This window comes from Lepisma saccharinum, chromosome 23, assembly GCF_977018435.1.
Source record: "Lepisma saccharinum chromosome 23, izLepSacc3.1, whole genome shotgun sequence".
Classification (NCBI taxonomy): domain Eukaryota; kingdom Metazoa; phylum Arthropoda; class Insecta; order Zygentoma; family Lepismatidae; genus Lepisma; species Lepisma saccharinum.
The window spans coordinates 57294540-57366628 of record NC_139251.1 but is presented as its reverse complement, the minus strand read 5'-3'; positions in this window follow the sequence as shown (position 1 = coordinate 57366628).

Sequence of the window (72089 nt, the reverse complement as noted above, 5' to 3'; positions counted from 1 at the left end):
ACTTGGCATTTTGTACATATGTCGTCCTGGCAAAGTCCGAATCTTTTTAAGTAAGCTCCATACGGACCGTGTCCTGTAATGAAGCGTACCATTCCTCGTGAAGGTCTGAAGAACGAGTTGTTTGCTCTTATCATGACTTCTGGTAAACATTTTTTTGTGTTGAAAAAGCCCCGGTATGTTTTCCATTCCTCTTCCCAATTTGTGAGTATTTGATATTCCATATCCTGTATTGAATTGACGTTTGTTCCAAGCATTTATCTGATTTTGATGTGATCGCCTCTTCGCCACCAATATCTCAAGGCTCGTCTTAGGACCTCCATTTCTAGGGGTAGCATCCAAGCTATTGCAATCGGAGATAAGGTAGACGTTGTGCGAAAGGCACCGAAGATCTCAGTCTTTGTTTAATACTTTGGTTCTTGACCAATGTGGCCCAGGTAGATGCTGCATAGCATATGGTTGATATGAAAATTTATTTGTAGTATACCATAGCTGTCGCGTAGGGAATTTTATACGCAACATTTCCCATACTAAACCCCTTTTAAGCAGCGTTATCTTAGCCTTTGTTATTTTACTGTCCACATGGGACGTTACTTTCAGTTGGGGCTCAATGATCAGCCCAAGGTATTTGATGCCTTTTGACTTCTCAATGGAGCTGTCCTAAATTTAATCGATGGTGGTGTCAGGAGCCTTCCCTTTAACAGTGTCTGGAATGTATTTTCTTTAGCTATCTTCAAATTGGACTCATCAGTCCAGGACTCTAGTCTACTTAAAATTGAGTTCGATTTCCTTTCTATATTTCTTATATTGTTATCACCCAGTAGGATTAAGAGGACGTCGGCATAGACTACCACGTCTAATACCTCTTCCATTTCCGCCAGTCCAACCAGGAGTGAGTCCAGAATCAAGTTCCACAAAATTGGCCTCAATACCGAGCCCTGGAGGCATCCCTTGCTAACATCCTTGATTATGGTTTCCTGGCTCCAAGTAATCTGAATCTTCCTGATTCGTAGGTAGTCCTGAAGTAGCATATACAAAGGTTTGTGGATGTCCAGCGCCTGTAGTTGACTCAGCAAGTACGGCCACCTCATATTATCAAAAGCTCCACTAACATCAACCGTTATCCCCAGGACGTAGTTGTATGAGTTGTCTTGAACGATATGTATTTTCCTGTTTATTGCATCCTCTGTCGAGCGCCCTGTAACAAAGCCGTACTGCTTTTCGGATCTGCCTACCAGGTCTAGCCTCTCATTCAGCCTGTTGGCAACTAGTCTTTCAAGAGTCTTTCCTAAATTGTCTAACAGACAAATAGGTCGGTAAGATTTAGCCAGGGTGATATCTTTTGTCGTCTTTGAGAAATAGTAGAGGTTTGAGAGATTCCAGACATCTGGAAATATTCCACTTTCCAAGCATTGATTGAATATTAACTGGAGATTGTATAGTTAGTCATTTTTAAGAACTCATTAATGATTCCGTCTGGTCCTGGTGCTTTTTTGGACTTTAGCTTGTCTATCGCTAGTGCAATCTCCTCCTGCGCAAAAGGCATAACTAGATAGTGTCCTTCGATGTTTTGGTATATGAGTTGTCTGGTAGTCTAACCGGTACTGGTACAAACTGTTGACCTCTTCTATTTGAGACTATCTCATAATGTAAACCCTAGGGTTTTCTTACCAGTTCTCGTTGTAGGAGCCTGGCCAAATCTTAATCTTATATTGTTGGATTAAATTTCCATATATCCATTTAGATTTTCTTTTTGTTCAAATAGAAACTGCTATCCCGCTCTATTTTAGATTTTTGATATAACTTTCTAAGTTTTCTTGTTTGATTCTTCCTTCTTATTATATACTGGGGTCAGTTGAATTTTATGCTGGTAAAGTAGATCTCGGAATCAAATGTATGGAAGTTGTTATCGCGCTGGTAAGTTTTGTCACATTTTCCTCTATGTGGTTGTCTGGTAGTATAGGATTAAGATGTATTTGTTTTTGAAAAATACTCTTAATAAGGATTGTTCCCTTATATTCCATATCCTTTTCATGCTGTTGTTGCCTCCTCCATGACGCAGTGGTAGCGTCATTGCCTTGTATTCAAGAGGTCCCGGGTACGATACCCGGTGGAGGCACAAGTGGTTCGGATCCCACTTTAAAACTGTAGGTCCAGTCCCGATTAGCCTTACTGTGCATAAAGTGGACTTAAAACACCAACTCAAACCAAACCAACTCATGCTGTTGTTTTTCGGGTTGAGTGTGTGCCTCTTATTAAGGTTTATGCTAAATCGTATCATGTTGTCATCACTTATGTCTTTTACCCACCAATTGTCAATCGACAATCGCCCTTTTAAGTTTTTAACAGTTATATCAATGTTGGATTTTGCTCCGGCACTATTTGAAAAGCTCCAGAGATCAGTCTTCTCATTAATTACCACAAGGTTTTGCTTGATAGAAAGTCTTCAAGCTCTAGTCCTCTTCCATCGGTAAGCTTGCTATACCACATTTTGGATTTGGCATTAGAGTCTGTTCCAATTAGCATATTGTGATTCGAGAATCAGTTACAATTTTCTCAAGGAAGTCCAGGTAGCGTTTCAGCGGATCTTTATACTGGCAATATAAGTTGGCCAACAGCCAAGTACTCTTTTCGAGATTGAACTCCAGGTCCAAAAAGTGAGATGTAGAGTAATTTCTTAAGCAGAAGGTATGTATGTTTTTATTTGCAATTTCAATTAATACTTTTGATGATTCAGTTATGGAAAAAATCTGGATACTCCTAGGGTTTCCCTTTGTAATGATACGGTTCTTGTATGAGATCTATGTCCACATGATTAGTGTGGACATAGTTCATAATTTCATTTGTGGCCAGTTGCGAGCCCTGAGCATTTACCTAGGTATTTGTACTAGGCTTAGCTATACCAAAGTTTTGCTTGGTACTCTGTTTGATGTACTATCCATAACTGGCCTTTGGAATTATTCTGTCTCGAAGATCCTTATAAGTAGGACAGACTTCTTTAATACAGTTCCTCTCTCTATATTTACATGGGATGCAAATATAGAGGTCCTTCCTCTTCAGTGTGAGAACCACCACACTTCCAACAAGTTTGATCATTACAAACATGTTTGCTAATGTATCCAAGATCATTGCAGTTGTAACATCTAGGAATTGAAATGAAGTGTTTAACATTTACAACTAGGAAGTGCAGGAATACTTTTCCCTTTCCTAAATTAATGTTCCTCATTATCGGTGAGACTTCCATTACCACACTCGAAGTCGACTCTCCTTTCCGCCCTGTACGGAACCTTTTCTTCAAGTTGTTCTCCATTTCATCTTCTGACATTACATCCTCCAAATTCATGTGGTAAATTTCTTTCATAAGGTCTTGGTCCTTATAAGAGTTAGGTATATCGTACAATATAATTAGTGGATTTTTCTTTTTTGTGGGTTCATCATCAATCCATTTGTTTGTAGGATAGGATTGCTAGCCATTCGCTGAAGATCCTCTTCGGAAGCCAGCTGAACAATTAGGAAATCCTTAGTTGTTCTCATGTTTGTAATTCGAATTTTATTCTTGGATGGATCAATACTTGATGTTATAGTTTGTTGCATTTTTCTATGGGATTTTTAACTTGATCGAACAAATAGAGTAGGTTTTGATCCTTTTTTTTATTTTGGAGCTTCTGATTGTTTAGATTCAGTTCGTAGCTTTCCTGCATATGTTGATATTGGCTGGTCTTTTTGCTGGTTAACTTTGTTCCATTTGGACTTCAATTCTTTTTATAAGTAAAACTTATCTTGTTTTAATTCGTTACTTACAGCAAGAAATGTCTCATAATACGTTCTAGGAGCCTCATAAGTTGCCAACAAATTGCTGGATATTACCATCATGATAGTTTTAGTTGGAATTGAGAGTTTTTCTATAGCAATCCCTACTTGTAACTCATTCACCAGAAATCGAAAGCCACAGACATTTTGACACTGGGAAGCTTAAAATCAAGGAGGGTCGGCTGCCTACCCCGCAGGGCGCCAAGCCTGGATCCGCCAGACCACAGCAACTCCCCGGAGCTTGCAGAGCAGAGCGAAACAGTACACGCTGCTGGGATGGCTGATAACTGCAATCGCTTCCCCCACCACACAATACCGTTCCTCTCACGTGTTCATTGGTGGAGCCGTCTTGCGTCACTACTTGAGCAGAGACTTGTTTTCGTCCGCCTGCTCCAGAGATACTTGGATAAAAGTGTCGAAAAATTGTACCATTCTGCTTAGCTGTACTTTTAAATATCTGCCAATCTTCCTACGCATATGCTTGGAAATTTTTGTCTACTTTCTTAAAAGTAGTATCGAATTATAGGGGGAAATATAAAACCCACTATCACTCACCATTTTGAGGGCTGATATTAAATAATACAGATTGCACGTAACATTTTCATGAATATTAATAATATTTTACGAAGTGTTGCACAATTTAAAATCCCTTTATTGTGTGACGTGCACAAATAGCCTATATGCTGATGTGCCAATAATTTAAAAATAAAATTTCAATTAATCAGTTATTTCTCAATAGCGAATATTACCTATAATATGTATGCATAATAATAGTTTTCAAAATATGGTTTGATTGACATACATAATTTTACATTACTTTTTGTTTCAGTGTCTGTTGGTGGTGTTTTTGGATTGTTCATTGGAGCCAGTCTCATCAGCATAGCTGAGCTTGTATACTTCATATTTGCAAGACCAATATTCATTTACATAAATCAGTTATCATCAGGAAATACTAATATGCCGTATTTTGAATAATACCAGAAATAATTGCAAGTTAGTTAAAGATGTAACATATCTGTAAGTGATTTTTGTAAGATCATCCATACAAAAGAAGTAAGCAAGTATTTAAAAAGCTTAATGTTATAAGATCCTGTTCCAGTGTAGAAAAATGTCAGTGTTGGAAGGAGAATTTTGTTCAGATACAATTATTAAAACGAAGTATATAATTAATATGTTCATATGCATGTTTTAGTATTTGTTACTTTATCATGAATTCTGCTCATTAATTTTCTACATAAAATTACGAGTAATGAATACAAAAATATAAATAATAAAGTTACAGTTTTTAAAAACAAAAAGACAAATAGATTTCAAAGAAAATGTACACATACACCAATTTTTATATTTCTTCTGTTACACACAGCAAAATAGTAAAAAATTAACATTTGGATAAGAATTTTGCACTTGAACTGTGCATTCTGGAATATTCTTAGATTTGTGGGAAGACGTTGAGAGGATTTTAGTAGTGATTTTCTTTCCGAGTATGATAAAAATATTCTGTTTTAAAGTAATGTAATTGAATGTTCCTTAATATCTACTTAGGTTAAAATAATTGTTTCTAAATTTTGTTGACAACGTGCAATGTATTTGTTATTGTGACCGCATACTGCGGTTCTAACTCATTCTGGTATGTATGTAGAAGTATTTATTATTGAACAGAAAATGTGTTTCATTATATTATATAATTGGTATTAGTAATGTGGATATATTCTATTAAAAGTATTTTGCCTATAATTAATGATGTTATTAAGACAATTACATTCTTATTTTCAAACGTTACATAGTTTTCTCCTTCATAAAACTACGTCTTACAAGGATATGTGTTATGCAGTGTTAACAATTGAAAGTTCAATTGTTATTGTAAATATTATAATATTATAAATTGTTTACATATTGTTAAGTTCTGGTTTTTCATAGTTTAGATTTTACAGGAAATTTTAGTTTAAAAATATCTATGTATTATATGTGTGTATGCGTGTGTGTGTTTGTGTGTGTGTGTGACCGTGTAATGTAATACATGTAATATAGGTTTATGCACCGAACTGAAAACACTTTGAAATATTTGAAAAGCACCTTGTTTGTATCAATCTGAAATAAATAAATGCACTTCAGAGGAAGATGTGACTAGTAAATAGCCCTCTTAAATACAAATTTGGTTCTTCGTACATTTATATCATACATATAAATAATGTTTGTGAAATTGTACTGCACTTCACAGAAAGGAAATATGTTACCAATGAACCTTGTCGGGAAACAGTATAAGCGACAATTGTATTGTACCTTAATGAAAATTCTGCCTACGCTATTGTTGTTATTATTATTATTATTATTAACCAGTCGCCTATAACAGAGCGAATGCTCCAATTACAATAGGCATTACAATTTGCTATATACAATATAATTTACATAAATATGTAATATATGATATAAACACATAGTAATTATTACACAGAACCTTAGATAAATACGAATATAAAAAGTTATACAAATACAAAAGTTACACAAATTCAAAAAATTACATACATATACATATTACAAATTTTAAACAGAGGAGAAAACTAAAGGACAGAAGAAACAAAACATAAACAAGTAACAAACTAAAAAAGCTTGGGAATAATAAAGAAATTATACGAATACCACTATTTAAATAAAAAACAGGAATAATCAATACAAAGCAAAAGTTCAAATTTGAATTCGTTTATATGTATACAAAATTTAAAACACTATAAATTGTATTTGAGACTATAAATATATCACTCTAGAATTGGATCTGTTTTATTTGTATATTATATCTAATATGTTGTTTAAACTATATAGATGGTTTTTAATATTAAAAGCAAAATCCAAATTAATTCCATTCGAGACAATATTATTATGTTTACTTAATAATCTAATGATTGGAGAATTTTGATGGAATTTTGTGTTTGATTTATTGCAGTAAAATGGTTGTCTTACTCTTAATACCTTATAAAGTTTATCAACTGTAAAAGATTTTCACACTCAAGTATACCATTGATAAGTTTGTATAGGAATATATGGTCAGCCATTTCGCGTCTTCGTTGAAGTGTATCACATGAGAATTCATTTAGTAATTTAACATAGGAGATGCGATCTGCATATGAAGATCTCTTGAATTTTTGTAGTAAATATGTCGTAAAAATGTATTCTGATTTTTTTCAATTTTATTGATATGGCATGAGATATATGGGTTCCATACCGTACTCCCGTATTCTAATTTTTCTCGTACAAGATTATTAAATAAATATACTAAAGAGTTGATATTAAATAAATCTTTTTTAGTTTCTTAAAACAAAGCCAAGCATTTTATAAGAGTCGTTAACTACTTTTTCAATATGAGTATCAAAGGTGAGTTTCTTGTTTAACCATATTCCTAAATCCTTAGTAATGCTTTTTCTACTTAAATAAATTACTGTTAATTATATATTTGTGAGTGTATCTCATATGTCGTCGAGCAAAAGAAAGTACAAAGCATTTATTGACATTAAAAGAAAGCTTATTTGTTTGTGACCAAACGTAACGATTATTTAAATCGGACTGGAGAGCTAGACAGTCAGTCTCATGATTTACTCTCTTGTATATTTTTACATCATCGGCAAACAATAAGCACTTGGAGTATTTAATTGTTCGTGGTAAGTCATTAATATATATAGAAAAAATAAAGGGCCCAAATTTGAACCCTGTGGTACGCCAGAGTGCACAACAAACGGAAACGAGGTTACCTGATTATATGTTACAAATTGGGTACGATTACTTAAATAGGAAGCTACTAGTTTTAATAAACTTATGGAAAAGCCAAAGTTTGATAATTTCTGAAGCAAAATTGAGTGGTCTAATTTGTCAAAAGCTTTGGCAAAATCAATATATATTACATCTACTGGGGATCCATCATTAAATGAGTCAAAAACAAATTGGGTTAATGTGATCAAGTTAGTTGTAGTACTTCTGTTCGGGTAAAACCCATGTTTCTCTGTAGTTATAAATGGTTTGATATGATTAAATATTTTTTTATAAATAATTTGTTCAAATATCTTAGACGGAGCGGAAATGAGAGATATAGGTCGATAGTTTTTTACATCACAAGCATTACCAAATTTAAAAATGAGGACTACTTTACTAATTTTCCAAATATCGGGAAATATTTGGGTTTTTAATATCTGATTAAATATATGACAAAGTGGTATGCGTAATACGTCAGCACAAGCTTTAAATATATAAGTAGGAATTTGATCCGCACCACTAGATTTACTCGATTTAATTTTTTTTACAGATTCGTTATAATCATCATTAGTTACTGAGTGAATGTTAAGACAATGAGTTATCTCAGTATATATTATTTGTTTAATATACAATGATAATTGTAGAGTGGAAATAAAAACCGGGCTAAGTGCCAAAACTGGAATTCCGAGAAAACGAAGAAAAACTGTTGAACTGTTACATTCCACAGCCGGTGGAACGCATTCTACTGGCTACATTGTGCACTACGAACAATACACATTTCAGATAGCACACTGCACAGCATATTGGGCTCGGCACATAGCACACTTTTCGAATCAGAACTGAAAGTTTGATGATTTGGCACTTAGCCCGGATTTTATTTCCACTCTACAATTCTGTATTCACTAATTGTATCACATTTGAAATATATATTTGGTAATTTTTGTGAACTTTTTCTTTGTTTTAAGAAATATTAGTGAGCTAATCAAGAAAAAATGAAAAGGTATCCTCATTTCACAGTTTTGTATGTGTTCACATGATCTTTTGTGTGAACTATAGTTCCTGGAATCTATAGGTTTGCGGGAAAGTCGGCACCTGAAAAATCACGTGCTTGTTTGATGTAGAAACAATACTTCTTTTCTCATGGCTTAGTGTATTGTTGGTGATAGGTTGAGGAACAAAACCGATGTATAGTGAAGAAACGAGAGAAACATGAAAACTGGATGATTTTAAGTTTTGTCACGGATTCTTATTTCGGAATCTTAGTTAACTCATAGATTCACTTACAAAGCCTAACAGCAGACTGGACGTTCTCCAAAGTAGCATTTGTTCCCTGAAGAAACAGTTTAGTTCATGTTCCCAAACTTTTCGTTTCACAGAGCCCTTAGTGTTTCAAGATTATCCAGCAGCGCCCAAGTCAAAATGTAGGCCTATTTAACACGTGCAACGCTCAGTTAGTGTGGTTAAGTTTCTTGCCGTAATATAAAAAATAAACATATATTTCAAATTCAGGAACATTTTACATGTAAAAAGTACTAAATAAGCACACATTTGGAATAAGTGTAATTTCAGTGAAAATATTGGAACATTTCGCGGCGACCTTGTAAGCCAGCCGCGGTACACACTTTGGTAACTAAGCTCATAAACTGAAGATAACCACTTGGCTGAATAAAAATATTGACATCACAATTAAATTTATCAAATTGAAAGTTAAAGTCAAATTAACATACTCTGAGGATGTCAGATAGCCTCTTGCCTTGAAAATTATTAAATTACAGGCCAGGAGGTAAAATAAATTTAGGATGACAATATCGCCGATCGAATGCTCAATTTTTGTATTCCCAGAACGGGCTTTGGTTATTCAGACCTGCAAGAGGAAGAATAAGAAGAAATTGAAAGTAGACCATGATGACTATAGTTACATTTGCGTAGCGTAACGTTGTAGCAGGACTTATTTTGATGAAGACGTTATCTCGGGATATCAAGGAGGTGATTTCCGGAAAGGCTTCTGGACTTTCGAGAGCTACGTCACTCCAGCTTCAGGGATTGAAGGTGAGAGTGACGTTAGCTCTCGAAAGCTCGGAAACCTATCCGTATCACCTACTTGATATCCCGATAAAACTTCTTCATCATTCGCTACCAGCAAAAAGGTAAAAAAAGGTAAAGTGTTCCCCTGTGCATAGCACCACGCCATGAAGGCGTATAGGGGGTGTGAGGGTAATGCCCCACACTTTCTTGATCCGGTCGTGAGTGGGGTGATGTGATCAGCATCACGCCCCTGACCGCCTTTACCCCCCAATGTTTCCCCCAGGTACCCATAGCTTCAAGAATTATTTCAGAGCACTTGATACTTTATCATTATTTTTTCTTTGTATTTCAATTATATCATGACGATTTTCTATCTAGTGCGGACGCCCAACCACTGACTGTTTACAGTAAACATCTTACTATGCAATGGAAGAGATTTGCAACTGAAATTCAGTGCTGCTAGCAGACGGCGGTGCTATCGTAAAGTCAAATATCTTTGCAGAATCTTCTTGTAACTCGATGACGATAATAACTTGTATTACACTGTTCTGCAGCAAGAATGATGTTTTCGAATAAATGCATGTTCCTAAACGGAATTTTCGCGCTGAGTTCAACGGTGCAATCCGTTTTTTCATATCATGTCAGGTTTTCGAGAAAATCAGGAATTTGTGTTTCATGAAAGTCCCATTTATATACCATAGGAGGGCATGGAGAGTATTTAGAGTTAAATTCTGATTACACCTTTGTATGTGGTCTGGCAACACTAATTCGACTGTTTTTGTTTCACAGGTGGTCGAGTGTGTTCTGTTCCTAGTGCTGAACGGTTGCATGAAGTGACAAATTGTGTATATTCGGACAACAATGTCTTCACGTGGCTGCAAAAACGACCCGAACACTTTTTGTTACATATGTGGGAAGTACATGTTGTGTAAACAAAGACTACAGATAACGCCATTCGTCAAAGAAGCCTACCTTGCGTGTTTTGGGCTTGTGTCTGGCGATGAAAATAAACCAACAGCACTGCTTCTTTAGTTGTTTCGCGCATCGCACGGCAGAAATAACTGTGCTGGACTCTACTCTGCCAATGGGATGGAAGGAACAAATTAAACCATACTGATGGCTGTTATTTTTGTCAGGTTAAATTGCAAGGTTTCAGTGCCAAGAACAAAAGTGACATACTGTATCCACATGCGATCTGCAATGAGACCAATCAAACATGACGAAAGTCTACCTTTTCCTTCTCGTCCATCTTGAAGCTGTACATCGCCTCGAAAGGAAGTTGTAAGCGATACAACGGACATCAGTGGATCAGAAGCCGACTTTGTACCCAGTAGAAGTGACAATACCCCACACGTACTCAGTCAGACCGCACTGAATGACTTGGTACGTGATCTTGCGTTACCAAAGGAAAGTTCTGAACTGTTAGCTTCTGTGCCGAAAGGCAGACATTTATTTTCACCTAGCACTAATATTTCATGTTACAGATCCCGGGAACAAGAAATAGTTTCTTTATTTTCAGAAGAAAGGTCTATGATCTTCTGCAATAACATACCGAAAGTTATAACGTGGCTTATTGTGAAGTACGTAACTTCTAAATGGAGGCTTTTCATAGATTCTTCTGTAACCAGACTGAAAGGTGTGTTACTCCACAATTGCAATGTTCTTGGATCTGTACCAGTTGCTTATTTTATTACTTTGAAAGAATCATATGAAAGTTTGCAATTTCTATTGCAGTGTGTGAAGTACTCCGAGTATGGGTGGGTTGTACGTGGTGACTTCAAAGTTATCAACCTTTTACTGGGACTACAAATGGGAAACACAAAAATGCCCTGTTTCCTGTGCGAGTGGGATAGTCGAGACAGACAAAGTCACTGGCAACGGTGGGAGTGGCCAACCAGAGGACCCTTGACATCCGGAACAAAGAATGTTATACATGTACCCCTTGTGGAACCCAAAAAAGTTCTTCTCCCTCCTCTACACATTAAATTGGATATCATGAGCCAGTCTGTACGTGCCCTAGATAAGGACAGTGAATGTTTTAAGTACATATGTAGTGTTTATCAGAGAATGACCTTAGATAAGCTGAAAGCAAGTGTTTTTACTGGAACCCAGATCAGAAAATTAATGTGTGACCCCAATTTTGAGGATACAATGAGCCAAACAGAAAAGCAAGCCTGAGAGAGCTACAAAGATGTTGTAAAAAACTTCATAGGAAACAGAAGGAGTCCAGCTTACAAACCCATTGTGAACACCATGTTGGAAAATTTGAGAAAACTAGGTTGAAACATGAGTTTGAAGTTACGCGTCCAACATGCTCACATTGACTATTTTCCAGATACCTGTCTTGGATTTTACAGCGAGGGACAGGGTGAACGTTTCCATCAGGATTTGAGAGACATGGAAAGAATATACCATGGTGGTTGGACTGTGAAATGATGGCAGATTACTGTTGGTCCCTGAAAAGGGAAAGTACTTCATCTGATATATATGGAAGAAGTTCAAAAAGACGAAAATTCCTGCCTGTAAAAGAAGTTAGGTCACTGTAAATAATATCACTTGTTGGTAGTTCGTGTGAACTGTACGTACATTGTGTTTACAATTACATAATTATAATATACACCACGTTTTTGACCATGGCAATGATCATGTAGAAGGGTATAAATATATGTTGGTAATGGTTCAATATGCATATGTTTTCATTTTTTTCAACAAACTGGACGTGATAGAAGAAAACTGCTCACATATTTGGAATCACCGCTCCAAAATTATGGGGAAACAACATTAAAAAAATTGCAAAGCGGTGTTATCGAGAGGAAGCGGTTCAAATGTACAGTTAAATTGTTTTGTAATTTGAGCATTTTAATATTACGCATTTAAATATAAATAAAGTTGAGGCTTCTTTCCCACCAGATTCCAGGACATTTGTGTATCCCGAAGAAACTATTCGGGACACCAGGACAAATTATATAATTCCTGGATTGTCATTTCTACTACAAAATGGTTCACAAATGGACAACAAAGGTTTACCTTGTAATGTTCCTTTGTGCTCTCAGCTGGTGCATTCTTCCTTCAGATTTGACGGCTGGGTGTTCTAGGTCTCTTCGTCTCTTCGTCATAGTCTCTAAGTAGTTTCTCTGCTTTAGAATAAATTTCATTAAATTTCTCAGAAAACTCTTTTATTTTTTTTAATATCTCTATTAGAATACTGACATGTTCACAGTACTGAACAGTCCACCTTTTGAGGTGCCCAACATAATTCTGCACTGCATGGTTAGAATAATTGGAGATGCTTTAAACACCCCTCAGGTTACTCAGTGAAGAAACTGAAGAGTTTGCTGAAATATTTCTCTTCAACTAATAAATTGTAAAGTCTGTAAAGTTTCTACAATTACTGAATACAATTCCACAAGTCACATTACTTGGTATTGATACTTTTATGTCCATCTTGTGTCAAACAACTTGAGAATGTTGCGGTGTTTCCCTGGTTTTCTTGCACTGCGTTTTTAAAACTAAATTCCATTAAGAAGACTCGATGGAAAAAATCAAAAAAATATGTCTGATTTGACAGTCGCAATGCAGTTTCTTATGGCAGCAATTCCGAAACTATCAGGAAATTGCAGACATTTTGTCTGCAGTCCCATCTGGTGTGTGGAATTATGTAATTTCCTTCCCATCCGTATCCCGTCCTATACGTCTCGAATTTAGGAGAATAAAATAAGTCCGAAGACATGTTTATGAACAAGTGGATAGAACAGGTAATCTGGTAATTTTATTGAACCAAAAGGAGAGCCTTTGAACCAGTTGAACCCCCCCCCCATCCTCTTTCCTAAACACGCCCATGCCACCTCCAAACCCTTTATGCTGCTCTGCGATGCGTCTCAAAGGAAAGCGGGGTTTAAAATAAGGTTGAAAACCATAAAAGTTGACTTTGATTTTCATGTTCGTGTCAACATTTCCCTTCATAGATACGCAAAAAAAAAAAAATCATCTTTCTTCGGTCTAAACGTCAAAAAAAGTGTTCCAAATACATGGAAATAAATTTATGAAGCAAAATAATTTTCATGGAGAAAGAGTTATGCATTCATACACTGTTCTGTTCTTTCAAATATTCTTTTTTGGAATGGAAGCATCGTCGCCTTGTAATCAAGGGGTCCTGGGTTCGACACCCGGTAGAGACACATAGTGGTTCGCATCCCACTTTAAACTGTAGGTCCAGTCCCGATTAGCCTTTCCGTGCATAAAGTGGACTTAAAACATTAAATGTGACTCTTTTCCGGAACCCTTAGTAGTTGTTGCCAAGAGCTCTTTCATTTTCAAAGTTAATAATCTTAGGAGATAATAACCATGCAATGTAACAGAACAGCTTATGGCCTATTAAAATTCCACTAGAATGAAAAGGTAAGCTCCAAGGGCACAGGTATAAAACAATTGTTTAACTTTTTTTTTAAAAAGGAATGCAATTTCAAGCTTGGACATGGTACAGAGTGAAACAGAAAAAAAATTGATGCTAATTAATGCGGTACTATGAGTGTTTTACCAAAAATTAAGCATTTGGGGATGTAGTATACCACCCCTGCAATAGCATATTACCATAATCACAATTCTCATCAAAAGCGGACTTTCATTGTTTTCCGCTCTACCCTTCATAGGTCAAAATAAGATCCAGTGAGCAGCATGAGGATTAAAGAATATTAAATTATGTAAACATACGTTATCAGTATTGTTGGTATGCGGACGAGGTTGGGGAATGTAATGCACATCTTCATTTCCTTTCTTCGCCCAACTGAAGTAGTTTCGGGTTTCATAGCAATGACGTAAGCAATGCATTCCGGTGACACAAAGCATTGTCGTCGTACTGATAGTGCTGGACTTCAGTGCAGTTGCAGGTGAGAGCATAGCAGGGGGAGACGGTGTCAAGGCAGACTGTTCAGAAGCTGTCTTTATTGTCACTTACAATGGAAGGAGAAGTAGATCCTCAGGGTAAGAATAATTCGTTTTCCCTTCACAACTTTAAAAAACCTTAAGATCCATTTACACAAGCCAGAATTTAGAGTGATAAGATTCATCGTTCAACATTAATTAAAATTTAAAAAAACTGTGATATAGTCAGCAAGTCCTCCTCCGTGACGGAGTGTTGATCGCAGCTCGCTACAACGCCAGGGGTCCCGGGTTCGAATCCCAGTTATAGTGTTGCCCAGGAGACGAGACTTTGGCCTGTCTCGTCTCGTGGAAATGCTGTGAAATGCTGTCTCGTCTCGAAAATATTCGTTTGCCTCGGGACAAATGATCAATCTCGTCTCGTCTCGAATTTTTGAAAGCCTGTCCCGTCTCGCCCCGTGGGCAACACTACCCAGTTAGGACATGGATGTTTTCAGTGGCGGCGATCGGGTTCCAAAACTTGGGGGAGCAAGGGCAGTTTATTTTCCGTTGGTAGATAAGGTTTAGCATGGTGCAGGAGCAAAAGTTGCAGAACGTAGGGGGGCAACTGCCCCCTCGCCGCCACTGGATATTTGTGATTGTATCCTGAACGAAAAAGTTGAGATTGAGATTTGTGTGGGGAAGAGCTGCCGTTTGGGGGGTTTCGTTTTGTGTAAAACAAAAAAAAATCGTTAGAACGTCTAACTGCCACGTGGGAGACCCATGTCCCCCACCCCCACATATCCTAAATGAGTATTCATGGCACGGTACTTATGCACGGGGAACTTTACCTTTACATAATATGTCTTTAAAAGTTAATCTATTCTTTTTGTAAAAAGGATTTGCCTTGAATTTTATTATGTTAGTTTCTAATAAAAACAAGGTTAATCAGTGTCGGCGATTTGGTTCCAAAACCGGGCGGCAATGTGGCAAAGACCACTTTGTATATAAGATTTAGCATAGTGCGGGGGCAAAAGTGGCGAAAAGTGGGGGGGGGGGGCAACTGCCCCCCTAATTGCCGCCACTGAGATTAATTATAGATTAATGAACATTAATATTAATCCTTTGATTTCCTTTGGTGAAAGAGAACAGCTGCACGAAACAATTTATAAGAGAATATCTTTTATAGAATAAAGTAACTGCGAAAGTAACATGGTTACTTTCTCAAACCTGCAACTGCAACTGACGTAAGATTTTTTTTTTTTTGCAAGGATTAAGTAAATGTGAATGTAACTCAATTACTTTTAAAGAAAGTAACGATTTTCAATAACTGGAGAAAACAAACAAACAAATCACAAGAAAACGATTTCGAAAACATAAAGTTTTAACTAATTTATTCACATGGTTTCCGTGTTTTCTCTCGCATTAAATGCATTTTTTATTCATTTCAGATTATGTGGTTTATGTGGACGAAGACGAGGTCCTTAAACATAACGTTGCTGTTCGAGCGTTTGACGTGTTTATTGGAGTGTTCGTGTTTGACGTCATCCTCTTTGTTGTGTGGCTTGTAATAACTTGTTCTTGTTATTGCAAGAGGATAGGCAGGACATTCTTCGTAAGTTCCACAGATTTATTTTTTTCTTTTTCCCTTAATGTTAACAAAACATAGAGAGATATTATGGAGATAACGAAACACATTTATTTATTTATTGAGAAAATTCCAGATACAGCACAGGTGGCCATTTTACACTGAAATTGTCAACAATGAAAACGCAATAATAATTATAATAATACGCAAAAATATATTAAAAAATAATAATTAAAAGTAACAAAATAACACAAAGAGAATAGCAAATTGACAAAAAAATAGCAAAAGAATGCACTATTTGATATTATTTACAAACATTTCTTCTAATAGAAGACCGAAAGGCAAACTCGGAAGAAAATATATCGATTCTTGATGGGAGGTCATTGTACTGTGTGGCAAGTTTGTTTAAAAGGGATCTTTTTTTGAATTTGTAGTCTAGGTTTCTTTGTATAAATTAATCTTGTGTTGCATTGTTATATTAATAGGATTACAATTATGCCATCTGCTATTTGTTTTGAACAATATTAAAGAAAAATAATAGGCTCTATTGTGAAAAACATTTGAATTTGAATTTGAAATTGAATTTTTGGGGGCTTCAGCACTTAAAGGCAATTTTGTACCCGACACATTCCTACACATTCCTACACATTGATCCTTGGTTAAACTCGGTTAAACTCGAAGAGCAGAATGTATCGGAAATGCTCAACTTTGTCCACTTGACACTCCATCTTGTTTCGTCTCCAAAATAGACAAAATTTGCTCAGAATTAGAATACACTGTGTTTTCACGAAAGCAATAACAATGAAATAACGGACAACGAACTCTTGGCAACGCAGTGTTGCCAACCCATAAGAAAACGCTAGGACCCGATATTAGAACATTCTGACCGGTTAAAAGCTGAAGCTGTAAAGGGACACTCAGCACACATAAGGACAAAACACAGACGCCAGAGCCTCGTTAGTCTGCAAAATGCAGTCCAGTGTGCACTACGTGTAAGTGAGGTTGACAATTGGTGTCCTACGTGGAAGGACCACCCCTTGAATTTGAATTTGGTTCATAGTCTGAAGAATACCTTGCTGTAAGGTTTGAAACGTCACGTTTCTGGTGCGTTTTTTTTTACAATAAACTCTGCTCTGGTCAGCATTTTGAGTATTTTACTAAACATGGAAACAGAGCCTAATAGTGTTATCAGTGAAAAACTATACAAAAAATGGTAAATTAGGTGAATTGCACTAAAAGTACATGATTAACCAGTTTGTGGGTGCAATTGGGTTTTCGTGGGATGAAGATGAAAAATTTAAAATACATGAGTGCTTGGAGAGATTGATTGATTGATTTCGTTTATTTTACTTCGCTTTTATGTCACTTTTGCCTAATCGCAAAGATGAGGATGAGTGATGATATGATGAAATTGATGAAGGGACACTCACAATGAACACCCATGCTCAGGCCGGGACTCGAAACCAGGACCCCTGACGTCGTAGTGCGCTGTGCTAAGAACTGCGCCAAATAAAGGTCGGCCTGTGTGTGGGGGGGGGGGGGGAGATAGAACAATTGTGGTATGTGGATATTCGTGGGGACCTCCCAGAGGGCGTAGTGGTAACGTCATTGCTTTGTAATCAAGGGGTCTCAGGTTCGATTCCCGGTGGTGTCACATGGCACAGTGGTTCAGAGCCAACTTTAACCCGTTGTATATTTTACAACAGCGTTGTTCTTTTGTTAATAACAAAGGCATTTGTTATCGTTGCAACGTGGCGCCCGTGTCTATTCCTTGCTTTGACTCTCCCATAAGTTCAAGTAACTCCCCTAAAGGTGTGTCAGTGGCAAATAAGGTTCCGAACAATGAGTGTCAGTGAATGTTGTACTTTTTACAACACTCGCGTAGTATTTTATTTTCGGTTGTCGTACATTTTGCGAGCGATTTTGTTTTATTCACCGTGTCACATGGATTAGAACTATTCCTTCAAGAACCTTCTGGCGAGGAGAACGATGTAGGCGTAATTAGTCATTTGGATGAAAGTGAAAGTGTCCTGAGTGAAGAACATATTGAGCGTAACATTCTCAAGAAGCAGCATGTCCAGAAACAAAACATTTGCTTACAGTGTGTGGATGGTAAATTCTTTTGTATTCTTGAAAAAACCTTGTCGCTGATATAAAATAACAAAATAGAATAGAAGAATTTCAAGTCCACTTTATGCACACATAAGCTAATCGGGACTGAACCTATAGTTCAGAGCTACTGTGTATGTGCCTCTAAAACTTATAAAATGATCTCACCCTTCAAAATAAATTAAAACTATTTATAATAAAACAAAATATAATATAAATGTAAAAGCATAAAAAAACATTGTCAAGAAATAAAAGATAAATTAAACTTGTAAAAGCAGCTAATTTGCATATGTTGCAAAAAGTACAACACATGTCTGCTCGCGGAAGTGAAATAAGCGCGCGTCCCGGAAAGCCAGTCCCGATTAGCCTTTCTGTGCAAAACGTGGACTTAAAATAACAATTAAACAAACTGATATCTGTGTAAATGGAATTCCCACCCTTGGTATTATTAATTAATGTTTGGAAGTAAAGGTTACTTTTTCTGAGTACTTCTAACTGTAAATAGGTACCTTTTAAAACATTTCCATCATATCATCATTCATCCTCATCTTTGCGATTAGCCAAAAAGTGGCCAAAGAGAGAAGTAAAATTAACCAAATCAATCAAAAAAAGCGGTAGTGTCCCGTTTAGGATTGGAATATGGAAGAGGATTGAGAATATGTAGGGAGAAGTTTCAGACCTTTGTGCCTATTAATAAAACCAAGGTGTGTGTGTGTGTATATATATATATATATATATATATATATATATATATATATATATATATATATATATGTTTGTGTTTTCTAAGATTATTGTACTTGAGGAATAAATATAATAAAAGAAAAGTATATACAGAATATGACTATAAAATATAACAAACAAAATCATATATATGTTTGACCAGTGTTTCCAAAATTTCTAAATTGACTTGTATATGTTAAGGATTTGTTTGGTGCTGATATTCAGCTTGAAAATCTTACTGAAATTTATAACGATAAATATAATATAATAATAATTGGAATATATGATATTATCTAGTAAATTTATTGAGTAGTATAGGTCCTTAGACCTTAAGCCTCCGAAAGGAACAGGAGTTGCAAGTATCTGGTCTTCCAGAAGTAGGACTTTCCAAAGGCTTCTTCTTATTTTGCTTTCAAGGAATTTAGGCTATCTTCTTCATTAAGAATAAATAATGAATAAGTAATGAAAGATAAATTTTATATATATTGAATAATTAGAACATACCTAATTATAAGTCCTTAGACCTTGAGCCTCATAAAAGAATCAAATGAAATGGACTTCCAGAAGAGAAGGAAGTTCCAAGGGCTTCTTCTTCATTCCATAAGGTTGTGGTCATCTTCTTCATTCTTCTTAATGATTCTCATCAATCAAAAGTATATTTATTAACAATATATATAATATTAACTGATTCTCAAATTGTTAACTTGAAAATTTGTAACGTGGGGGTAGACCAGCAGGCGCGTATATTCTAGGCTATCTCTGAAGCCCAGAATAAATACAGAAAATAATCGACTAGCAAATGTGACTGATGTTTCACTTTCAAATAACGACCGCGGGAGAAAACGATAGTGGGCTCCTTTTCTTTAAGCTATCATCAGGCTTCTTTTCGGTTCTTCCCCGACCAGCGCCTGGAGGCGATCCATGACGTATTTGTAGTGGCTTCTAAGCACAAGCGCTGGACAGGGAAGTCTTCATTTTACCACGAAGGTAAAAACTCACAGCGATGCCAATTCGCTAACCAGCAAGGGAATTTTCCCCAGGAAAGGGGAAAGGGAATTAGAATGGAGCTGCTCATTGGCAAACTTCTCGTTCGTCATTTGGTTGCCCTAGCTTTCCATTGGAGCGCGATAGGATGGCTATTCAAACGTTATTTTCAACGAAGCTAAGAATTTCTCGTGTAAATCGATAACAAAAACCTTTAAGATTATGTAGCAATTCATAAGTTTCCCAAAAGTGCATTCTCCTGAAGCTAAGAATTAATATATTAAAGCGCAACGGCAGGGTAGCTCAGAAGGAATAAATATAGTATGTTTATGCACAAAGAGCACTAAACTTGACTTAATTTTGGTCGTCCCTATCTGCCATGGGTCTATTATACAAAAATTTAGATTTTTTACGCTTTTATGTTTCCTCTTGTTGCTACTTGCGAGTACGTGTAATTTAACGGCGGGAGTAGGAATCGGGGAAACTCCCCAAATTATAAAGACAAAAATGTATTAAGTGAGTAAACGCATGATATACACTATGCCCTTTCCGATAACTTAATATTAACATATGCTTTCTTTGTATTAAGCACACAATTCTTGTCCTCTTTTTTTTGGATTACAACAATTTTAAAATTATAATTCCTGTAAATAAGAAAGCCCCAGACGTTGCGAAACATGAAACACCCTAAAATATATTTTGTAATAATTATTCTTCCTGATAAATGTGTATGTATAAAATAGAGAACCATATTAACTAGCCATGAGGAAAAGTATGATATCACGTAAAAAAAGGAGTCAGTTATTAATAACAACTATAAAAATAAAAGTACAGTCGGATGGAATTATTCTGTATTATTCTTTACCAGATTCACAAGAATAAAGCACTTAAATTGTGAAAATGACAAGTGACGTAAAAAAGTGCTGTGCAATTGAACACATGCAGAAGCGAGAGGCCGCCCTAACATTCAACCAACCATGCTTTACAGTGGTGACAAAGTTTTGAACCCCTCGGCTGCTTTATTTATGGCTGGTGGAGAGTGGCTGACGTGTTGAAAGAAGTTTGAGAAAATTACTTACCTTACTGCGCAGATTTTATTTAGTGTATTGAGTGAGTGACATATACGTTTTGAATGATCTGTGCTGCGTAGTGTACTGAATGAATGAACATGAGTGACATAATTAACGAAATATTGACAAAAGCATTTACTCGGCTTTTGCATTAGGATAAGCTTCAAATCGTGAATATACGCACTCCTCTGGCATCCCAAAGAAGAACAGATTGGATTTGATTTAGTTTATTTATTTAGCGTCGCTTTTCTCCCACTTTAGCTAATTGCGACGACGAGGATGACTACGATGAAATTGATGAAGGGCCATTTACATAGAATAAGCATGCCCTGGCCTGGATTTGAACCCGTGGCACCTGGCGTCGTAGTACGCTGTACTAATAACAATTTTATCGTAGACGTCGATAAGAGAAGAATGGAGTTCCTGTTCAAATGATTCAAAGTAAGAAGTTTATTATGTATTTTATTCTCGCACGTAGGCCTACATAAATATTTCACAACATGGGCCTTTATATTTTATAAATAACCATGACATACTTGAAATCCTTTTCTTTCTGTTTCTATATTAATGAATCAGTGACATTTTTATAATTATTTGTAAATTGTAAGGTACGTGTTTTTAATCACAATGCCACATCACTTCAGAATACAAGAAATTGAACGAAAAGGAGCCTCCCATTTCAACATTATATGAAGAGATAGACCAGGTTTTTAACCCAGCACACGTCAAATTCGGCATCTCTGTTTCCAAATATGTCTTCTCTGGATGCTAAGGTGAATGAATTTTCGTGGAATCGAATAAGGCAAGAAAACTAGGTGTCCTGAACAACGGCCGTGTGGTCTAAGGAATCATGCTTTGTGCTCCGTCGCATGTTCGAATCTCCGGGTAGAAAGCGTAACAACTTTTCTGAGATTTCGGCCTGTGTATGGGACCGGTGGTCAGCCACCTTCGTGAGGAAATTGGGGAGCTACAAATGAATACGACAACGACTGGGGGTTATCATATATTGTCCTATACTAAGATATATTGTAGATTTTCAGCAATTCAAAGAAAAATGTTTGCATTCTGTCGAAACTACATATCACAGAAATGTTTGCAATGACAAGGAAAGATAATATATTTTAAAATTATCATTTCTAAATTAAATTTAAATTCTCTTCTTGTTTTATTTTTCAGCCAAGGCACAGAAGGCCATACAGATTGCCTGTTTAAAGGAGAGTTGGATGCCAAGGTGAAATTATACCTAATAAGAAAGGCTTTCAAAGGATTTTTGTTTTTCAGAAGAAAGAAAATTAAATTGCAGAAGAAACACAAATGATATGTTGTAATGTTAATAAATGTTCATTATTATATGTCTTTTTATATTAGTCAACGTCTTTCGTAAGAGCTTTTCATTCAATAAGTTACCACATGCTGGTTCCTTTAATGTTGCAACTGTTTTGTCAAAAGAGTACAGAAAATCAAGAATAGTATGTGATGATTTTTAAAGTAATAGTAGTCTATCTACTCACTTTCAAATAGATGTGGAAATGTAAAGAGATATGCAAATAAATAGAATGTAATTCAATATTTCATAAAAGCAGTTGTTATATTTCGGATACATTAAGGACATATACGCGTACATTCCCAAATACAAACAAAGCACCACACTTTTCCATTCAAGTGCAAACCCCTGTGAAGTTGGCCCGACCCATTCGCGTTGCCCACTTCAAAACTAGTCAGGACGTTAGTTCTTCGTTAGTTCTCGATAGTTCTCATAAAATTTTCGTTAGTTCCGAAAATACATAAAAACTATTAAGGAAATAAATGGGTCGGGCCAACTTCACACTTTTTCGACCCATATTCAAATTCGAACCGAAAACCACCCAGATCGATTGATTTTCGTTAGTTCCCGTTAGTTCTCATAAAATTTTCGTTAGTTCTCAAAATTTATCCAATTTATTCGCCGAACAATAAATTGAGGTAGTTTGCAGTTTTCCAGTTTTCACACGGAAATTTTATCAAAAAATGGTCCGTATTGGTAGAATGTAGAGAGTATGAGTCAATTTTGTTAAAACTTTAGTCATTTTATCCAATTTATCCAATTTATTCACTGAATAAATGCTTAGACGAAATGTGTTGGCCTGAACGGCCAAATTTCGTTGCCCACCTCAAACCTAGTCAGGACGTTAGTTCTCCGTTAGTTCTCGATAGTTCTCTTAACATTTTCGTTAGTTCTTAAAATTTATCCAATTTATTCGCCGATTAGAAAATGGAAGCAATTTGAAATTTCCCAATTTTGACACGGAATTTTTCTCAAAAAATGGTCCGTATTGGTAGAATGTAGAGAGAATGGGTCAATTTTGTTGAAACTTAGTCATTTCATCTTATTTATCCAATTTATTCACTGAATAAATGCTTAGACGAAATGTGTTGTCCTGAACGGCCAAATTTCGTTGCCCACCTCAAACCTAGTCAGGACGTTAGTTCTTCGTTAGCTCTCGATAGTTCTCTTAAAATTTTTGTTAGTTCCCAAAATTTATCCATTTATTCGCCGATTAGGAAATGGAAGCAAATTGAAATTTCCCAATTTTGACACGGAATTTTTCTCAAAAGAAAATGGTAGAATGTAGAGAGTATGGGTCAATTTTGTTGAAACTTTAGTAATTTTATCAAATTTATCCAATTTATTTACTGAATAAATGTTTAGAAGAAATGTGTTGTCCTGAACGGCCAAATTTCGTTGCCCACCTGAAACCTAGTCAGGACGTTAGTTCTTCGTTAGTTTTCGATAGTTCTCGTAAAATTTTCGTTAGTTCCCAAAATTTATCCAATTTATTCGCCGATTAGAAAATGGAAGCAATTTGAAATTTCCAAATTTTGACAGGGAATTTTTCTCAAAAAATGGTCCGTATTGGTAGAATGTAGAGAGTATGGGTCAATTTTGTTGAAACTTTAGTCATTTTATCAAATTTATCCAATTTATTCACTGAATAAATGCTTAGACGAAATGTGTTGGCCTGAACGGCCAAATTTCGTTGCCCACCTCAAACCTAGTCAGGACGTTAGTTCTTCGTTAGTTCTCGATAGTTCTCGTAAAATTTTCGTTAGTTCTTAAAATTTATCCAATTTATTCGCCGATTAGAAAATGGAAGTAATTTGAATTTTCCCAATTTTGACAGGGAATTTTTCTCAAAAAATGGTCCGTATTGGTAGAATGTAGAGAGTATGGGTCAATTTTGTTGAAACTTTAGTCATTTTATCAAATTTATCCAATTTATTCACTGAATAAATGCTTATACGAAATGTGTTGGCCTGAACGGCCAAATTTCGTTGCCCACCTCAAACCTAGTCAGGACGTTAGTTCTTCGTTAGTTTTCGATAGTTCTCGTAAAATTTTCGTTAGTTCCCAAAATTTATCCAATTTATTCGGCGATTAGAAAATGGAAACAATTTGAAATTTCCAAATTTTGACAGGGAATTTTTCTCAAAAAATGGTCCGTATTGGTAAAATGTAGAGAGTATGGATCAATTTTGTTGAAACTTTAGTCATTTTATCAAATTTATCCAATTTATTCACTGAATAAATGCTTAGACGAAATGTGTTGTCCTGAACGGCCAAATTTCGTTGCCCACCTCAAACCTAGTCAGGACGTTAGTTCTTCGTTAGTTTTCGACAGTTCTCTTAACATTTTCGTTAGTTCTCAAAATTTATCCAATTTATTCGCCGATGAGAAAATGGAAGCAAATTGAAATTTCCCAATTTTGACACGGAATTTTTCTCAAAAAATGGTTCGTATTGGTAGAATGTAGAGAGTATGGGTCAATTTTGTTGAAACTTTAGTCATTTTATCAAATTTATCCAATTTATTCACTGAATAAATGCTTAGACGAAATGTGTTGGCCTGAACGGCCAAATTTCGTTGCCCACCTCAAACCTAGTCAGGACGTTAGTTCTTCGTTAGTTTTCGATAGTTCTCGTAAAATTTTCGTTAGTTCCCAAAATTTATCCAATTTATTCGCCGATTAGAAAATGGAAGTAATTTGAATTTTTCCAATTTTGACATGGAATTTTTCTCAAAAAATGGTCCGTATTGGTAGAATGTAGAGATTATGGGTCAATTTTGTTGAAACTTTAGTCATTTTATCAAATTTATCCAATTTATTCACTGAATAAATGCTTATACGAAATGTGTTGGCCTGAACGGCCAAATTTCGTTGCCCACCTCAAACCTAGTCAGGACGTTAGTTCTTCGTTAGTTTTCGATAGTTCTCGTAAAATTTTCGTTAGTTCCCAAAATTTATCCAATTTATTCGCCGATTAGAAAATGGAAGTAATTTGAAATTTCCAGATTTTGACAGGGAATTTTTCTCAAAAAATGGTCCGTATTGGTAGAATGTAGAGAGTATGGATCAATTTTGTTGAAACTTTAGTCATTTTATCAAATTTATCCAATTTATTCACTGAATAAATGCTTATACGAAATGTGTTGGCCTGAACGGCCAAATTTCGTTGCCCACCTCAAACCTAGTCAGGACGTTAGTTCTTCGTTAGTTCTCGATAGTTCTCGTAAAATTTTCGTTAGTTCTTAAAATTTATCCAATTTATTCGCCGATTAGAAAATGGAAGCAATTTGAAATTTCCCAATTTTGACAGGGAATTTTTCTCAAAAAATGGTCCGTATTGGTAGAATGTAGAGAGTATGGGTCAATTTTGTTGAAACTTTAGTCATTTTATCAAATTTATCCAATTTATTTACTGAATAAATGCTTAGACGAAATATGTTGTCCTGAACGGCCAAATTTCGTTGCCCACCTCAAACCTAGTCAGGACGTTAGTTCTTCGTTAGTTTTCGATAGTTCTCTTAAAATTTTCGTTAGTTCCCAAAATTTATCCAATTTATTCGCCGATTAGAAAATGGAAGCAAATTGAAATTTCCAAATTTTGACAGGGAATTTTTCTCAAAAAATGGTCCGTATTGGTAGAATGTAGAGAGTTAGGGTCAATTTTGTTGAAACTTTAGTAATTTTATCAAATTTATCCAATTTATTTGCTGAATAAATGCTTAGAAGAAATGTGTTGTCCTGAACGACCAAATTTCGTTGCCCACCTGAAACCTAGTCAGGACGTTAGTTCTTCGTTAGTTTTCGACAGTTCTCTTAACATTTTCGTTAGTTCTCAAAATTTATCCAATTTATTCGCCGATGAGAAAATGGAAGCAAATTGAAATTTCCCAATTTTGACACGGAATTTTTCTCAAAAAATGGTTCGTATTGGTAGAATGTAGAGAGTATGGGTCAATTTTGTTGAAACTTTAGTCATTTTATCAAATTTATCCAATTTATTCACTGAATAAATGCTTAGACGAAATGTGTTGTCCTGAACGGCCAAATTTCGTTGCCCACCTCAAACCTAGTCAGGACGTTAGTTCTTCGTTAGTTTTCGATAGTTCTCGTCAAATTTTCGTTAGTTCTTAAAATTTATCCAATTTATTCGCCGATTAGAAAATGGAAGTAATTTGAATTTTCCCAATTTTGACATGGAATTTTTCTCAAAAAATTGTCCGTATTGGTAGAATGTAGAGAGTATGGGTCAATTTTGTTGAAACTTTAGTCATTTTATCAAATTTATCCAATTTATTCACTGAATAAATGCTTATACGAAATGTGTTGGCCTGAACGGCCAAATTTCGTTGCCCACCTCAAACCTAGTCAGGACGTTAGTTCTTCGTTAGTTTTCGATAGTTCTCGTAAAATTTTTGTTAGTTCCCAAAATTTATCCAATTTATTCGCCGATTAGAAAATGGAAGCAATTTGAAATTTCCAAATTTTGACAGGGAATTTTTCTCAAAAAATGGTCCGTATTGGTAGAATGTAGAGAGAATGGATCAATTTTGTTGAAACTTTAGTCATTTTATCAAATTTATCCAATTTATTCACTGAATAAATGCTTAGACGAAATGTGTTGTCCTGAACGGCCAAATTTCGTTGCCCACCTCAAACCTAGTCAGGACGTTAGTTCTTCGTTAGTTCTCGATAGTTCTCGTAAAATTTTCGTTAGTTCTTAAAATTTATCCAATTTATTCGCCGATTAGAAAATGGAAGCAATTTGAAATTTCCCAATTTTGACAGGGAATTTTTCTCAAAAAATGATCCGTATTGGTAGAATGTAGAGAGTATGGGTCAATTTTGTTGAAACTTTAGTCATTTTATCAAATTTATCCAATTTATTCACTGAATAAATGCTTAGACGAAATATGTTGTCCTGAACGGCCAAATTTCGTAGCCCACCTCAAACCTAGTCAGGACGTTAGCTCTTCGTTAGTTTTCGATAGTTCTCTTAAAATTTTCGTTAGTTCCCAAAATTTATCCAATTTATTCGCCGATTAGAAAATGGAAGCAATTTGAAGTTTCCCAATTTTGACAGAGATTTTTTCTCAAAAAATGGTCCGTATTGGTAGAATGTAGAGAGTATGGGTCAATTTTGTTGAAACTTTAGTCATTTTATCAAATTTATCCAATTTATTCACTGAATAAATGCTTAGACGAAATGTGTTGGCCTGAACGGCCAAATTTCGTTGCCCACCTCAAACCTAGTCAGGACGTTAGTTCTTCGTTAGTTTTCGATAGTTCTCGTAAAATTTTCGTTACTTTCCAAAATTTATCCAATTTATTCGCCGATTAGAAAATGGAAGTAATTTGAAATTTCCCAAATTTGACAGGGAATTTTTCTCAAAAAATGGTCCGTATTGGTAGAATGTAGAGAGTATGGGTCAATTTTGTTGAAACTTTATTCATTTTATCAAATTTATCCAATTTATTCACTGAATAAATGCTTAGACGAAATGTGTTGGCCTGAACGGCCAAATTTCGTTGCCCACCTCAAACCTAGTCAGGACGTTAGTTCTTCGTTAGTTTTCGATAGTTCTCGAAAAATTTTCGTTAGTTCCCAAAATTTATCCAATTTATTCGGCGATTAGAAAATGGAAGCAATTTGAAATTTCCAAATTTTGACAGGGAATTTTTCTCAAAAAATGGTCCGTATTGGTAAAATGTAGAGAGTATGGATCAATTTTGTTGAAACTTTAGTCATTTTATCAAATTTATCCAATTTATTCACTGAATAAATGCATAGACGAAATGTGTTGTCCTGAACGGCCAAATTTCGTTGCCCACCACAAACCTAGTCAGGACGTTAGTTCTTCGTTAGTTTTCGACAGTTCTCTTAACATTTTCGTTAGTTCTCAAAATTTATCCAATTTATTCGCCGATGAGAAAATGGAAGCAAATTGAAATTTCCCAATTTTGACACGGAATTTTTCTCAAAAAATGGTTCGTATTGGTAGAATGTAGAGAGTATGGGTCAATTTTGTTGAAACTTTAGTCATTTTATCAAATTTATCCAATTTATTCACTGAATAAATGCTTAGACGAAATGTGTTGGCCTGAACGGCCAAATTTCGTTGCCCACCTCAAACCTAGTCAGGACGTTAGTTCTTCGTTAGTTTTCGATAGTTCTCGTAAAATTTTCGTTAGTTCCCAAAATTTATCCAATTTATTCGCCGATTAGAAAATGGAAGTAATTTGAATTTTCCCAATTTTGACATGGAATTTTTCTCAAAAAATGGTCCGTATTGGTAGAATGTAGAGATTATGGGTCAATTTTGTTGAAACTTTAGTCATTTTATCAAATTTATCCAATTTATTCACTGAATAAATGCTTATACGAAATGTGTTGGCCTGAACGGCCAAATTTCGTTGCCCACCTCAAACCTAGTCAGGACGTTAGTTCTTCGTTAGTTTTCGATAGTTCTCGTAAAATTTTCGTTAGTTCCCAAAATTTATCCAATTTATTCGCCGATTAGAAAATGGAAGCAATTTGAAATTTCCAAATTTTGACAGGGAATTTGTCTCAAAAAATGGTCCGTATTGGTAGAATGTAGAGAGTATGGATCAATTTTGTTGAAACTTTAGTCATTTTATCAAATTTATCCAATTTATTCACTGAATAAATGCTTATACGAAATGTGTTGGCCTGAACGGCCAAATTTCGTTGCCCACCTCAAACCTAGTCAGGACGTTAGTTCTTCGTCAGTTCTCGATAGTTCTCGTAAAATTTTCGTTAGTTCTTAAAATTTATCCAATTTATTCGCCGATTAGAAAATGGAAGCAATTTGAAATTTCCCAATTTTGACAGGGAATTTTTCTCAAAAAATGGTCCGTATTGGTAGAATGTAGAGAGTATGGGTCAATTTTGTTGAAACTTTAGTCATTTTATCAAATTTATCCAATTTATTCACTGAATAAATGCTTAGACGAAATGTGTTGGCCTGAACGGCCAAATTTCGTTGCCCACCTCAAACCTAGTCAGGACGTTAGTTCTTCGTTAGTTTTCGATAGTTCTCGTAAAATTTTCGTTAGTTCCCAAAATTTATCCAATTTATTCGCCGATTAGAAAATGGAAGCAATTTGAAATTTCCAAATTTTGACAGGGAATTTTTCTCAAAAAATGGTCCGTATTGGTAGAATGTAGAGAGTATGGGTCAATTTTGTTGAAACTTTAGTCATTTTATCAAATTTATCCTATTTATTCACTGAATAAATGCTTAGACGAAATGTGTTGGCCTGAACGGCCAAATTTCGTTGCCCACCTCAAACCTAGTCAGGACGTTAGTTCTTCGTTAGTTCTCGATAGTTCTCGTAAAATTTTCGTTAGTTCTTAAAATTTATCCAATTTATTCGCCGATTAGAAAATGGAAGTAATTTGAATTTTCCCAATTTTGACAGGGAATTTTTCTCAAAAAATGGTCCGTATTGGTAGAATGTAGAGAGTATGGGTCAATTTTGTTGAAACTTTAGTCATTTTATCAAATTTATCCAATTTATTCACTGAATAAATGCTTATACGAAATGTGTTGGCCTGAACGGCCAAATTTCGTTGCCCACCTCAAACCTAGTCAGGACGTTAGTTCTTCGTTAGTTTTCGATAGTTCTCGTAAAATTTTCGTTAGTTCCCAAAATTTATCCAATTTATTCGCCGATTAGAAAATGGAAGCAATTTGAAATTTCCAAATTTTGACAGGGAATTTTTCTCAAAAAATGGTCCGTATTGGTAAAATGTAGAGAGTATGGATCAATTTTGTTGAAACTTTAGTCATTTTATCAAATTTATCCAATTTATTCACTGAATAAATGCTTAGACGAAATGTGTTGTCCTGAACGGCCAAATTTCGTTGCCCACCTCAAACCTAGTCAGGACGTTAGTTCTTCGTTAGTTTTCGACAGTTCTCTTAACATTTTCGTTAGTTCTCAAAATTTATCCAATTTATTCGCCGATGAGAAAATGGAAGCAAATTGAAATTTCCCAATTTTGACACGGAATTTTTCTCAAAAAATGGTTCGTATTGGTAGAATGTAGAGAGTATGGGTCAATTTTGTTGAAACTTTAGTCATTTTATCAAATTTATCCAATTTATTCACTGAATAAATGCTTAGACGAAATGTGTTGGCCTGAACGGCCAAATTTCGTTGCCCACCTCAAACCTAGTCAGGACGTTAGTTCTTCGTTAGTTTTCGATAGTTCTCGTAAAATTTTCGTTAGTTCCCAAAATTTATCCAATTTATTCGCCGATTAGAAAATGGAAGTAATTTGAATTTTCCCAATTTTGACATGGAATTTTTCTCAAAAAATGGTCCGTATTGGTAGAATGTAGAGATTATGGGTCAATTTTGTTGAAACTTTAGTCATTTTATCAAATTTATCCAATTTATTCACTGAATAAATGCTTATACGAAATGTGTTGGCCTGAACGGCCAAATTTCGTTGCCCACCTCAAACCTAGTCAGGACGTTAGTTCTTCGTTAGTTTTCGATAGTTCTCGTAAAATTTTCGTTAGTTCCCAAAATTTATCCAATTTATTCGCCGATTAGAAAATGGAAGCAATTTGAAATTTCCAAATTTTGACAGGGAATTTTTCTCAAAAAATGGTCCGTATTGGTAGAATGTAGAGAGTATGGATCAATTTTGTTGAAACTTTAGTCATTTTATCAAATTTATCCAATTTATTCACTGAATAAATGCTTAGACGAAATGTGTTGTCCTGAACGGCCAAATTTCGTTGCCCACCTCAAACCTAGTCAGGACGTTAGTTCTTCGTTAGTTTTCGATAGTTCTCGTAAAATTTTCGTTAGTTCTTAAAATTTATCCAATTTATTCGCCGATTAGAAAATGGAAGTAATTTGAATTTTCCCAATTTTGACATGGAATTTTTCTCAAAAAATGGTCCGTATTGGTAGAATGTAGAGAGTATGGGTCAATTTTGTTGAAACTTTAGTCATTTTATCAAATTTATCCAATTTATTCACTGAATAAATGCTTATACGAAATGTGTTGGCCTGAACGGCCAAATTTCGTTGCCCACCTCAAACCTAGTCAGGACGTTAGTTCTTCGTTAGTTTTCGATAGTTCTCGTAAAATTTTCGTTAGTTCCCAAAATTTATCCAATTTATTCGCCGATTAGAAAATGGAAGCAATTTGAAATTTCCAAATTTTGACAGGGAATTTTTCTCAAAAAATGGTCCGTATTGGTAGAATGTAGAGAGAATGGATCAATTTTGTTGAAACTTTAGTCATTTTATCAAATTTATCCAATTTATTCACTGAATAAATGCTTAGACGAAATGTGTTGTCCTGAACGGCCAAATTTCGTTGCCCACCTCAAACCTAGTCAGGACGTTAGTTCTTCGTTAGTTCTCGATAGTTCTCGTAAAATTTTCGTTAGTTCTTAAAATTTATCCAATTTATTCGCCGATTAGAAAATGGAAGCAATTTGAAATTTCCCAATTTTGACAGGGAATTTTTCTCAAAAAATGATCCGTATTGGTAGAATGTAGAGAGTATGGGTCAATTTTGTTGAAACTTTAGTCATTTTATCAAATTTATCCAATTTATTCACTGAATAAATGCTTAGACGAAATATGTTGTCCTGAACGGCCAAATTTCGTAGCCCACCTCAAACCTAGTCAGGACGTTAGTTCTTCGTTAGTTTTCGATAGTTCTCTTAAAATTTCGTTAGTTCCCAAAATTTATCCAATTTATTCGCCGATTAGAAAATGGAAGCAAATTGAAATTTCCCAATTTTGACAGGGAATTTTTCTCAAAAAATGGTCCGTATTGGTAGAATGTAGAGAGTATGGGTCAATTTTGTTGAAACTTTAGTAATTTTATCAAATTTATCCAATTTATTTACTGAATAAATTCTTAGAAGAAATGTGTTGTCCTGAACGACCAAATTTCGTTGCCCACCTGAAACCTAGTCAGGACGTTAGTTCTTCGTTAGTTTTCGATAGTTCTCGTAAAATTTTCGTTACTTCCCAAAATTTATCCAATTTATTCGCCGATTAGAAAATGGAAGCAATTTGAAGTTTCCCAATTTTGACAGAGATTTTTTCTCAAAAAATGGTCCGTATTGGTAGAATGTAGAGAGTATGGGTCAATTTTGTTGAAACTTTAGTCATTTTATCAAATTTATCCAATTTATTCACTGAATAAATGCTTATACGAAATGTGTTGGCCTGAACGGCCAAATTTCGTTGCCCACCTCAAACCTAGTCAGGACGTTAGTTCTTCGTTAGTTTTCGATAGTTCTCGTAAAATTTTCGTTACTTTCCAAAATTTATCCAATTTATTCGCCGATTAGAAAATGGAAGTAATTTGAAATTTCCCAAATTTGACAGGGAATTTTTCTCAAAAAATGGTCCGTATTGGTAGAATGTAGAGAGTATGGGTCAATTTTGTTGAAACTTTATTCATTTTATCAAATTTATCCAATTTATTCACTGAATAAATGCTTAGACGAAATGTGTTGGCCTGAACGGCCAAATTTCGTTGCCCACCTCAAACCTAGTCAGGACGTTAGTTCTTCGTTAGTTTTCGATAGTTCTCGTAAAATTTTCGTTAGTTCCCAAAATTTATCCAATTTATTCGCCGATTAGAAAATGGAAGCAATTTGAAATTTCCAAATTTTGACAGGGAATTTTTCTCAAAAAATGGTCCGTATTGGTAAAATGTAGAGAGTATGGATCAATTTTGTTGAAACTTTAGTCATTTTATCAAATTTATCCAATTTATTCACTGAATAAATGCTTAGACGAAATGTGTTGTCCTGAACGGCCAAATTTCGTTGCCCACCTCAAACCTAGTCAGGACGTTAGTTCTTCGTTAGTTTTCGACAGTTCTCTTAACATTTTCGTTAGTTCTCAAAATTTATCCAATTTATTCGCCGATGAGAAAATGGAAGCAAATTGAAATTTCCCAATTTTGACACGGAATTTTTCTCAAAAAATGGTTCGTATTGGTAGAATGTAGAGAGTATGGGTCAATTTTGTTGAAACTTTAGTCATTTTATCAAATTTATCCAATTTATTCACTGAATAAATGCTTAGACGAAATGTGTTGGCCTGAACGGCCAAATTTCGTTGCCCACCTCAAACCTAGTCAGGACGTTAGTTCTTCGTTAGTTTTCGATAGTTCTCGTAAAATTTTCGTTAGTTCCCAAAATTTATCCAATTTATTCGCCGATTAGAAAATGGAAGCAATTTGAAATTTCCAAATTTTGACAGGGAATTTTTCTCAAAAAATGGTCCGTATTGGTAGAATGTAGAGAGTATGGATCAATTTTGTTGAAACTTTAGTCATTTTATCAAATTTATCCAATTTATTCACTGAATAAATGCTTAGACGAAATGTGTTGGCCTGAACGGCCAAATTTCGTTGCCCACCTCAAACCTAGTCAGGACGTTAGTTCTTCGTTAGTTCTCGATAGTTCTCGTAAAATTTTCGTTAGTTCTTAAAATTTATCCAATTTATTCGCCGATTAGAAAATGGAAGCAATTTGAAATTTCCCAATTTTGACAGGGAATTTTTCTCAAAAAATGGTCCGTATTGGTAGAATGTAGAGAGTATGGGTCAATTTTGTTGAAACTTTAGTCATTTTATCAAATTTATCCAATTTATTCACTGAATAAATGCTTAGACGAAATATGTTGTCCTGAACGGCCAAATTTCGTTGCCCACCTCAAACCTAGTCAGGACGTTAGTTCTTCGTTAGTTTTCGATAGTTCTCGTAAAATTTTCGTTAGTTCCCAAAATTTATCCAATTTATTCGCCGATTAGAAAATGGAAGCAATTTGAAATTTCCAAATTTTGACAGGGAATTTTTCTCAAAAAATGGTCCGTATTGGTAGAATGTAGAGAGTATGGGTCAATTTTGTTGAAACTTTATTCATTTTATCAAATTTATCCAATTTATTCACTGAATAAATGCTTAGACGAAATGTGTTGGCCTGAACGGCCAAATTTCGTTGCCCACCTCAAACCTAGTCAGGACGTTAGTTCTTCGTTAGTTTTCGATAGTTCTCGTAAAATTTTCGTTAGTTCTTAAAATTTATCCAATTTATTCGCCGATTAGAAAATGGAAGTAATTTGAATTTTCCCAATTTTGACAGGGAATTTTTCTCAAAAAATGGTCCGTATTGGTAGAATGTAGAGAGTATGGGTCAATTTTGTTGAAACTTTAGTCATTTTATCAAATTTATCCAATTTATTCACTGAATAAATGCTTATACGAAATGTGTTGGCCTGAACGGCCAAATTTCGTTGCCCACCTCAAACCTAGTCAGGACGTTAGTTCTTCGTTAGTTTTCGATAGTTCTCGTAAAATTTTCGTTAGTTCCCAAAATTTATCCAATTTATTCGCCGATTAGAAAATGGAAGCAATTTGAAATTTCCAAATTTTGACAGGGAATTTTTCTCAAAAAATGGTCCGTATTGGTAAAATGTAGAGAGTATGGATCAATTTTGTTGAAACTTTAGTCATTTTATCAAATTTATCCAATTTATTCACTGAATAAATGCTTAGACGAAATGTGTTGTCCTGAACGGCCAAATTTCGTTGCCCACCTCAAACCTAGTCAGGACGTTAGTTCTTCGTTAGTTTTCGACAGTTCTCTTAACATTTTCGTTAGTTCTCAAAATTTATCCAATTTATTCGCCGATGAGAAAATGGAAGCAAATTGAAATTTCCCAATTTTGACACGGAATTTTTCTCAAAAAATGGTTCGTGTTGGTAGAATGTAGAGAGTATGGGTCAATTTTGTTGAAACTTTAGTCATTTTATCAAATTTATCCAATTTATTCACTGAATAAATGCTTAGACGAAATGTGTTGGCCTGAACTGCCAAATTTCGTTGCCCACCTCAAACCTAGTCAGGACGTTAGTTCTTCGTTAGTTTTCGATAGTTCTCGTAAAATTTTCGTTAGTTCCCAAAATTTATCCAATTTATTCGCCGATTAGAAAATGGAAGTAATTTGAATTTTCCCAATTTTGACATGGAATTTTTCTCAAAAAATGGTCCGTATTGGTAGAATGTAGAGATTATGGGTCAATTTTGTTGAAACTTTAGTCATTTTATCAAATTTATCCAATTTATTCACTGAATAAATGCTTATACGAAATGTGTTGGCCTGAACGGCCAAATTTCGTTGCCCACCTCAAACCTAGTCAGGACGTTAGTTCTTCGTTAGTTTTCGATAGTTCTCGTAAAATTTTCGTTAGTTCCCAAAATTTATCCAATTTATTCGCCGATTAGAAAATGGATGCAATTTGAAATTTCCAAATTTTGACAGGGAATTTTTCTCAAAAAATGGTCCGTATTGGTAGAATGTAGAGAGTATGGATCAATTTTGTTGAAACTTTAGTCATTTTATCAAATTTATCCAATTTATTCACTGAATAAATGCTTAGACGAAATGTGTTGTCCTGAACGGCCAAATTTCGTTGCCCACCTCAAACCTAGTCAGGACGTTAGTTCTTCGTTAGTTTTCGATAGTTCTCGTAAAATTTTCGTTAGTTCTTAAAATTTATCCAATTTATTCGCCGATTAGAAAATGGAAGTAATTTGAATTTTCCCAATTTTGACAGGGAATTTTTCTCAAAAAATGGTCCGTATTGGTAGAATGTAGAGAGTATGGGTCAATTTTGTTGAAACTTTAGTCATTTTATCAAATTTATCCAATTTATTCACTGAATAAATGCTTATACGAAATGTGTTGGCCTGAACGGCCAAATTTCGTTGCCCACCTCAAACCTAGTCAGGACGTTAGTTCTTCGTTAGTTTTCGATAGTTCTCGTAAAATTTTCGTTAGTTCCCAAAATTTATCCAATTTATTCGCCGATTAGAAAATGGAAGCAATTTGAAATTTCCAAATTTTGACAGGGAATTTTTCTCAAAAAATGGTCCGTATTGGTAGAATGTAGAGAGAATGGATCAATTTTGTTGAAACTTTAGTCATTTTATCAAATTTATCCAATTTATTCACTGAATAAATGCTTAGACGAAATGTGTTGTCCTGAACGGCCAAATTTCGTTGCCCACCTCAAACCTAGTCAGGACGTTAGTTCTTCGTTAGTTTTCGATAGTTCTCTTAAAATTTTCGTTAGTTCCCAAAATTTATCCAATTTATTCGCCGATTAGAAAATGGAAGCAAATTGAAATTTCCCAATTTTGACAGGGAATTTTTCTCAAAAAATGGTCCGTATTGGTAGAATGTAGAGAGTATGGGTCAATTTTGTTGAAACTTTAGTAATTTTATCAAATTTATCCAATTTATTTACTGAATAAATTCTTAGAAGAAATGTGTTGTCCTGAACGACCAAATTTCGTTGCCCACCTGAAACCTAGTCAGGACGTTAGTTCTTCGTTAGTTTTCGATAGTTCTCGTAAAATTTTCGTTACTTCCCAAAATTTATCCAATTTATTCGCCGATTAGAAAATGGAAGCAATTTGAAGTTTCCCAATTTTGACAGAGATTTTTTCTCAAAAAATGGTCCGTATTGGTAGAATGTAGAGAGTATGGGTCAATTTTGTTGAAACTTTAGTCATTTTATCAAATTTATCCAATTTATTCACTGAATAAATGCTTAGACGAAATGTGTTGGCCTGAACGGCCAAATTTCGTTGCCCACCTCAAACCTAGTCAGGACGTTAGTTCTTCGTTAGTTTTCGATAGTTCTCGTAAAATTTTCGTTACTTTCCAAAATTTATCCAATTTATTCGCCGATTAGAAAATGGAAGTAATTTGAAATTTCCCAAATTTGACAGGGAATTTTTCTCAAAAAATGGTCCGTATTGGTAGAATGTAGAGAGTATGGGTCAATTTTGTTGAAACTTTATTCATTTTATCAAATTTATCCAATTTATTCACTGAATAAATGCTTAGACGAAATGTGTTGGCCTGAACGGCCAAATTTCGTTGCCCACCTCAAACCTAGTCAGGACGTTAGTTCTTCGTTAGTTTTCGATAGTTCTCGAAAAATTTTCGTTAGTTCCCAAAATTTATCCAATTTATTCGGCGATTAGAAAATGGAAGCAATTTGAAATTTCCAAATTTTGACAGGGAATTTTTCTCAAAAAATGGTCCGTATTGGTAAAATGTAGAGAGTATGGATCAATTTTGTTGAAACTTTAGTCATTTTATCAAATTTATCCAATTTATTCACTGAATAAATGCATAGACGAAATGTGTTGTCCTGAACGGCCAAATTTCGTTGCCCACCACAAACCTAGTCAGGACGTTAGTTCTTCGTTAGTTTTCGACAGTTCTCTTAACATTTTCGTTAGTTCTCAAAATTTATCCAATTTATTCGCCGATGAGAAAATGGAAGCAAATTGAAATTTCCCAATTTTGACACGGAATTTTTCTCAAAAAATGGTTCGTATTGGTAGAATGTAGAGAGTATGGGTCAATTTTGTTGAAACTTTAGTCATTTTATCAAATTTATCCAATTTATTCACTGAATAAATGCTTAGACGAAATGTGTTGGCCTGAACGGCCAAATTTCGTTGCCCACCTCAAACCTAGTCAGGACGTTAGTTCTTCGTTAGTTTTCGATAGTTCTCGTAAAATTTTCGTTAGTTCCCAAAATTTATCCAATTTATTCGCCGATTAGAAAATGGAAGTAATTTGAATTTTCCCAATTTTGACATGGAATTTTTCTCAAAAAATGGTCCGTATTGGTAGAATGTAGAGATTATGGGTCAATTTTGTTGAAACTTTAGTCATTTTATCAAATTTATCCAATTTATTCACTGAATAAATGCTTATACGAAATGTGTTGGCCTGAACGGCCAAATTTCGTTGCCCACCTCAAACCTAGTCAGGACGTTAGTTCTTCGTTAGTTTTCGATAGTTCTCGTAAAATTTTCGTTAGTTCCCAAAATTTATCCAATTTATTCGCCGATTAGAAAATGGAAGCAATTTGAAATTTCCAAATTTTGACAGGGAATTTTTCTCAAAAAATGGTCCGTATTGGTAGAATGTAGAGAGTATGGATCAATTTTGTTGAAACTTTAGTCATTTTATCAAATTTATCCAATTTATTCACTGAATAAATGCTTATACGAAATGTGTTGGCCTGAACGGACAAATTTCGTTGCCCACCTCAAACCTAGTCAGGACGTTAGTTCTTCGTTAGTTCTCGATAGTTCTCGTAAAATTTTCGTTAGTTCTTAAAATTTATCCAATTTATTCGCCGATTAGAAAATGGAAGCAATTTGAAATTTCCCAATTTTGACAGGGAATTTTTCTCAAAAAATGGTCCGTATTGGTAGAATGTAGAGAGTATGGGTCAATTTTGTTGAAACTTTAGTCATTTTATCAAATTTATCCAATTTATTCACTGAATAAATGCTTAGACGAAATGTGTTGGCCTGAACGGCCAAATTTCGTTGCCCACCTCAAACCTAGTCAGGACGTTAGTTCTTCGTTAGTTTTCGATAGTTCTCGTAAAATTTTCGTTAGTTCCCAAAATTTATCCAATTTATTCGCCGATTAGAAAATGGAAGCAATTTGAAATTTCCAAATTTTGACAGGGAATTTTTCTCAAAAAATGGTCCGTATTGGTAGAATGTAGAGAGTATGGGTCAATTTTGTTGAAACTTTAGTCATTTTATCAAATTTATCCAATTTATTCACTGAATAAATGCTTAGACGAAATGTGTTGGCCTGAACGGCCAAATTTCGTTGCCCACCTCAAACCTAGTCAGGACGTTAGTTCTTCGTTAGTTCTCGATAGTTCTCGTAAAATTTTCGTTAGTTCTTAAAATTTATCCAATTTATTCGCCGATTAGAAAATGGAAGTAATTTGAATTTTCCCAATTTTGACAGGGAATTTTTCTCAAAAAATGGTCCGTATTGGTAGAATGTAGAGAGTATGGGTCAATTTTGTTGAAACTTTAGTCATTTTATCAAATTTATCCAATTTATTCACTGAATAAATGCTTATACGAAATGTGTTGGCCTGAACGGCCAAATTTCGTTGCCCACCTCAAACCTAGTCAGGACGTTAGTTCTTCGTTAGTTTTCGATAGTTCTCGTAAAATTTTCGTTAGTTCCCAAAATTTATCCAATTTATTCGGCGATTAGAAAATGGAAACAATTTGAAATTTCCAAATTTTGACAGGGAATTTTTCTCAAAAAATGGTCCGTATTGGTAAAATGTAGAGAGTATGGATCAATTTTGTTGAAACTTTAGTCATTTTATCAAATTTATCCAATTTATTCACTGAATAAATGCTTAGACGAAATGTGTTGTCCTGAACGGCCAAATTTCGTTGCCCACCTCAAACCTAGTCAGGACGTTAGTTCTTCGTTAGTTTTCGACAGTTCTCTTAACATTTTCGTTAGTTCTCAAAATTTATCCAATTTATTCGCCGATGAGAAAATGGAAGCAAATTGAAATTTCCCAATTTTGACACGGAATTTTTCTCAAAAAATGGTTCGTATTGGTAGAATGTAGAGAGTATGGGTCAATTTTGTTGAAACTTTAGTCATTTTATCAAATTTATCCAATTTATTCACTGAATAAATGCTTAGACGAAATGTGTTGGCCTGAACGGCCAAATTTCGTTGCCCACCTCAAACCTAGTCAGGACGTTAGTTCTTCGTTAGTTTTCGATAGTTCTCGTAAAATTTTCGTTAGTTCCCAAAATTTATCCAATTTATTCGCCGATTAGAAAATGGAAGTAATTTGAATTTTCCCAATTTTGACATGGAATTTTTCTCAAAAAATGGTCCGTATTGGTAGAATGTAGAGATTATGGGTCAATTTTGTTGAAACTTTAGTCATTTTATCAAATTTATCCAATTTATTCACTGAATAAATGCTTATACGAAATGTGTTGGCCTGAACGGCCAAATTTCGTTGCCCACCTCAAACCTAGTCAGGACGTTAGTTCTTCGTTAGTTTTCGATAGTTCTCGTAAAATTTTCGTTAGTTCCCAAAATTTATCCAATTTATTCGCCGATTAGAAAATGGAAGCAATTTGAAATTTCCAAATTTTGACAGGGAATTTTTCTCAAAAAATGGTCCGTATTGGTAGAATGTAGAGAGTATGGATCAATTTTGTTGAAACTTTAGTCATTTTATCAAATTTATCCAATTTATTCACTGAATAAATGCTTAGACGAAATGTGTTGTCCTGAACGGCCAAATTTCGTTGCCCACCTCAAACCTAGTCAGGACGTTAGTTCTTCGTTAGTTTTCGATAGTTCTCGTAAAATTTTCGTTAGTTCTTAAAATTTATCCAATTTATTCGCCGATTAGAAAATGGAAGTAATTTGAATTTTCCCAATTTTGACATGGAATTTTTCTCAAAAAATGGTCCGTATTGGTAGAATGTAGAGAGTATGGGTCAATTTTGTTGAAACTTTAGTCATTTTATCAAATTTATCCAATTTATTCACTGAATAAATGCTTATACGAAATGTGTTGGCCTGAACGGCCAAATTTCGTTGCCCACCTGAAACCTAGTCAGGACGTTAGTTCTTCGTTAGTTTTCGATAGTTCTCGTAAAATTTTCGTTAGTTCCCAAAATTTATCCAATTTATTCGCCGATTAGAAAATGGAAGCAATTTGAAATTTCCAAATTTTGACAGGGAATTTTTCTCAAAAAATGGTCCGTATTGGTAGAATGTAGAGAGAATGGATCAATTCTGTTGAAACTTTAGTCATTTTATCAAATTTATCCAATTTATTCACTGAATAAATGCTTAGACGAAATGTGTTGTCCTGAACGGCCAAATTTCGTTGCCCACCTCAAACCTAGTCAGGACGTTAGTTCTTCGTTAGTTCTCGATAGTTCTCGTAAAATTTTCGTTAGTTCTTAAAATTTATCCAATTTATTCGCCGATTAGAAAATGGAAGCAATTTGAAATTTCCCAATTTTGACAGGGAATTTTTCTCAAAAAATGATCCGTATTGGTAGAATGTAGAGAGTATGGGTCAATTTTGTTGAAACTTTAGTCATTTTATCAAATTTATCCAATTTATTCACTGAATAAATGCTTAGACGAAATATGTTGTCCTGAACGGCCAAATTTCGTAGCCCACCTCAAACCTAGCCAGGACGTTAGTTCTTCGTTAGTTTTCGATAGTTCTCTTAAAATTTCGTTAGTTCCCAAAATTTATCCAATTTATTCGCCGATTAGAAAATGGAAGCAAATTGAAATTTCCCAATTTTGACAGGGAATTTTTCTCAAAAAATGGTCCGTATTGGTAGAATGTAGAGAGTATGGGTCAATTTTGTTGAAACTTTAGTCATTTTATCAAATTTATCCAATTTATTCACTGAATAAATGCTTAGACGAAATGTGTTGTCCTGAACGGCCAAATTTCGTTGCCCACCTCAAACCTAGTCAGGACGTTAGTTCTTCGTTAGTTTTCGACAGTTCTCTTAACATTTTCGTTAGTTCTCAAAATTTATCCAATTTATTCGCCGATGAGAAAATGGAAGCAAATTGAAATTTCCCAATTTTGACACGGAATTTTTCTCAAAAAATGGTTCGTATTGGTAGAATGTAGAGAGTATGGGTCAATTTTGTTGAAACTTTAGTCATTTTATCAAATTTATCCAATTTATTCACTGAATAAATGCTTAGACGAAATGTGTTGGCCTGAACGGCCAAATTTCGTTGCCCACCTCAAACCTAGTCAGGACGTTAGTTCTTCGTTAGTTTTCGATAGTTCTCGTAAAATTTTCGTTAGTTCCCAAAATTTATCCAATTTATTCGCCGATTAGAAAATGGAAGCAATTTGAAATTTCCAAATTTTGACAGGGAATTTTTCTCAAAAAATGGTCCGTATTGGTAGAATGTAGAGAGTATGGATCAATTTTGTTGAAACTTTAGTCATTTTATCAAATTTATCCAATTTATTCACTGAATAAATGCTTATACGAAATGTGTTGGCCTGAACGGCCAAATTTCGTTGCCCACCTCAAACCTAGTCAGGACGTTAGTTCTTCGTTAGTTCTCGATAGTTCTCGTAAAATTTTCGTTAGTTCTTAAAATTTATCCAATTTATTCGCCGATTAGAAAATGGAAGCAATTTGAAATTTCCCAATTTTGACAGGGAATTTTTCTCAAAAAATGGTCCGTATTGGTAGAATGTAGAGAGTATGGGTCAATTTTGTTGAAACTTTAGTCATTTTATCAAATTTATCCAATTTATTCACTGAATAAATGCTTAGACGAAATATGTTGTCCTGAACGGCCAAATTTCGTTGCCCACCTCAAACCTAGTCAGGACGTTAGTTCTTCGTTAGTTTTCGATAGTTCTCGTAAAATTTTCGTTAGTTCCCAAAATTTATCCAATTTATTCGCCGATTAGAAAATGGAAGCAATTTGAAATTTCCAAATTTTGACAGGGAATTTTTCTCAAAAAATGGTCCGTATTGGTAGAATGTAGAGAGTATGGGTCAATTTTGTTGAAACTTTAGTCATTTTATCAAATTTATCCAATTTATTCACTGAATAAATGCTTAGACGAAATGTGTTGGCCTGAACGGCCAAATTTCGTTGCCCACCTCAAACCTAGTCAGGACGTTAGTTCTTCGTTAGTTCTCGATAGTTCTCGTAAAATTTTCGTTAGTTCTTAAAATTTATCCAATTTATTCGCCGATTAGAAAATGGAAGTAATTTGAATTTTCCCAATTTTGACAGGGAATTTTTCTCAAAAAATGGTCCGTATTGGTAGAATGTAGAGAGTATGGGTCAATTTTGTTGAAACTTTAGTCATTTTATCAAATTTATCCAATTTATTCACTGAATAAATGCTTATACGAAATGTGTTGGCCTGAACGGCCAAATTTCGTTGCCCACCTCAAACCTAGTCAGGACGTTAGTTCTTCGTTAGTTTTCGATAGTTCTCGTAAAATTTTCGTTAGTTCCCAAAATTTATCCAATTTATTCGCCGATTAGAAAATGGAAGCAATTTGAAATTTCCAAATTTTGACAGGGAATTTTTCTCAAAAAATGGTCCGTATTGGTAAAATGTAGAGAGTATGGATCAATTTTGTTGAAACTTTAGTCATTTTATCAAATTTATCCAATTTATTCACTGAATAAATGCTTAGACGAAATGTGTTGTCCTGAACGGCCAAATTTCGTTGCCCACCTCAAACCTAGTCAGGACGTTAGTTCTTCGTTAGTTTTCGACAGTTCTCTTAACATTTTCGTTAGTTCTCAAAATTTATCCAATTTATTCGCCGATGAGAAAATGGAAGCAAATTGAAATTTCCCAATTTTGACACGGAATTTTTCTCAAAAAATGGTTCGTGTTGGTAGAATGTAGAGAGTATGGGTCAATTTTGTTGAAACTTTAGTCATTTTATCAAATTTATCCAATTTATTCACTGAATAAATGCTTAGACGAAATGTGTTGGCCTGAACGGCCAAATTTCGTTGCCCACCTCAAACCTAGTCAGGACGTTAGTTCTTCGTTAGTTTTCGATAGTTCTCGTAAAATTTTCGTTAGTTCCCAAAATTTATCCAATTTATTCGCCGATTAGAAAATGGAAGTAATTTGAATTTTCCCAATTTTGACATGGAATTTTTCTCAAAAAATGGTCCGTATTGGTAGAATGTAGAGATTATGGGTCAATTTTGTTGAAACTTTAGTCATTTTATCAAATTTATCCAATTTATTCACTGAATAAATGCTTATACGAAATGTGTTGGCCTGAACGGCCAAATTTCGTTGCCCACCTCAAACCTAGTCAGGACGTTAGTTCTTCGTTAGTTTTCGATAGTTCTCGTAAAATTTTCGTTAGTTCCCAAAATTTATCCAATTTATTCGCCGATTAGAAAATGGAAGCAATTTGAAATTTCCAAATTTTGACAGGGAATTTTTCTCAAAAAATGGTCCGTATTGGTAGAATGTAGAGAGTATGGATCAATTTTGTTGAAACTTTAGTCATTTTATCAAATTTATCCAATTTATTCACTGAATAAATGCTTAGACGAAATGTGTTGTCCTGAACGGCCAAATTTCGTTGCCCACCTCAAACCTAGTCAGGACGTTAGTTCTTCGTTAGTTTTCGATAGTTCTCGTAAAATTTTCGTTAGTTCTTAAAATTTATCCAATTTATTCGCCGATTAGAAAATGGAAGTAATTTGAATTTTCCCAATTTTGACAGGGAATTTTTCTCAAAAAATGGTCCGTATTGGTAGAATGTAGAGAGTATGGGTCAATTTTGTTGAAACTTTAGTCATTTTATCAAATTTATCCAATTTATTCACTGAATAAATGCTTATACGAAATGTGTTGGCCTGAACGGCCAAATTTCGTTGCCCACCTCAAACCTAGTCAGGACGTTAGTTCTTCGTTAGTTTTCGATAGTTCTCGTAAAATTTTCGTTAGTTCCCAAAATTTATCCAATTTATTCGCCGATTAGAAAATGGAAGCAATTTGAAATTTCCAAATTTTGACAGGGAATTTTTCTCAAAAAATGGTCCGTATTGGTAGAATGTAGAGAGAATGGATCAATTTTGTTGAAACTTTAGTCATTTTATCAAATTTATCCAATTTATTCACTGAATAAATGCTTAGACGAAATGTGTTGTCCTGAACGGCCAAATTTCGTTGCCCACCTCAAACCTAGTCAGGACGTTAGTTCTTCGTTAGTTTTCGATAGTTCTCTTAAAATTTTCGTTAGTTCCCAAAATTTATCCAATTTATTCGCCGATTAGAAAATGGAAGCAAATTGAAATTTCCCAATTTTGACAGGGAATTTTTCTCAAAAAATGGTCCGTATTGGTAGAATGTAGAGAGTATGGGTCAATTTTGTTGAAACTTTAGTAATTTTATCAAATTTATCCAATTTATTTACTGAATAAATTCTTAGAAGAAATGTGTTGTCCTGAACGACCAAATTTCGTTGCCCACCTGAAACCTAGTCAGGACGTTAGTTCTTCGTTAGTTTTCGATAGTTCTCGTAAAATTTTCGTTACTTCCCAAAATTTATCCAATTTATTCGCCGATTAGAAAATGGAAGCAATTTGAAGTTTCCCAATTTTGACAGAGATTTTTTCTCAAAAAATGGTCCGTATTGGTAGAATGTAGAGAGTATGGGTCAATTTTGTTGAAACTTTAGTCATTTTATCAAATTTATCCAATTTATTCACTGAATAAATGCTTAGACGAAATGTGTTGGCCTGAACGGCCAAATTTCGTTGCCCACCTCAAACCTAGTCAGGACGTTAGTTCTTCGTTAGTTTTCGATAGTTCTCGTAAAATTTTCGTTACTTTCCAAAATTTATCCAATTTATTCGCCGATTAGAAAATGGAAGTAATTTGAAATTTCCCAAATTTGACAGGGAATTTTTCTCAAAAAATGGTCCGTATTGGTAGAATGTAGAGAGTATGGGTCAATTTTGTTGAAACTTTAGTCATTTTATCAAATTTATCCAATTTATTCACTGAATAAATGCTTAGACGAAATGTGTTGGCCTGAACGGCCAAATTTCGTTGCCCACCTCAAACCTAGTCAGGACGTTAGTTCTTCGTTAGTTTTCGATAGTTCTCGTAAAATTTTCGTTAGTTCCCAAAATTTATCCAATTTATTCGGCGATTAGAAAATGGAAGCAATTTGAAATTTCCAAATTTTGACAGGGAATTTTTCTCAAAAAATGGTCCGTATTGGTAAAATGTAGAGAGTATGGATCAATTTTGTTGAAACTTTAGTCATTTTATCAAATTTATCCAATTTATTCACTGAATAAATGCTTAGACGAAATGTGTTGTCCTGAACGGCCAAATTTCGTTGCCCACCTCAAACCTAGTCAGGACGTTAGTTCTTCGTTAGTTTTCGACAGTTCTCTTAACATTTTCGTTAGTTCTCAAAATTTATCCAATTTATTCGCCGATGAGAAAATGGAAGCAAATTGAAATTTCCCAATTTTGACACGGAATTTTTCTCAAAAAATGGTTCGTATTGGTAGAATGTAGAGAGTATGGGTCAATTTTGTTGAAACTTTAGTCATTTTATCAAATTTATCCAATTTATTCACTGAATAAATGCTTAGACGAAATGTGTTGGCCTGAACGGCCAAATTTCGTTACCCACCTCAAACCTAGTCAGGACGTTAGTTCTTCGTTAGTTTTCGATAGTTCTCGTAAAATTTTCGTTAGTTCCCAAAATTTATCCAATTTATTCGCCGATTAGAAAATGGAAGTAATTTGAATTTTCCCAATTTTGACATGGAATTTTTCTCAAAAAATGGTCCGTATTGGTAGAATGTAGAGATTATGGGTCAATTTTGTTGAAACTTTAGTCATTTTATCAAATTTATCCAATTTATTCACTGAATAATTGCTTATACGAAATGTGTTGGCCTGAACGGCCAAATTTCGTTGCCCACCTCAAACCTAGTCAGGACGTTAGTTCTTCGTTAGTTTTCGATAGTTCTCGTAAAATTTTCGTTAGTTCCCAAAATTTATCCAATTTATTCGCCGATTAGAAAATGGAAGCAATTTGAAATTTCCAAATTTTGACAGGGAATTTTTCTCAAAAAATGGTCCGTATTGGTAGAATGTAGAGAGTATGGATCAATTTTGTTGAAACTTTAGTCATTTTATCAAATTTATCCAATTTATTCACTGAATAAATGCTTAGACGAAATGTGTTGGCCTGAACGGCCAAATTTCGTTGCCCACCTCAAACCTAGTCAGGACGTTAGTTCTTCGTTAGTTCTCGATAGTTCTCGTAAAATTTTCGTTAGTTCTTAAAATTTATCCAATTTATTCGCCGATTAGAAAATGGAAGCAATTTGAAATTTCCCAATTTTGACAGGGAATTTTTCTCAAAAAATGGTCCGTATTGGTAGAATGTAGAGAGTATGGGTCAATTTTGTTGAAACTTTAGTCATTTTATCAAATTTATCCAATTTATTCACTGAATAAATGCTTAGACGAAATATGTTGTCCTGAACGGCCAAATTTCGTTGCCCACCTCAAACCTAGTCAGGACGTTAGTGCTTCGTTAGTTTTCGATAGTTCTCTTAAAATTTTCGTTAGTTCCCAAAATTTATCCAATTTATTCGCCGATTAGAAAATGGAAGCAAATTGAAATTTCCCAATTTTGACAGGGAATTTTTCTCAAAAAATGGTCCGTATTGGTAGAATGTAGAGAGTTAGGGTCAATTTTGTTGAAACTTTAGTAATTTTATCAAATTTATCCAATTTATTTGCTGAATAAATGCTTAGAAGAAATGTGTTGTCCTGAACGACCAAATTTCGTTGCCCACCTGAAACCTAGTCAGGACGTTAGTTCTTCGTTAGTTTTCGACAGTTCTCTTAACATTTTCGTTTGTTCTCAAAATTTATCCAATTTATTCGCCGATGAGAAAATGGAAGCAAATTGAAATTTCCCAATTTTGACACGGAATTTTTCTCAAAAAATGGTTCGTATTGGTAGAATGTAGAGAGTATGGGTCAATTTTGTTGAAACTTTAGTCATTTTATCAAATTTATCCAATTTATTCACTGAATAAATGCTTATACGAAATGTGTTGGCCTGAACGGCCAAATTTCGTTGCCCACCTCAAACCTAGTCAGGACGTTAGTTCTTCGTTAGTTTTCGATAGTTCTCGTAAAATTTTTGTTAGTTCCCAAAATTTATCCAATTTATTCGCCGATTAGAAAATGGAAGCAATTTGAAATTTCCAAATTTTGACAGGGAATTTTTCTCAAGAAATGGTCCGTATTGGTAGAATGTAGAGAGAATGGATCAATTTTGTTGAAACTTTAGTCATTTTATCAAATTTATCCAATTTATTCACTGAATAAATGCTTAGACGAAATGTGTTGGCCTGAACGGACAAATTTCGTTGCCCACCTCAAACCTAGTCAGGACGTTAGTTCTTCGTTAGTTCTCGATAGTTCTCGTAAAATTTTCGTTAGTTCTTAAAATTTATCCAATTTATTCGCCGATTAGAAAATGGAAGCAATTTGAAATTTCCCAATTTTGACAGGGAATTTTTCTCAAAAAATGATCCGTATTGGTAGAATGTAGAGAGTATGGGTCAATTTTGTTGAAACTTTAGTCATTTTATCAAATTTATCCAATTTATTCACTGAATAAATGCTTAGACGAAATATGTTGTCCTGAACGGCCAAATTTCGTAGCCCACCTCAAACCTAGTCAGGACGTTAGTTCTTCGTTAGTTTTCGATAGTTCTCTTAAAATTTTCGTTAGTTCCCAAAATTTATCCAATTTATTCGCCGATTAGAAAATGGAAGCAAATTGAAATTTCCCAATTTTGACAGGGAATTTTTCTCAAAAAATGGTCCGTATTGGTAGAATGTAGAGAGTATGGGTCAATTTTGTTGAAACTTTAGTAATTTTATCAAATTTATCCAATTTATTTACTGAATAAATTCTTAGAAGAAATGTGTTGTCCTGAACGACCAAATTTCGTTGCCCACCTGAAACCTAGTCAGGACGTTAGTTCTTCGTTAGTTTTCGATAGTTCTCGTAAAATTTTCGTTACTTCCCAAAATTTATCCAATTTATTCGCCGATTAGAAAATGGAAGCAATTTGAAGTTTCCCAATTTTGACAGAGATTTTTTCTCAAAAAATGGTCCGTATTGGTAGAATGTAGAGAGTATGGGTCAATTTTGTTGAAACTTTAGTCATTTTATCAAATTTATCCAATTTATTCACTGAATAAATGCTTAGACGAAATGTGTTGGCCTGAACGGCCAAATTTCGTTGCCCACCTCAAACCTAGTCAGGACGTTAGTTCTTCGTTAGTTTTCGATAGTTCTCGTAAAATTTTCGTTACTTTCCAAAATTTATCCAATTTATTCGCCGATTAGAAAATGGAAGTAATTTGAAATTTCCCAAATTTGACAGGGAATTTTTCTCAAAAAATGGTCCGTATTGGTAGAATGTAGAGAGTATGGGTCAATTTTGTTGAAACTTTATTCATTTTATCAAATTTATCCAATTTATTCACTGAATAAATGCTTAGACGAAATGTGTTGGCCTGAACGGCCAAATTTCGTTGCCCACCTCAAACCTAGTCAGGACGTTAGTTCCTCGTTAGTTTTCGATAGTTCTCGTAAAATTTTCGTTAGTTCTAAAAATTTATACAATTTATTCGCCGATCAAGAAATGGAAGCAATTTGAAGTTTCCCAATTTTGACATGGAATTTTTATTATAAAATTGTCCGTATTTGTAGAATGTAAAGAATATGATTCAATTTTGTGGAAACTTTAGTCAATTTATCAAATGTATCCCATTTATTAACTGAATAAATGATTAGGCGAAATGTGTTGGCCTGAGCGGCCAAATTTCGTTGCCCACCTCAAACCTAGACAGGACTTTAGTTCATCGTCAGTTCTCCATAGTTCTCGCAAAATTTTCTTTAGTTCTCATACTGTATCCAATTTATTCGCCGATCAAAAAATGGAAGCAATTTGAAGTTTCCCAATTTTGACACGGAATCCTTCTCAAAAAATTGTTTGTATTTGTAGAATGTAAAGAGTATGAATCAATTTTGTTGAAAGTTATAAAATGTATCCCATTTATTCACTGAATAAATGATTAAAAGAAATGTGTTGGCCTGGGCGGCCAAATTTCGTTGCCCACCTGAAACCTAGTCAGGACCTTAGTTCTTCGTTAGTTCACGATAGTTCTTGTAAAATTTTCGTTAGTTCTCAAAATTTATCCAATTTATTCGCCGATCAAAAAATAGAAGCAATTTGAAGTTTCCCAATTTTGACACGGAATCTACCTCGAAAAATGGTCCGTGTTTGTAGAATGTAGGGAATGTGAATCAATTTTGTTAAAACTTTAGTCATTTTATCAAATGTATCTCATTTATTAACTGAATAAATGATTAGGCGAAATGTGTTGGCATTAGCGGCCAAATTTCGTTGCCCACCTGAAACCTAGTCAGGACGTTAGTTCTTCGTTAGTTCTCGATAGTTCTCGTAAAATTTTCGTTAGTTCTCAAACTTTATCCAATTTATTCGCCGAACAAATAATGAAAGCAATTTGCAGTCTACTCAATCAATGTAACACTTTCTGAGGACAGTAGAGTCTGTGCTGTAGTTGAGGCAACATTCTTATGAGTTCGCTTATTAAATGTATTTTTTAATAACCATAAATAGGAGGCGGTCCAACACCATAAAGTTTGTTGAACTCTACCATGAACATAAATGTCTGTGGAATTTATGTAGTGTATACACAGGAACAAACAGAAACAAGGGACGTATGAGGCCATAGTGCAGGAGATGGAATTGTATGGATATGACGTTGGGATGAAAACTTGAAAATAAAAAAGAATACTCTCTACGTACAACCAACAACTAAAGAAAATAGAAAAATCAAAGAAGTCAGGTTTCTTCCTTTACATGTCCTTGTGCATTATTGTACTCATTTCTCATTAAAAAAGAACCTGTGTAACCCGTTGCAGGACCTTTTTATTCGCCAACGACGGTATCCATGGATTACGAATGGATTCAGTCTGTCAGACAGCACAAAATAGCTGAAGCCGCTATCGAACTTTTATAGACTCGGGTAGAAAGTGTGTAAGCAGCGGCTCCATTACTTTGTAACCCCATATTTTTGTACCATCGAAACCTCATTTGTCAAATTTTGTACTATTTTTGTACTAGTCAAAAATGTTAAAAATAATTTTTGTATAATTCAACTTACCGTCGAAAAACAAAAATCAATTTTGGGGTTACAGGGTAACGTCTCAACCTCATCATCGGTTTCGGTGAGTCATCCACATCAAAATATTGTACTATTTATGTACCATTTTGTACCACTATTTAAGATTTTTGTACCCGTCAGGAACAGCCAGAAAAGAAGGCGGGAAAATTTGTACCTTGCAACCATATACTTTTGTACCGTATCGAGTTGCTTCGTAGAATATTATGCTATTTTTGTACTAATTTTTAAAATTAAACCTTCTACACACCTACTTTGCAATAAGTGGATATCCGATTAAATACCGTTCTTAAAAATCCCCCCCCCCAAATTTTCAAATTTGTATTTATTACTTAGAGGCAGCAATTCACGGAAAAAAATTGGACAAAATTTTATCGAATTTGTGAGGTTTATATTTGCTTAAAGTTTAAATAAAATCTTCTGAATCAGTACTATATATTAAGACCGTTTCTGATTTTTGTACCTTCACGTAAAACCCGGGAAATATTTTTTTATATTCTTACTTCTTCGCTAAGACACGCAGTTCACAAGAAACTATGGACGAAATATTATCGAATGTGTGAGGTTGGTATCTAAGTATTATCTAAATATAATATTATGAATCAGTACTATAAATTAAGCCCATTTTTGAATTTTGTACCGTCACGGAAAATCCGGGAAATATTTTACAATTCTTCCTTCTTTGCTAGGACACGAAGTTCACAAAAAACTATGGACGAAATATTATTGAATGTGTGAGGCCAGTATCTAAGTATTCTCTAAATAGAATCTTCTATATCTGTACTTTCTACTAAGCCTCTTTTTGATGTTTGTACCGTCACGGAAAACCGGGAAATATATAATTCTTCCTTCTTCGCTAAGACACGAAGTTCACAAGAAACTATGGACGAAACATTATCGAATGTGTGAGGCTAGTATTTAAGTATTCTCTTATAGAATCTTCTAAATCTGTACTTTCTACGTACTTAGGACCTTTTTTGATTTTTGTACCGTCACTTAAAACTTGGGAAATATTATATAATTCTTGCTTGTTTGCTAAGACACGAAGTTCTCAAGAAATTATGGACGAGATGTTGAGGTGAGTATCTAAGTATTCTTTAAATAAAATCTTCTATATTTGTACTTTCTACTATTCCCCTTTTTGATTTTTGTACCGTCACGGAAATTCCGAGAAATAATTTATAATTCTTATTTTCTTCGCTAAAACACGTAGTTCACAAGAAACTGTGGACGAAATGTTATCGAATGTATGATGTTGGTATCTAAGTATTCCTTAAATAAAATCTTCTATGTTTGTACTTTCTGTTAAGCTTCTTTTTTTATTTTAGTACCGTCACGGAAAATCCGAAAAATATCTCAAATTTTAGTTCTTTAACTTCGATATACCACTTCGTATGTATAAAGGGACAAAATGTTATTTTATTTGTGAGGCTTAGAGCTCTTTAATCCTTCAATAATATTTTATTGACTAGCATTTGTATGAAGACCTGTTTTGAATTTTGTAACGTCACGGAAAACCCAGGAAATATTTTTAAAAATTCTTCATTCCTCGCTAAGGCACGCAGTTCCCAAGAATATACGAACCAAATATTATCGAATTTGTAAGGTTTATATTTGCTTAATGTGGAGGGGATAATTATACCAAATGTATACACTTACGATATGAGAAAAGGCGATTTTAGTATAAAACACATTCACGTAGTTACTCTTAGCATTTGTAATTATTTTTTTCTTCCGACGTAATTGGTCGAAAATTTAATCTAATCCATCCTCGGAAGGGAATCTCGACATCTCGACTTAAGAAAATATAAATTCGCGCACAACTCTACAGATTTCATGTCAAATGCATGAAAATTTCGATGCGTCTAACGCACGATGTCTAACTTCTTACGTAACAACTTTTTTCATTACCCATCCACGTATCATTCTCGCAAAGGCGTTACAAGAGAAGATAACGCGCCACATCTGTCACCACGTAACATTCAGTAAAAGCTACAAAGCTCTATTATTTTCATCATATTTCGGGTGAAATAGATGAAAATCCCAGCACTCCACCACGTAACATACCCTTCGGTATGTGGGATCTAACTTGGGTGATGTAGCTCTTTCATCATTCATACTGAATATTTTCATACCCGCTGTTCACGGTTAGCTTAAAGGTGATTTGCGAGAGGTACTAATTACACACTTCATGGCAAAACACAAAACTTGAGTTTAGAACCCCTACAGACTTAATCAGCATGGCTAAAGGAAAAGGTATACCTGTCTCTGTACAACAGCTGAAGTTTGCGGAGAGTGGTTATGGTCGCGACGGTACAAAGAGTCTGACTTGCTACTCGCCTCAATACGGTCTTGCCCCGTGTCGTTCTTCTCTTTCTCTTTCCACAATGTTCGTAACTGACTACTAGCTTCAAAACTAACGACTGACACCTCTATTACTATAGATATTTAATCAGATTGATTTATTTTACTAAACAAATGCAGTAATATCTTCCTTGACTGCGATTGTTCTACGCCTGTTTACAATGCTTGCGATCAAGGAAGCCTGGCAATGTCTGACACGACATTCCTCAGATGTTTCTAGCTATTTCCTGTCTGGAGGGGTGATGGCTGGGATTTGGAGTTCTTTGTACTTAAGATATGCAATGATTTTATGGACTATTACAATTTAAGGATTAAAGAGTTCTACACCTCACCAATATAATAATATTTTATCCATGTATTCATAAGAATTAGTACATGGAAGTGAGAAGAACAAAATTTCAAATTATTTTGGGGTTTTCCGTGACGGTACAAATCAATAAGGGGCTTAATAGAAAGTACAAATATAGAACATTTTATTTAAGGAATACTTAGAGACTAACCTCACACATTCGATAATATTTCGTCCATAGTTTCTTGTGAACTTCGTGTCTTAGCGAAGAAGGAAGAATTATAAAATATTTTTCGGATTTTCCGTGACGGTACAAAAATCAAAAAGAGGCTTAGTAGAAAGTACAGATATAGAATATTTCTTTTAGAGAATACTTAGATACTGATCTCACACATTCGATAATATTTCGTCCATAGTTTCTTGTGAACTGCGTGTCTTTGCAAAGAAGTAAGAATTATAAAATATTTCCCGGGTTTTCCGTGACGGTACAAAAATCAAAAACGATCTTAATATATAGTACTAATACAGAAGATTTTATTTAAACTTCAAGGAAATATAAACGTCACAAATTCGATAATATTTGGTTAATATTTTCTTGTGAACTGCGTGCCTTAGCGAGGAAGTAAGAGTTAATGAAATATTTCCAGGTTTTTCCGTGACGGTGCAGAAATAAAAAAAGGACTTGTTACAAAGTTATAGTCAATGAAATATTATTGAAGGATTAATGAGCTCTAAATCTCATAAATATAATAACATTTTGTCCATGTATTCATACGAAGTAGTACATCGAAGTGAAGAAACAAATTTGAGAATTATTTAGGGGTTTTCCGTAACTGTGCAAAAATAAAAAAGGGGCTTAATAGAAAGTACTTATTTAAAACATTTTATTTGAACGTTAAGCAGATATATACCTCTCACATTCGATAATATTTCGTCCATATTTTCTTCTAAAGAGTGTGTCTTTGCGAGGAAGGAGAAATTTTAAAATATTTCCCGGGTTTTCCATGACGGTACAAAAACCGGAAAGGGAGTTGATAGAAAGTACATTTCTTTAAATTGTATTGATGATTTGAAGACCTCTAAACCTCACAAATATCATAATATATTGTTCATGTATTCATAATAATTAGTACATCAATGTGAAAAAAAACAAAATTTGAAAATTATTTTCGGTTTTCAGTAACGGTACAGTTATCAAAGAGGGGCTTATTAGAAAGTACTTATTCTGAAGATTTTATTTCAACATTAAGCAGATAAAAGCCTCACATTTTCGACAAAATTTTGTCCAATTTTTTTCCGTGAATTGCTGCCTCTAAGTAATAAATACAAATTTGAAAATTTGGGGGGGGGATTTTTAAGAAAGGTATTTAATCGGATATCCACTTATTGCAAAGTAGGTGTGTAGAAGGTTTAATTTTAAAAATTAGTACAAAAATAGCATAATATTCTACGAAGCAACTCGATACGGTACAAAAGTATATGGTTGCAAGGTACAAATTTTCCCGCCTTCTTTTCTGGCTGTTCCTGACGGGTACAAAAATCTTAAATAGTGGTACAAAATGGTACATAAATAGTACAATATTTTGATGTGGATGACTCACCGAAACCGATGATGAGGTTGAGACGTTACCCTGTAACCCCAAAATTGATTTTTGTTTTTCGACGGTAAGTTGAATTATACAAAAATTATTTTTAACATTTTTGACTAGTACAAAAATAGTACAAAATTTGACAAATGAGGTTTCGATGGTACAAAAATATGGGGTTACAAAGTAATGGAGCCGCTGCTTACACACTTTCTACCCGAGTCTATAAAAGTTCGATAGCGGCTTCAGCTATTTTGTGCTGTCTGACAGACTGAATCCATTCGTAATCCATGGATACCGTCGTTGGCGAATAAAAAGGTCCTGCAACGGGTTACACAGGTTCTTTTTTAATGAGAAATGAGTACAATAATGCACAAGGACATGTAAAGGAAGAAACCTGACTTCTTTGATTTTTCTATTTTCTTTAGTTGTTGGTTGTACGTAGAGAGTATTCTTTTTTATTTTCAAGTTTTCATCCCAACGTCATATCCATACAATTCCATCTCCTGCACTATGGCCTCATACGTCCCTTGTTTCTGTTTGTTCCTGTGTATACACTACATAAATTCCACAGACATTTATGTTCATGGTAGAGTTCAACAAACTTTATGGTGTTGGACCGCCTCCTATTTATGGTTATTAAAAAATACATTTAATAAGCGAACTCATAAGAATGTTGCCTCAACTACAGCACAGACTCTACTGTCCTCAGAAAGTGTTACATTGATTGAGTAGACTGCAAATTGCTTTCATTATTTGTTCGGCGAATAAATTGGATAAAGTTTGAGAACTAACGAAAATTTTACGAGAACTATCGAGAACTAACGAAGAACTAACGTCCTGACTAGGTTTCAGGTGGGCAACGAAATTTGGCCGCTAATGCCAACACATTTCGCCTAATAATTTATTCAGTTAATAAATGAGATACATTTGATAAAATGACTAAAGTTTTAACAAAATTGATTCACATTCCCTACATTCTACAAACACGGACCATTTTTCGAGGTAGATTCCGTGTCGAAATTGGGAAACTTCAAATTGCTTCTATTTTTTGATCGGCGAATAAATTGGATAAATTTTGAGAACTAACGAAAATTTTACAAGAACTATCGTGAACTAACGAAGAACTAAGGTCCTGACTAGGTTTCAGGTGGGCAACGAAATTTGGCCGCTCAGGCTAACACATTTCTTTTAATCATTTATTCAGTGAATAAATGGGATACATTTTATAACTTTCAACAAAATTGATTCATACTCTTTACATTCTACAAATACAAACAATTTTTTGAGAAAGATTCCGTGTCAAAATTGGGAAACTTCAAATTGCTTCCATTTTTTGATCGGCGAATAAATTGGATACAGTATGAGAACTAAAGAAAATTTTGCGAGAACTATGGAGAACTGACGATGAACTAAAGTCCTGTCTAGGTTTGAGGTGGGCAACGAAATTTGGCCGCTCAGGCCAACACATTTCGCCTAATCATTTATTCAGTTAATAAATGGGATACATTTGATAAATTGACTAAAGTTTCCACAAAATTGAATCATATTCTTTACATTCTACAAATACGGACAATTTTATAATAAAAATTCCATGTCAAAATTGGGAAACTTCAAATTGCTTCCATTTCTTGATCGGCGAATAAATTGTATAAATTTTTAGAACTAACGAAAATTTTACGAGAACTATCGAAAACTAACGAAGAACTAACGTCCTGACTAGGTTTGAGGTGGGCAACGAAATTTGGCCGTTCAGGCCAACACATTTCGTCTAAGCATTTATTCAGTGAATAAATTGGATAAATTTGATAAAATGAATAAAGTTTCAACAAAATTGACCCATACTCTCTACATTCTACCAATACGGACCATTTTTTGAGAAAAATTCCCTGTCAAAATTGGGAAATTTCAAATTACTTCCATTTTCTAATCGGCGAATAAATTGGATAAATTTTGGGAAGTAACGAAAATTTTACGAGAACTATCGAAAACTAACGAAGAACTAACGTCCTGACTAGGTTTGAGGTGGGCAACGAAATTTGGCCGTTCAGGCCAACACATTTCGTCTAAGCATTTATTCAGTGAATAAATTGGATAAATTTGATAAAATGACTAAAGTTTCAACAAAATTGACCCATACTCTCTACATTCTACCAATACGGACCATTTTTTGAGAAAAAAATCTCTGTCAAAATTGGGAAACTTCAAATTGCTTCCATTTTCTAATCGGCGAATAAATTGGATAAATTTTGGGAAGTAACGAAAATTTTACGAGAACTATCGAAAACTAACGAAGAACTAACGTCCTGACTAGGTTTGAGGTGGGCAACGAAATTTGGCCGTTCAGGCCAACACATTTCGTCTAAGCATTTATTCAGTGAATAAATTGGATAAATTTGATAAAATGACTAAAGTTTAAACAAAATTGACCCATACTCTCTACATTCTACCAATACGGACCATTTTTTGAGAAAAATTCCCTGTCAAAATTGGGAAATTTCAAATTGCTTCCAATTTCTAATCGGCGAATAAATTGGATAAATTTTGGGAACTAACGAAAATTTTACGAGAACTGTCGAAAACTAACGAAGAACTAACGTCCTGACTAGGTTTGAGGTGGGCAACGAAATTTGGCCGTTCAGGCCAACACATTTCGTCTAAGCATTTATTCAGTGAATAAATTGGATAAATTTGATAAAATTACTAAAGTTTCAACAAATTGACCCATACTCTCTACATTCTACCAATACGGACCTAAACAGCTTAAAATCATGTTAAAGCCACAATACAGAACAAAATAAGTTGTTATCAACATGCCCAAGCCATTTTGCATACAAATCACTATGTGCTATAACTTGTTTGTCATACAAAATTTTTAATTACTCACGTATTTTCAAGCGAACATTTGTGTAGGTTCAGAATAACCCCCTTTCCTTGAAAATACCATTCATTTACCCCAGTTATAATAACTGTGCTTAAGAAACCATCAAAATGGATGTTTTTTTTTAGTAAGACAATCAAACAGTTGAAAAACACTATCCTAGTCTGACAGCTGGTGGCCAGACTTGGAACTGCTTGAACCAAGCTACCCATGACTTGAGTTAGCCAATGGAAGAATTCCCAGCCATGACGCCATGGCCTGGATGGAAAATTTCCTTTATTATGAGTGTAGGGAGCCATCTTAGATTCTATTCTGCGTTAGCTTTCAAGGAGTAAAGATCGTGTCCAAGCAGCGTGTTATGTAGAAGCATAGTGAGTGAGCACAATGGCCCTGAAATCATTGGGAACTACCGATATAGTGATTCAGAGTCTCTCAAAAGCCTAGTATGGGCTCAAATGTTAGATAACAGGCAGAAAAGTTAACCATGCCAATAGTCGGGATTCGGGCGTGCTAAAAAGTGGTAAAAACGGAAAATGCTGATTTTTCCCTGCCACGAACATTTCGCGCGTGGCCACGTGGTTACATAAGATGAACAATCAGATACGTAGATACAGGAATCCTCTCAATCGAAGAGTGGAATACCCATCCATCATCACCAGTAACCTCAATAGCTTGGAGAGGCTACAAGGAAGCATGGGATTGTGTGTTTTTGTGCCAACAAATTAGGTTTTCCGCCATGAAACTGAGTCATTATAGTTCAAAAGTGTGTGTGTAACAAAGGGCCCCAAGTCTGGTATAATGTGCTCGTGTCCATGCCAAAGATAAGTTCCAGATATTGTAAGTAGAATGTTATCTTATCTAAGTGCTGTGAGTGTAAACATGTACATAAATGTTTGTTTTTGCCGGTGATAATTAAAGATGCTTGTCCTAAGGCCAAATGATAAATAAATTTGTCATTCCAACGAGTTGTATCTAATTTCATCCCTGAATGTGAAATACTGCGAGTGTTCCACTAGTAGGCTAACCGTTTAAATTTTAGGCTGAAAGTTCCTATAGATACCAACGAGTCTTCTTCCGAACACTCGCTGCTAACTGCGAACACCACACATCGCAACTGGGAGATGTGTGGCTGCGTAGATAAGCTTAGGGAGATATATTTCTAGGTTCATTTGCACCCTTCTGGCTATTGAAGATAAGTAGATAACCATACCAACTTCAAAACCTAGAAGTATAGCTCCCGACCCCATTGTACTAGGTCTTTGTTGTTCGAGACATGTCTTCCCGAAGCTGAACTGTCTCAGATTTTGTTGTTTGTTTTTTCCGGGTGAAATTGTACTGTATTTGGAATTCGATGTTTCAAAACACGTTCTCCAAGAATGCTTATGCTGACAAGGGAAACAAAATGGCAGCAGCGCTATTTTCAGCTTGTTGCTTCTGAACTTTCTGACCTGATAATTTGCCAAAGAAAAATGTTCCCCTTTTCTACTTCTTATGTCCGTCCGTCTGTCCGTCTGCGTAGTATGAAAGATCTGGTTTCTTCTACGTCTTTCTGGATATGGCCTCCTAACGACGTTTCTTGAGAAATATGGTCGATTTTCCTGCTATGTTGCTCGTCCTGAATCGAAGCTTCCGTTTGAACGGGCTCCCTGCGATGTGTTGTTGTCCGATATCGCTGGTGTTGTCATAGGGCATCCTGATTGACGTACTTGATCTTGTATACCGCATCCTGACTGATATACTATGACCTTCGATTTCGAACATCCTGGCACGTGTACTGGTATTCTCAGCTTCTCCCTGGCCTCATCCGAGAAATTTATCCTTGCTGCTGGTTCGATATATTCCATCGCTAGATTGAGGCTTTCCCATAGAGCTTCATAATGAAATGTAATGTTGCGTAGGTTGAGGATGAGCATTAATCTCACTTCTTCATAGGTCCATATTTGGTAATGGGGTAATCGCAGCATTTCTTTTAGCCACTAGCGAGCAGCACCTTGTAGTATTAAGAACGGTAGGAAATCCTTTATTTGCTGACCATTCCATTGTAACTTGTCGGCCCAAATATCATAATTCGTGAAAAATGTTCGCCATTTCTCTAAGTATCCTAACTTTAAGTCTCTAAATGCACTAAAAATATAAGTATATACACGCACAACTTATATCTACAGAAGTATACAAAGAGGAGTAAATATGAGGGTTAATAGTCTTGCAAAGTGGACCGTATCGTACCCAAGGTATTGGATAGAAGCTACAAGACTTATGTCATTCTTAGCATAGCAGGAAACAGAGACAGGAATGCGGAATAAGCAATGAGACAAACGCTAGGTTATTGACTTGGGAGACGGGTATGGAAGGAGCGTTAGAATTGACAGATGGAGTGATGAGTTGTCGAGAATAGGAGAGAGTAAGGACTGCGGATTATGGGAGAGAAAGGATAGTGAGGAAGTGGTGAACAGACTGAACTCTGACAGGGAGGTCAGACAAGTGACATTTGAGAGGACAAGTGTGGTAATAATCTTCATCTATTTGTAAGGCAAGTAATATCCTTTTCTAGACCAATCCAAATGGGTTCATTCATGGAGGGTACAAAACTCATATCTAACTTAAGTTCATTTCTATCAGCATTCCTTTAAATGTAACCTCTTGCATATATCACATTTAGGTCAAGCGAGTGATAACCATCTGAGAGATGAATGAGGAATAACTACATCACCCAATACAATTAAAAGGTTCTAGCTTACATCCCAACGCAGTTTTTAGCGTTACGTTACGTGGTGGAGGTGCGGGGCAACATTTGCAGATCAATATAAGATTGTCATTATTACATCTATGTGCTATTCCATGTCGCATTTCGAAGATTGAATCAGTGAAGCAAGTTCCTAGTACGGATAATAAAAATTCATTAATCCAGAACATATATTCGGAGATTCATTGAGTAATGACGAATTGGCCTGTGACCAAAATTAATTCCGCCAAATATAAAAAATCCTACAAGGTTGATACTCTGAATTTCACTCACAAGACCTCTATCTGATTTTTACTTTGGCCATGTCGAAGACATCCCTTAAATAAAACCTCACATAATAACTACGCCCGATGTTTAAAATACCAATACCAGTTTGGTAAAACGGTTGAAATGATCAAGAACAGTTATTCAAATACGCGTATGCAGCAATAAATCCTAGTGCAGTAATTTACATTACGGCATTTGAAATTGGCAATCACTTGAATGTGAAGTTTCCTCGATGCTATCAATTTATGTTTGTAGTTTATTTATCAATTCTTTCAGCCGTTCTAGTTTATCTGAAGTTCTGAAATAACAAGAAAAAATAACAGTATTTTCAGGGCACTATTTTTTGTCATACATGCAATACAAAACTAATCCCAAATTTCCTAACAAGCTGAAGGAATAATAAAAATAGGCTATTAATAAATACTACATTACGCAGAACAGAATTTGCAACATTGCCTAAACTCCTACGTTCTTTTTACCAAATATAAAGTTTATGATAGTCAAGAACAAAGAAAGAAAACAATATTATTACCCATTATTTGGATCAGCACCCCCCCCTCTTTCCCCTATAACGAGAATAACAGAACAACAATGAATTCAATCTGATGCGTACCACCTGACTAAAACAGCAATCGGTACGAAGAATGACTATATAAGTACCATAAGAAAATATAAATATAAAAAATAAGAACAATTTCAACTTATTGTATACAATGGACGTTTATATTAATACGGTGATAAACTTTAGTTGAGTTCGAAAATTAGAAAGAATTTACATATTAATTGTTAAAATGTACAACATACCAGACTTATAATTCTCTTACTCTGAGCCCGTACGAAGTATCGGATTGCTCTGAAACTTGGTGTAGAAGCGATATGGAGACCATGGGGTGGATATGTGGCGCTGAAATCTGGTGCACAGTGAACAACATTCTGCTGCTGAATCATGCATCATGCTGTCTTACGTTTCCAAAGGGTCATTCACTTTCACGGCGCAAATATTAAACACTGCTCTACTGTCATAAACTAGAAACAAAGATTTGCATTTCCAACTTCTGGTTGTAATTTCAACGCCACATGTCCACCTGGTGATGACAATTTGAAGAGAGTTCTGAGTAGGAGAATTTGAATTCCGAGAGCCACATTTCCTTCTGGTAGTGAAAATTTGAACTATTTTTTTTTCTTTGTCAGCATTCACTTTCCGATGGTTTCCATAGCCTCCATACCAAGTTTCATTCAGTTAAATGTTTCGTACGGGCTCCAGAAGGCTGAGTAGGGGAACTTTAATTCTGACCATCCCGTATATTTATCAAAATTGGAATTACCTGTTAGGTTCGTCATCTGCGAATCCTACAAATGGATCCAAAATTTCACTGCTCGAAGAATTCTTATACTTTGTTTCATTCACGACGCGGTCAGGGACCTAAAGCAGGAAGAATTACAATGTTACATGTTATGATTCTCTCCAGGTGATACATTGTGGAGATTAGGGATGGTATCAAGAACGAGACCAAGGGGATATCCAGCGGGGGAACAAGGGGAGGCACTTGCACGTTCTTGAAAATTAGTTGCCCAATTATTTTGTGTAATGGCAAAAGTTTTAATACTGCTTCAATGATTTTGACTACTCGTTTGAATGGCAATTATTTGCTCAAACATAAAAATTGCTGTTGTGCTTCAGACTGCAAATAAATGAATACGACATTTTAAAATTTGTAAGCATGAAAAGTGTTTTTATTAGTGTGTTTTTGCTCCCATGGCACAAAAATCCCCCTTGGAAAAAGAAAGTCTGGGTACGTTCGTGGACGAAACCGAGGCGACCTTGTAAAATTCGAGACTGGAACGACAGTAGACCCTTAGAGACTTGTCGAGAAGAAATCGGTAACGAGACAGGCCTCGTAAAACTGGACAACACCCACAGTCGGTTCGAAGGTTCCTGTCCGATGTCCACTTTCTCTTTCGAGATGATATTAGAAAAACTAAACTGAAATTACTTTGATGTACGACTTCCTCAGACATAATAAGCAGATATATACCCGATTATTGTTACGTAAATTATTATAATTTGTATGCAGTAAGTACACAGCCAATTCATTAGTGTCAATTATGAATCTGCGTTGCATAGTTGCACATATATTTAGGATAAAAACACGTTTTTGGAGGCCTCGTAGATTCGAAACGTTGCGTCTAACATGAAAATCGTCATTAGAAAACTTCATCGCTATAATGTCAGCTTCGTGCTGTGAAATTTGTGCCGTAACATGTTACAGCTATGTTGTTTTAACTATTTATTTTCAGACTCGAGACGATGAGGGTTACCCTAGTAGACTGAGAAGAGTACAAGACTGGTATTTACAACCCGAGACGAGGTCAATGCACCAAGTCTCGTTTTGCCTCGACTCGATACCGTTCATAATGGAGGTTTTGAATCTTGCCTTTAGAAAGAGAAAATAAGTGACGGATTAAAATACGACATTTGAGAAGTTTTTAAAATATTATGTCAAATTTGATTATCATACTTTCTGATACACGGAATATCTAAGTTGATGTTTCAATAAAATATACAATTATACAATATATATTTTTTATTGACCACACAAGGGGAGAGAGAGAGAGAGAGATAGAGAGAGAGAGAAGGAGAGGGAGATAGAGAGTAACAGGGAGAGAGAAAGAGAGAATGAAATGAAACCATACAGAAAAAGGAAAACATAAGAGAATGAATTAACACAATTTGGGAAGAACAAGTGAAGATATGAAAAAAATGATGAAGAGAGAGAGAGAGAGAAGAGAAGATATAAAATGTAGAGAAGATCTGAAGAAAACATGAACAAAGTTAAGAAATAAAGAGAGAGAGAATAAGGCGTAAAAAAGCGCAGAGGAAGAAAGGCTCATTGTATGAAAGAGAAGATGGAGAAGTAAGTCAAAAGAGATGAAGAAAGAGAAAAAATATAGATTGAAAGTACGAAGAGAGAGAGAAGGAAAGAAAGCATAAAGAAAGGAAATAAAGAAAGACGAATAAGGGAGAGGAAGAAAGAGAACGAAAGTGTAAAGGAAGATAGAAAGCTACAATGAAATAATAAAGATAGAGATAAAAGGAAAGAGCGAGAGAGAGAGAAAGACTGGGAAAGAGAGAAAAAGACAGAGATCGCCCACTTAACCAAAAAACACATTCTGTGGCGATATTCGTACATTCACCAAATAGTGGTATTTTTTTATTTATAGATAATATTTTGGATTGTAAAGTATATTATGAATTTTTCTAAATCTTAACAATAGCTATTGTTTCTACTCTTATTTCAATTTTCCAATCTTGAAAGACTGATTAATAATTTCATCGAAAATTGGCGCTAAAGAACTAATCATTGGAAGCTCATGATTAGGGAACGAACTTTAGGTAAATAAATGTTTTTTCTGCGTTAAGATAGAGACCCTCGTTTTTGCCAAAATTCTGATCATAGCCTTATGTGTCAACTCAGCAAATTTTATTTTACATAAAAACACATATTTTCCAGCTTTTCGTATGTAAATACATATTTTGCGAATTTTCATTTAAAATGCATAAAATCACTCATTGACTTCAGCTACCTCGAAATCCTCGATGGAAAAATGTTTATTCTCCGCACCTATTTCATATTATTATGCCCAGAACTTTAAAAAAATTGCATCTGTTGTAAATGATCTCGACAAAGAAGACGCATATAGAAGTCTATAGACATTCTGCAAGAACTTTTGAAGGATCCCTCCTTAAAAGTTGAATTGGCAAACATCTCAACAAACCTGCCCTTTCTCTCTAATTCCATACGAAAGCTTGAATCGTCCGCGAACACTTTTGCAGCTTCCGGGGGTGAAGTCCGTATAGTAGAAACGAAACTGAAAGAACTCACTGGATCTAACGCACAAGTGCTAATGTCTAAATGTACAGATATTTTTGGGGAAAACGAGGTTTTCAAACTTTGTGCTAAATTGCACGTGTTTTGGAAGGTAAAGTAGAGGAAGAGGAAGCTTTGGAAAATTTCAGCGTTAGTGACATTTCGTGCTTCAAATATGCAAGAATTGTTTTTGTGACGTGGAGCGATCTTTCTCACAATATAAGATCCTTTTTAAAGATAATCGTCACAGATTTACAATGGAGAATTTGGAAAGAAAACTATGGTGATCCACTGCAACTCTCCCAAAAAAATATCTCGCTAAGAGGTAAGCAATTAGAAACAGATTTCAGGTGTTTAAAATGCATGTAATATTTTGTTCTTGTTACCAAATGTGTTTTATTTTTGTCACATATTTTCCTGTTTTTATCACATATTTTCAACATTTTTGACACATAAAAATAAATATTTCTGAGTTTTTTAGCACATAAAGTTCCGTTCCCTACTCATGATGTTCATTCACACTTCAATGTCCTTACTTATGCTAAGAATTGGAATAACATTAAAGGATGAAGGAATATTTGAGAATAATTAATCTTATCCCATATCTTGGCTGCATGGAGTTCTCTGTTTTCTTGGCATATACTGGCTGTTTCTGCGTAGATTTCACAATAGTGGATTCTGCCCTTTGTCGTGATACTAGCGGTGGACAAAATCTCGGTTTCTTCTGTGGCCTCTCCTTCTCAGGCGTCCATTCCTCGTCCTCAGAGCCTGAGCTCACAGAAGGTGCGAACCGTTTCTTAGGATCCATGTAGTCAGGTTTCTTTGGATTCAGACCTGGAAATAAGGGACAAACACCTTTTGTAGACTGACTTTGGACTGACAACGGACTGCTGGTCCAGTCGTTATATGGTCTGAATGCCACGCGAGAACACTCGGTTTATTTCCCGAAATGAGTTATTTCAGGTGGGAATTTTCCAACAGTATCCCAGCATTGAGCTGCTCTGGGGATCACCCAGCCTCTAATAAATAAGTACCCGGTGAAGTAAAGGCGGCCTGAGCCTGGTGCTGGTCATATCATCTCTACACCGGAGTGCTTATTACAGCCCGATACGATGCCAGGGGTCCCGGATTCAAATCCTGTCCTGGTCATGTGTGTTCATTGTGACTGCCCATTCATAAATTCATCATAATCATCACTATTATTCTTCGCGATTAGCCAAAAGTGGTAGAAAAGCGAAGTAAAATAAACCATAAGTAGACAGTTACTTTTTAGAAATTACTTTAGTGTTGCATTTCTATACCAAAGGCTAGTTTTAAAAATCTACAATAAATAAAAAATAATAATTAAAAATTAAGTCCTAGACTACACTTTAAGAAAAGGGTGTATTGAAAATATTGTTATGTATAATATTTAATTAAATTTAATAAAAAATAAAAGATAATTCTCCTTTCTATTAAAAATCGTGTTTTCCAATACTTCCATAATTATTCTTAAATAATAATTTTAAACATTGACTTTTAAAATTAAGAACATTAATGAAAATACTGATAAGCTTCTTTTGTGAAATAAGTTGTGTTTTACACGAAGTATTAACTTAATCTTTAAGTAAAAAATATATAATAAACTACTTAAATAAAATTAATTATAAAAAATACATATATGAAATTAATGGAGAACCGTTTGTTGTATGGGTGACTTTGAAGGGCGTGAATTGTGATTTAATTACTTCAAGTTTGTAGCAGTTCAACATAAAGTAATCATAAAAGTTTTGCCAAGATCTCATGTTCTGGGGTAGAGTTGAGAGGTGTAGACCATAACAGTTTACCGATCTGAAGCAGAGAAAGCATGAACTGCATTCCGTTTAAAATATAAGTACGAAATACAATTTGTGACGATTATTCCTTTATATTGATACCTTAGCGACACATTGATTTTCGCCTAAATACACACTATACCGTTATTCCTACAAATGATCATATCAGAACTAATTCTATAATTTGATTTTTGATTTGATTTAGTTTATTTTACTTCGCGTTTTTTGCCTCTTGGCTAATTTGCGAAGATGGGGATGAGTGATGAAATGATGAAATTGATGAATGGACATTCACAAACAACCAAGCCCGACCAGGATTCGAACCCGGGACCCTTGGCGTCGCAGCGCGATGTGCTAACCACTCGGCCACAGGGTTGGGCTAATTCTATAATAAATTATCAACATGAAGAAATAAAACATTTAAATAACAATGACCTACATTGTAGCTGCAATTGTTCGTCTTTCACAATACTGTAGGCCTAAAGTGAATTTCCTACATAAGCATAGAAGTCGTCTCAGCAATCGTAATTACGTAATTCCCATCATAGATCGGTAAGAAGTACTCGAAGACTCGAACTGATCAATACAGGTTATATTGATTACTCACAGGAAGAAAAACATTGCTAAACGTTGCCAGCACTTAACATAATGATTAACTACTGATAAGCAGAGAAGACTCTTAATCTACTGTAAAATTAAGTGATACGCTACTATAGATGTTTATAAAACTGACTGTGACCGTAGGTGTCTAAACTGCTTTTGTTTTTTGGAAGAAGCGATGATATAATGTTAAAAAATTGCTGTTTTCTCCTGCTAAAAATCATCTTGCACACGATATAAACGATGACATGCCTAAGATTAGTCGACCAGAAAAATGTTGAAAAATATAATAAATGCAGAAAAAATCGCAAGATAGAGAACTGATATTAACAACGACCATTTTCACATTATAATTATGTAGAATAAGAAAAATACAAATCATGAAACTTCTGAATATGTGTTGAGAAAGCATATGAAACTAATTTATATTCCTATATAACGGTTTCCAAATATTTAAATTTTAAAAATCAAGTTACACAGGCAGTGGCGACGATTACGGGGGGCCAGGGGGCAGTTGCTCCCCACTTTTTGCCACTTTTGCCCCTTCACTATGCTATACCTTATCTACAAAGAGAAATATATCGTCTTTGCCCCCCCCCCCCAGTTTTGGCACTTTGCCCTCCCTCCCCTCCAAGTTTCGGAACCCAATCGCCGCCACTGTACATAGGAGATGAAATCAATAAACCAAATAGTATGCGAAATCAGGAGAGCCCCCACATGGCGCTTTGGTAATACTCAACTTGCATTCAAAGGATTCTGGGTTTGATCACTGGTGGAGGCACTTTGTAAAGTGGTTCGGAATCCATTATAAATTGAGGTCCAGTTCCGATTAGCCTAATCGCGCATAAAATAAACTTAAAAGCTAACTTTGACAAAAAAAGATAATTCAGCTACCCTCGCAAACACCGTCTCTGAAACTAAGGGAATTTTAACAGCTACGACCTCCCACATCCGTAATGTTACAAAACTGGAACTCACCATTGCTTCAAGACAGGAAAAATAATTCCAAAATATTCAAGTAGTAAAAATACAGGTATACACTCTCTAACGTTCTGGGAGAACAACTCACCTAGCTGAATCATCATTTTGTAGTTCAGGAGAACATTGCGACAGCACTCCTTCTCATAATCAGACATTTCTTTCCATTCTCGCTGCTGGAAATATTTCCTCAAATCAGCAAACGGTTCTGAACTAGTCATTGTCAAACTGGAAGGAAACAGCAGTGCTGTAGGAAATGAAATATGTAAGTTACAATTATATGTCATATTCTAAAAGATATACAAAATTGGAAAGAGAAAATACTTCTGTTTTTTAGAATACGTTCAAAGTTAACATTTGTTGTTATTAGGACTAATTTGAAGTTATTATTACCTCATTTTAATTGCTTAATATATAATCAGTGTTACCAGTAAAAAGGCCAAGATTTGAAGAGCTATGTAGTTAATTGAGGCGGTCTATTTATGCTTTCAAGTTGTTCCAGGTACTACAATGCTATCAATAAATATCTTTCACCATTAATTTATTAAAACTATTGAGATTGTAGAAGATAGTGACTAAATAAGACATTGCTGTTCAATAGTAAATTGAAAAATTATATTTTGTTTCTTCAGTAATGTGTAGTTGTGGAATCACTGTTAGATATGAACAATGATACTCCAATAAGCAGGGCCTCCCCGATGGCGCAGTGGTAGGGGTCCCAGGTTCGATACCCGGTGAAGATACAAGTGGTTCGGATCCAACTTTAAACTGTAGGTCCAGTCTCGATTAGCCTTACTGTGCATAAAGTGAACTTAAAGCACCAAATCAATCAATCCAATAAGCAGTTTATGCTCAGTTTCTTAATTATAATCCATGGATAACACCTGCAACGTGTGTGGAGGTGTTTCTTAAGAGAGCAAATTTAACCGAAAAGGGGTGGAACTTTTCCTTGTTGGTCACACATACAATGCCATCAATTTTGTTCCTTTATTCGCACAAGAGCAATGTGTTATCTCGGGAAAAATAAATCACCTTTCTTGTGGATTAAGTAGTGCAACGTAATTTTTTTTGCTTTGATGCAGTCTTCAAAAAATTGAGCAACTGTCGTTAAGTTGAAAAATAAGTCGTTTTCATTACATACTTAGTAATGTTAAAGTGACAATTTTTCGGATTTTCCCCGTAAGTTGGCAACACTGTTCTTCTTGTAAATTGTTATTATTCCCTCCCAGAAAGAAGTATAAATTTATTTTCAACGCAACTTTGCATGGTTGTTGTATATACAACTGCTACACTTAGAAGGTAAAAGGAATATTCAAGAAGAATGCTCACGCCATAATTCCAACCCGGGACCCCTAGCGTCCTAGCGCTCTATGATAACCACTCCGCCACCCTGTACATTGTAACTGTCATATTACGCAGGCAAATCATAGGGTATCAATATTCAAGAATCGTCCCTGTAATTTAGGCAATCAGCATTTACCTGTTATCAGACGCCTTTGCTATAATGTAATAATTACTTTTATAGAGCCTCCTGCACTATTTTCCATGACGACAATATAAAAGAAGTGACTATAATATCAAAATGTAACCCATAAGTTGTATTGAGGATCCCTATGACGGCCATTTTCAAAATGCCCCCTCACTACCTTCTTAAAGAGTATTTTTAGTGCCATAACGTTCATATGATATTAATAATTTACCAATTTTCATGCTTTTATCACAAAAATGCAAAATTCAGCAAATATCTGCACACATTGGCCCGCTATAAATGGTTTAGTCTTTGTTTGTGTTTTTGCCCATGGAATTTATACAACCCATATATTCACATCCGTGGAATATAATAATTAGTAACTTTCAGATTTCAAAACTGAAGCGGTTTGAACAGCAACATGCTGTTATAAACAATCTTGAAAAACGCGCCCCTTAAACATAGGCATTCAAGGTATTTTTCGTCATTAATACGTATTTAGAATGCTTTCGTAGGCCTTATTGGAAAATTTTAATTTCCTTTGGCCAATAACAGAGATAAATCTTCAAACAGGACCAATTAAATGTCATTTACACCGCTTGTGTCAAGAGATATACTAATAAATCGGCCGCCATTTTGAAAACGACCGCCACTGCTGACCAACAGGGTATTTTAAATGCCTGCAATCTTTAAAATTATAATAAGACGGATATTTAACTACAATCAAAGTTTCATGCTTTTATCACTAAAATGCACGATTTTACACATATCCGCCACACTAGGTATTGTATTCTAGCATGTATCCGCTGCTGTAGACGCAACCAACATTCCTACCTCAAAGGTTCTTGTAAGATGACGTAGTTACTAACGTTATAACCCCCTTAGTCAAAAAGTACTAGATTCGACTCTCGTTAAAGTACATTTCAATGGTTCAGATTCAATTTTCAACTACAGATTCCGTCCAGATTAACTTATCAATTTATCGGTGCATAAAATGCATATAAAACAAAAATTTGCTAATATCGATGACAAAGAACGGTTTGTTACGATAATGAATTCAGTTCAATATTACGTTATGCTCTGAAATTAATTGGAAATAAAAGGTAATTATCCACAGCAAGTCGAAATACGTTCGTGATTACCAATAAACACAAATTACCATTCAGTTACAGTGGAAGTTTATTGAAAAAATTCAGATTCTCAATTACTTCTCAAACTTTAAAATTTCCCACAAAAGTGTACGTATTATTATTATATTACATGATGATTGTTTAATTTTTCAACATTATTCCCGCCCTCCCCATTCCCGCCAATACAAGGCCAATTATAGTAGTTCACATTATCGTACTTGTGATAAAAGATTTAATCAAGGGATTGGAATTAAGAATTTAACTTGACTCACGTTGTCCATTAAAATCTCGATTTTTATCAGCATAAGTTTGTTAATTTTTGCCCTAATGGCAACAAAATATAATACTGCAGCCCCCCCCCCTCAACGGCAGCCACTGATTCCTTTACCTGTGTTCATCTAAGTTATCTTAATAGCAAATAATACAAAAGTTACGGAGTAGTAAAAAAAAAAGTAAAGTGCTCCCCTGTGCTTAGCACCACGCCATGAAGGCGTATAGGGGGTGTGGGGGTAACGCCCCACACTTTCTTGATCCGGTCGTGAGTGGGGGTGATGTGATCAGCATCACGCCCCTGACCGCCTTTACCAACCAGGGTTTCCCCCAGGTACCCATGTCATTCGACGCTGGGTGGGCGCCGGGGCCGCTTCCATCGTTAGAAAAGTTCCCGGGTTTGAACCGGCCGGGGATCGAACCCGGGACCTTGAGCATGGTAGTCAGACCGCTTACCGACTGAGCCACCGCGGCCACTTAGTTACGGAGTAGTAAATATATAATTAAATATGAAAGTTTGAGTCATGTTATTTGCTACAATAATCCTGTCCCTTATCAGCTAGCATGGTCACGGCACGGTTCGAATATTGCAATACAATGTTGCATTATTTCAATACAGCTCCTTTTCATTACAGTTTACCTTTTCATTTGAGTGGAATTTTAATAGGCCATAAGCTGTTCTGTTACATTGCATGGTTATTATCTCCTAAGATTATTAACTTTGAAAATGAAAGAGCTCTTGGCAACAACTACTAAGGGTTCCGGAAAAGAGTCACATTTAATGTTTTAAGTCCACTTTATGCACGGAAAGGCATATCGGGACTGGACCTACAGTTTAAAGTGGGATGCGAACCACTATGTGTCTCC